Below are 72,089 nucleotides of genomic sequence, written 5' to 3' on the forward strand. Positions count from 1 at the left end.
GTGGCGAATAGAGGTTGGTGATAAGGAGTCTGACTATTAGAATGTTTTGATACATCGCAGTGCTCATATTTTCCAATATCTGAACATTATCATTTGACTTCTAGGGAAATATTCATAAAATGACAAAACATTGGCTGATAAAGGTTGTGTCTGCCTGGCCTTTTTCTGTTGATTACCTTAGCTGCAAAGACAACTACTTTTACTGAATGGCACAAATATTGTACAAACCATAACTTTCTTTACAATTGTATATATATATATATATACATATGTTCTCTAGTTGTGTGTAAATATTTATTTGTAAATATTCTTTGTTCCATTGTTAGTTTGATGTTAGAAATTAATATGAGAAAGCATACGAGAACCTCCTGGAAATTGATTATCTTGTTGAACACTTTGGAACGTACATATTTTTTGATTTGAATTTATTTTTGTGTTCAATGGTTTGTATTCCTTACTGGTTTTAATGCAAGCATGTCTTGTTTCTCTCTGCTCAATATTTATACTGTTTAAGGATATTGGCCCTTAAAAAATTAATTAAAATAAATAATTGAACAACCTTGACGTCTGGTTATTTGGTATACTTTATGCCCAACAAACAAAATAACTACACTATGATAATAACGAACACACCAAAGTGTGATGTCAATGAGATTTTTTTAATTTGTGCTACACAATTTTTCTTTAACAAATCACAAAAGATGAACATTTAAAAATACATATTTATATCTCTCCATTTTCCAAAATGCATAACTTTGACAGCTGGTCATAGCAAAATATTTTTTCACTTTTTGTAAAATAGGAAAAAAGGCGTTGAACGGCCATGTTGTTTAACAGGTAAAAAGAGCAGCATACAATCATCATACATTGCTTTTGTTAAATTTAACTTATGTGCAACAACAATCATCAGATCTTGCACAGGTTTGTGATTGACAGACAGCGAAAAACAAAATAAACGCAAATTTAAAATGGATGCCTGAACAGTGGAAATTGGGACGAGTTAACGGCTGCTTGTCAATGGTGGTGAGAAAGGAGAGAGAGAGAAATGCTGGAGGATGATCCAACAAGGGGCGGCTACTTGCAAAGGAAAAGCCAACCGCTCGGCCACATCCCATCTGAACTACTGCATAGGCGATTTACCACAGGTCGCCAAGATAACGCAAAGAGAAAGAGGGCTGGGCTGCGAGACATGAAAAAACAGTTGAAAAGCTGAGAATGGAAGCGAGTGATACCCATGAAAACATGAACGACACGAGCCGAACAAATGAGAGATTTATGTGGTTGTGTGTTGGTCCCGCCCTTCCCCTGGTTACAAAAATCAAGTCAACATACGCGGCGTCATCGGTTAGCAAGATGGTGAAAAGTTTGTAGTGTAGCGGATAAGGTACTGCTCAAGAAGTGCTGTGTTAACATTCTAAAACTGTAAAGCAGTCTAAAACAAATAAAGGTTCAAATAAAATAAAAAAAACGACAACAAGAAGGTTTTTAAGGCATTTAGGATTATTACAATAATGCTTTTTTTTAAACTTTTTTTACAAACGACTACAACCGTTCCGACCGGGCTGCACCTCCTCTCCTTGTTTTTCTTTCTACACAAAACGAGAATAATTAGCAATACAACAATCAGTTTGTCTACATTAGGTTAGCTCCGTGTTCAGCGTTTCCCCCGGAAAATGTCTTAGTCAAGGAGCGGGGGGGGGGGGGGAACAACCTTATGCATTAACTTTGTTAATGCATAAAAATTGAAAAATATTTATAAAAAAAATATATATATATTAGTGCTGTCAGTTTAACGCGTTATTAACGGCGTTAACGCAAACCAATTTTAACGGCGTTAATTTTTTTATCGCGCGATTAACGCTCTTTTGGTTTGGCAAACATTGTCGTTTTTTCACCTGCTGTCTAGCAACAACTAGTCACTTAAGAAAAACTCCAAAACCATACCGGATCTAGCTACACCGGAAACAAAACAACAAGCACGCCGCACAAAAACTCCTTAAAAGTGTGTGTGTGTTTGTGTGTCACTCTGTTTGAGCCTGGTACTATAGTTCAATGTTGTCATTAGCTGTTACCTCTTTCCGACCAATCGCAGTTCAAGGACCACCTGGGCTGTACCACTTCGGAAGGGGCCGCTCAGTTACTCCCCTCTAGACAAAATCGACTTGGTTGCGACGTTGACAGTTTTTGAGTGTTACGGCTGTTGAGTGAGTGAGAGGTTGTGGGCGCACAGCTCAGGCTGTCGGACGGCGCTGCAAGAAACTTTTATAAACGCAATATTGTTATCCCGCAGTAATCAGCCCCATAGCCCCGAAACGTTAACGGCCCACCCCAGCTCTCCCGATTACCACTCCGCCGCCGTGTGTGTGTGTAGGTGTTATTCGATAGCCTGGTAATGTGTATAGGCCTTCGTACGGTAGGAATATTCATGCTGGTTTAAATAATAAATGTTATAGTATTTCCCACCTTTAATGAGCAAGAGTTTTGTTCGAAAGTTCAGTGATTGAAACAAATAAAAGCCTGGGCTATTGAAGTTTTACGGTAGGCCTACCACTGTCATGCACCTCCCTGATGTCAAGTGGACCGGGTTGAATTCACTGCGGGTCTCTTCTTATATCCATCTTACCAAATATATTTTATTACTGTCCTTCTCAACAATCTGATCTCATTAAAAGGCTAGCAGCACGAAATCAAGGGATATTTAGCATATAAAGAATTGTGCAATTAATCGCGAGTTAACTATGACATTGATGCGATTAATCGCGATTAAATATTTTAATCGCTTGACAGCACTAATATATATATATATATATATATATATATATATATATATATATATATATATATATATATATCTTTTTTTATTTATTTTTTGATACATTGGTTGTCAAGGCAGTGCCCTATTGTTGTTAAGGCGGCCGCCTTAACCATACAGTGCTGGGGGAAACACTGGTGTTCTTCGGTGACCTCCGTGGTCACCAGGAGGTACACCCCCTCCACTTGACGGGGGGGATGCTTTGTACGTCCAAACTGAAACATAGTCGCTTCCGATCTGGTCAATATTGATGCGAAATTCTTGGGTTTGAATGTTTTTCCGATTTCTAATCCCGACACATCACCCTTCTTCCTCCTCCTCACCCTCGGTTTTCGGAGGAAGACACTACAGTCTGGGCGTCCAACATCTGGCCACTGGGTTTGCATTGACCTCGCCTCAGTCGTGTTACTCACGCACAAACACACACACACAGTCCGAGAGATTTGAGAGTGCCAACGGGGGGGGGGGGGGGGAGATCCCACTTGTGGTTGGTCACTCCCCTCCCTCCATCAGTCGGAGGTGTTGGACGGCTGGTTTCTTTGGCCTGCAAGTGGCTTTGATTTAACAACTAGGGGAGAACTGGGGGGTAAATTAAAGAGATGGGAGGCCTGCCACATGTCAAATGCTCCATCATGATTAAATATCTCCCTCCTTCGGGTGCCCGATGAGCAAAGAAATAATGATGAAAACGAATGATTAAAAAATAAAAAAAAACGCTCACTTTGATACTTTCTTGGAGCAATATCTCAAACGTATCGCCTAATTCCCTTCAGTTTGAGGGGCCGCTTGGAGGTCCGCGGCGGCCATGTTGCCTACAGTCCTGTCAGGGTGGGACCTGGACTGCGGCAGGGGTGACGGTGGTGTGTGTGTCTGTGTGGGGTCGGGGGTTCGGGGGTTCGCTAGGCAACCTGGGGGAAGGGGGCGTCCTGGGTTTCACTTCCTGGGGTCGTGGAGTTGCGATATCATAGACACGATGACTGGCTGCTGGGCGGGGGCGACGGCGGGCTGGGGCGGGGGGTCCAGGTCCTCCTCCGTCTTCACCCTCTTGGCCTGGGGCTCGGCCAGGCCCCCGTCAGAGCCCGCGCCGGCCAGCCGGCTCACCAGCACCGGGGGGGAGCTGGAGGCCTGGGCGGCCAGGATCTGAAGGGGACTGCTGAGGGCTGCCAGGGAGACAAAGAGGGTCACTGGGTGCACTCAAGACTGGGTTACCGCGGAGATCAACAACAGCACCGGACAATCAGCAGAGCCACCGGTAGCCTCGGTGATCACTGGCATTGGAGGAACGGGTGGTGGGGAGGCGTGGGGGGGAAATGATGTGTCGCGGCACATTAGCTCACGTTATCAAAACTGTACACACCACAAGTGCAGGTCACGGTAAGGTTTTACTGGTTGGTTCTAGGGTTTCCTATTTGATTGAGGAGATATGGATATATTGTATGTATGAACGAAGATCATTACAATACGAGAGTGCGTTGTGTTGCTCTTTAACTTTAAGAATGGGGGGGCATGTACTCATCTGCCACACTGAGGGTTTTTATCCTTAATAAGCAGCAGTAGCCGTGCACCAATAGTGTGTTTTAATGAGCAGCGAGGCGGCGGGACAGTACCATAGGCATTAGCCAGGCTGGTGGCGACCACAGTGGAGGTGTGCTGTCCGTTCTGGGTGACGGGCCGCACTGGGAGCTGGTGCAGCCCCAGGGTCAGAGCTCGGCCCTCGGGACCCTGGCCGCCCGCCTCCACCACCTGCATGGGTCTCTCCCAGCTCAGCTGACCGTCTGGGGGGGGGGGGGGCACAGGCAGAGAGGAGCCAAATAAAGCACTGCACGCAATGTGAGGAGACGCATGCACTTGCATAATATATACCAATTTATAGATATTGGAAACGACTGCTCAGGTTATTAGGAAATCTAATGAATTTGATTACATTTATATCATTTCATTTTCATTCAAGTTGCAGAAGCAGCATTGAATGTGTTTAATATAAATATTATTTGTAAAACAGGCTGTATAAGCATTCATGGCATGACTAAAAGTATATTTATAAAGGCTATTTGTAACAGGGAGATGGAAGGGAGTCTAAGTAATTAGAGATCAACTTTTTCAACAGTGGACATAAATGTCTAAGAATTAATTAACCTAAACATCTGATATGTACCTATTTGATCATTGCTTTAACCTATTTGTACCGGCTGCTGCGCGGCGCAACATTGTATTTACTAGATATAATGTTGTGCCACGCAGCAGCCGGTACAAATGGGTTAAAAATCAGACAGCTTGGTCTGATTTATTGGAAGGTCATTTCAACTCCAAGGACTAAATCAGTTGACATATCAAAACGGCTCAAGGTTTTCCTCCAACTGATTTTATATAATTATGCATGCACTTATTTCATTCCATTGGTAAAGATGTATTTGCATAGGATTTTGGTAGAAAAGAAAATGGCCCTAAAAAATGACTCACTGCTGCCCTCAACTGCCCCCTGCTGGCCGGGGATGGTAGTGCAGGCCGTGGAGATGTAACCGTTGGGGAGGTTGGAGGAGAGGGCGGCGCTGGTCACCACCCGCACCATGGTGAGGGCCGGCTGCGAGGAGCTCTGGATCAGGTGGAAGGGCTGAGCGGGACCCCCGCCCCCGGGAACCAGGGCCAGGGCCTTGCCCAGGCCCGAGGGCAGGGGGGGAGGGTGGTGGGGGGTGGCCATGATGACCGGCTGGGCGCTGACCGGAGACCCTGGGGAAGACGAGCAAACAAAATACATCTATAAAAGAAAAACGCATCCATGCTGAAAGAGGAGGGCCTGGTTTTAGGCCATCTGTGAGAATCAGTTTAAAATAGAGAAAAAGTAAAACAATTGAACCATCTTCTCCTTCCCATTTCTCGTTAAAAAGGTTGCCTTTCAATTTGATTGAAATGTTTTGTTTTTTTTTTAAAAACAGGATTCATGCACATGTAGCCATTCGGACGTCAAGCACTGGCTCTCAGATCTGGTGTTTGCGGTGTCATGCAGTCAACGCACACAAAGTTATTTGCACACCATTTTTGGTGTTTTTGAGTTCATTGTCCGTTGCGTTGCCTTGATGTATAAATGACACATCGGCAGCTCTCTCTCTCAATAACCGTGCCATGGCTGGGTGCGTGTTCCCTCCCCCCTGTGTGCGGACATGCTCACCTGGGGCGCTCTGAGAGTACCGGTACTCGGGCACGGAGGCCAGCTTGTGGGCGAGCTGCTCGTGGTGGTCGTGGGGGATGGGGGAGCCCTCCCTGCTCATGCCCTCGGGGGTCTGCAGCCCGCTGGAGGGGGAGGAGAGCAGGCCAGGGTGGGTGGGAGAGGCCGGGGCGCTCCTGGAGAGAGAGCGAGAGCGAGAGAGAAGAAGGAGAAAGAAAGAAAGAAAGAAAGAAAGAAAGAAAGAAAGAAAGAAAGAAAGAGCGAGAGAGAAGGGGTTAGGAGGGTTGAGGTAGTGGAAGACAGAACTCATGGTCTTAGGGGTCGTCATGCGGAGCCCGAGGTACGACCGCCCGTCTATGAAGCCGTGCTCGCATGCCACAAGATCACCACCGGTCAGTTCTAGGGACTAGCCCCGTAGCTCTAGTTAAAGCACAGCGACCGCCACTACTTACTTGGTTCTATCCGGTCGCATGGTTAGCCGGGAGGGAAGCAGAAACATTGGAAAACTCATTAGGTTTTCAGGACTGAGAACTGCACTAGTATTTATTCATGCTTTTTTACCCACTTAGTTTATAGTATATGTTTTTATATAGCTTTACTTATATGGTCAGTGTGTTGTGTGCTATGTTTTATTTTGTCAGAGAGCCAAAGACGAATTTCCAGAGTATGTAAATTAAGTGGATAATGATGTTTTTTTTATCCATCCATCCATCCATCCACCCACACCCACCCCCACACACACACAGACACACACACACACCTATTAAACACGGGTCAAAACAAAGTGTTAACTCAAGGAAGCTCCCGGCCCTGACAACTCACCTGGAGGAGAGGGGTCCGAAGGGAGTGCGGAAACACGCCACGCCTCTCTGCCGTCTCTTCCTGAAGGCCTGCTCCACCAGCTTGCTCTCCGAGGCGGAGTCCACCCGCCAGAAGCTGCCCTTGCCCGGCTCGTCCTGGGACCGCGCCACCTTCAGGAAGTAGCGGTTCAGAGACAGGTTGTGTCGGATGGAATTCTGGAGAGAGACAGAGAACAAATCTCATTGGACGCCTGGAGGTGAAGAAATCGATTAGAATGTTATTATTATTCTTTCTTTGGTCGTCTTATTATTATTAATATAATTGTTGTTTTGGTCGTTTTGTTTTTCTGTTTATATACTGAGAGTGGGTTGTATCTATGTATGCAGATATGCATGCATGCATGAGTTTATGTTGGTCGAGGAAAGGGATATACGGACATTCTGTGTACAGTCTGTTGATTGTTGTATACCTTTCCCAAATAAAAAGATGATTTTTTTTTAATGAATGAATGTCGCTTCTGAATTCGGTCACAGAAAAGCAGTGCTGGCTGCGTCTGAGCGCGTGGCGACCCACCTGCCAGCCCTTGTCTGCGGTGCGGTAGTAGGGATAGTGCTTGGTGATGTGGGAGTAGATGCCGCTGAGCGTCAGCTGCTTGTCATGGGCTGAGGAGATGGCCTGGACGATCAGCTGGGCGTAGGAGTAGGGAGGCTTGGAATCATCCTGGACACAAAGCAGCAAACACAAAGACTCTGTGAGCATGTGCGTTTGTGTGGTTGGCAGTGGCACACAGCTGCTTGTGTATCTGGCTGCAATCTAAAAATAATGTCCCTTTCCCTTAAACACTAATTATTAATAATAACCCTGGCCATATTGCGCAATACATTTTGTACATTTCCCTGTCCATCCAGTTTTGGTTTCACATACATTTATCACGCATATCCTGTATGTGTATGTGACAAACAAAAACCTTTGTATCTTGAATCTAATTTTCGAGCATTAACATGGACATTGTGCAGCTATTGGCCAGATCAGGTCCCGCTCACTTCATGCCATACAGTGTGGTGAGCTGGTAGTGAGCGGGTCACCTTAGGACTGTCGCTGCCGGCCGACTCCCCCCGAGGCTCGGCTCCTCCGCTGGCCTGCCTGACCAGACCCTGCCTCTGCTCCGACACCGCCTTGGCCGCAAACTCCGCCGCGAGCTGGAGGTCGGAGGTCACGTTGCGACCGAACCGGTACCCTGACGACCCCGCCCCTCGTGGGCTGGCCGGACAGGAGTTGGGAACACTGGGGAGGAGGGCGGGATGTTGGACCATGTTAGGAGTGATAATAATAATAATAATAATAATAATAATAATAATAATAACAACAACAACAACGAGAAAAAATGTGTACGTTTATTAAACAGACCAAAGACAGCACCATTATACGTGCTTTAAGGTGGCAAGTCAATATCAATTTGTTTGAACACTTCTACCAGCTTGTAAAATAATGCATTAGTGATGGTCTTCTGATGTTTCTCATTTAACTTCTCCTATTCTCCTTACTGCCTTGTCAAAATCAATCATCATCTTGTTTTGATAGATCCTAGACAGTGATTCTCAACTGGTGGGTCGTAGAGCATTTTGTTTTGTTAATTCATGTTGCCTTGGCTCAGGTTTTCCTGGAGTTAAGCCCTAATTGTTGCCGTGGTTCGCTCCATGTTTTTAACAGTAAATCAAGCCATTGTTGATAGCTGTCATATTGGTAAATAATGTTTTGTAGACTTAATGACCTTTGTTTTTCAGTAGACTTAATGACATGTGGGTTCTCAGGCTAGACCTGTTGAGAACCACTGCTCCATGATTCATTATGGGACACCAATAGCTCTTACCTAGGTACCTAAATGTATTTATATCCAGTCCAATTAGGTGTAACAAGTTTGTTACCAAGGTGCATACGTACATAAACATTCAAGCGTAAAAAGAAGTTAGGCTGAGGGAAATAACACATTATTTGTATATATTAGCAATCCCAGCCATGGTTGAAATGTGTTCGGCAACGAATCAGGACCGAATATCCAAAAAATAGAAATCCCTGGGCTACACAAGTGCTATTGTGTAGGAGTGGGAAAATCAAAACAATAGCTTCTCATGGGAGACCAGTGTGTGTTCCTGCCATTGGCAACCGGTGTGTTAAGAGACTTGAAAAAACATAAACATAACAAACGCAGGCTTTGGATTTGTATTTGGCAGCAGGCCAACTTAAGGCTGAAAGGTTGAGCCAATAAAAACAGTGCAGCCGATAACCCAATATGATTTCTGTTATCAACATGATTAATAGAATGTCTATTCATAACATTGCTTATTCACTTTATTCTTTGTGTTCATGGTTTACGACTTTGTTTTTGCACTTGTGTGCGGAATTAATCCGCCCAGTGTTTCCAATGCCTTTTGTGTGTGGACGTGATCACAACACACATTATCGGGAAAATAGACACACACACACACAAACACAAAACACAGACAAATGATTAACCAGGCTTTATCTGCTGCTGTAGTAAGAGCACTGGCTGGATTCAATGTAAAATTGATATAACCCATGCAGACTTTGGTTGGTAGAGTAAACACTGCATGCCTGTCAATATATTAACCTTCAGCAACAGTCTCAGAAACCAAGGCCATGTGCCAGTGTGTGGACATGTGGATGCTGTTTAAAATCATGCTACAACATTGACCCCCCCCTTCCCCAAAAACAAACCAGAGGCCCAGCAACACGTCTAATTTAGTGTGTGTGTGTATAAGTGTTTGGGGGGGGGGGGGGGGGGGGGTCGTTGAGGATAAACTGGGAGGTGTGCAGGGGGGGGGGGGGGGGGGGGTGGTTCTGAAAAGGAAACCACGAATGGACAGAAAAAAAGTCTGCTGGCAAAACAACCTGCCTAGTGGCCAATCAGAGGGCTGGAAACCACAGCCATTCCATATAAGGAATGTACACACAAGCTCACGTTGGTGTGCACACATGATGATTTAAGAACAAAACAAGCCGTCACCGGAGGCACACACGACAATCTCATTCATTAACTTCGCTGAGCAATAGTTTGAGGAAGTTACATGCTACCTTTTTGACTGTTATAGCTTTACTACTAACCCAAGCTCACAAGGGATACTTAGTATTGTTTTGGATGTTAAACAATTGTTTAAATAATTCTTTATTCATGTGTGTCAATAGGATTTATGTATTTACGCATGTAAAAATGATTACATTACATATGTACATAATTACAAATTAATCAATATTTTATCTATTTTTTGTAAATAATTGTGTTATTCCACATGGTAACAGGTGTCTTCAGAGTTCATCTCTAAGAACATGTCCTTGTTCTAAAGGAAGCTTCAGAAACCATCTCTTTATTTTAAAATGAAATTAATTCTTAAATTAGCGTATTAATACTATAACTTTGAATTAGGTATTAACACAACCGTATGAGGTAATACAAACGTTGTTTGCTATGCTTGTTTTTAATACAGGTTTCCTTTCCTAGGTCGTTACTTGCCAGGAACACCGGTGTCATGAAAGTCCCAATGGCCTAAGAATTTATGGGAATGGTGTTCATTATTGACCAGAAAATACATTTTAAGAAAATCGTCTAGTAATACAATTCAAAAGAAAAGCCAAAGAAGGCAAGTGACACATAATGGCTGTTATTAGTGTTTCCCTTTTGGATTATCACAATGGGAGTCCAGTCCGACATCACACTTTTCTTCTCAACAACAGAACCCCTGACCTCCACCATTGGCCCCCCTTTGGAGGTGCGTGTGCGTTTGTGTGTCCGCGCCAACCGGGATAACATCCCCATAGCAACACAACAGTCTGCCCGGTCCTTACCTCAGGGTGCCCGTGGGGGAGGGCAGCGGGGAGCCAAAGGCCCGGATGTGGTCCTCGTGCTGCTGCATTGTGGGAATGGTGATTTTGAGCGGGGAGATGTGGGGCAGCAGGGAGCGCGGTGCCGGAGAGGGGTGCTCCTTCTCCCCCTGCAGCTCTGGCTCCAGGAGAGACATGAACTGGATCTTTATCACCGTGCTGGGGAACCGGAACACACACCTGAAAGAGCACACGGAGGGGGTGTGGATGACAGGGATGTCTCGAAGACGTGTGGCCCGTGTAGCAGTTGTGTAGCAGCATCATGGGTGGTGGACTCGGTTTGGTGGGGTTGTCCACAGCTGGTTGTGGTGACAACGCCAAAATGGACAATGCCAAAACACCATTACTATTTTACAATTGTCATTCATATTAATTTCAAACGTTTAAGTTGTTTATATGTGGCGCAAAATCTTAAAACATTGCGGTATAAAAGTTTTCCGGAAAACGTTTAAAACCGGAAAAGATTTTTCCGGCTTTATAATAGGCCCTCTTATATGAATCTATTTATACATCTATATCGAAATCTATACATCATAGATATGGATATATATAGATACATAAATATCTGATGGATATCCAAAGAGAGCAGCAGGGGGTGTGTGCACGAGGTGTAGTTATTGAGACAGGAGTGAATAGAATAAATACTGAATGAAGTCATGACTCATGACTGGTGTGTAGCTCCATTGGTAAAGCATATGGCATTAACCCTTCCAGGGTTAGGAGTTCAATTACCGCGTGGGCCACCCATTATATATGGCAGCATGCACTCAAGTGTTGCAATACGCTTTGGATTAAAGAATATATTTTAAAAAAGGGCATATTGTAAATCCTGAAACCAAGGAAAATATCCTCCCGACCTGCAAATCCGCATCACATAAAAACAACTTCAAAATATCAATGATAACCGTAAATAGTAAGCGATTTTTGTGATGTGTGCGTCGGCTCTTTACTCAATTGAGCGCCTGTCATACCAGTTTGTACTTCCTGATCACATAGGGACACACCTCCAAATAATCCTCGAGACCAATCAGAAAACATGGAGGCCCAAGCACCGTATCCCCCTCCCCCACACGCACCCCCACCAAACAACTCTGTAGGCTCAGAAAGTAAGACTGTGGTGATTAGAGAAAAGTATAAACACAAAGCGCTGAAATACTGATGGTGGGCCCGCACAAGACGATTCAGACCTAAGATCTCGTAGTACTCTGATGGGTTACTTTGTAGAGTATATTATGATGCGAGCTGTCAAGGGTGTGTTTGTTTACATTTAGTGTTTACAAAACGGCGACACGTTGACCAAAAGTACAGGCAAGCATTTACGAAGTAAAAATAGGAACATATCAGAAGCCAATAGGTTTGGATTTGTGACGTAGAAATTTAAGAATGCAAACTTGAAACATGAATGCGTGCGCGTCTATTTTGGAAACATCCAGCTTGTCAACCGCACCTTTCAAAGTTTGGCATTTAGCTATGCCTGTTAGCAGGCCACATGTAGCACACACACACACACACACACACACACTACGGTTTAGCTACAACAACTAGCGACCATGCTAGGCTAGCCAAGTTGACTCACTCTCGGGGTAGCTGCAGTGGCGGTGCCCCTCTCCGCTGAAACACCCCGTCAACAAACACGCCATTCTTCCCGAGACAGCGAAGCAAAAAACCGCTCGACTCGTCATATGTGACTTGTAGGTGCCGTCGAGAGATAAAGCTTGAATGACCCATGTTAATGTCCACAGAGCCATGGGAAGAGTTCCGGCCTATGGTGATTGTCCTCTGGCGCATGACAAACTCAAAGTCCCGGCCTTCGAGTCTGGCCAGGGCCTTCATATGGGTAGAGAGTCGAACGGGTAGGATTGTGGTCCCTCGAGTTCCCATAACCGGGGAAGTTGATATGGAAAGAGTGGACTGGTACGCGTGTGTTATCCCGACGCGCACCGGACTGCAAGGTGCGGACTGCAAAGCCAGGAGGGCTCGAGCTCCCGTGTCGTCCCGGTAGTCTGCCATCTTCTTTCGGGGACCTATATACACTTCTCACACTGAGTTGCAACGTGAGAGTTTTTCGGCCAGAGCACTCTGCTAACACCGTGGCTGTAGGAACAACATGGATTCCGGATCATTAGGAGATCCGGAATGGAGTTTCTTTAGGAACGGGATCCTGCGCCTCTTACCTGTGATCCTAAGCAATACAACTCCGATTTTTGTGAAAAAGGTGTACATGGTTTTGTGCCACATTTTGAGATTATTTTAACTTTAAAACAATTTTATTTATGAATTGTATACTCTTTTTTTCTTTTTTTGCAATCACCATTCATCTGTCTTTTAGAAGCAAGTTATACCCTCCACTTTGACTATATGTTTTCTTTTTTATATATACTTTATTGTGTTCATTCATTCAATTTCCGTAATTTATGACAATCATAGTTTGTTATTTCCATTTCCGAAGAACACATTTTCTTTCTTTCTTTTTCCCGCTAGTGTACATTCATTATTCCCACCCGTGAAGAAAAGCAAAATAGGAAGGAAAATAAATAAATAACACTGTTTACATAGTCCTTCTTAGATACATTTAAATCCAATAATGAGATGTCCCTTATTCACTAACAATCAATGTATGTATCAGGACAATGCCGATAAAAATAAACAAATAAATAAAAAATACAAAAAGAACAAGAGAAAAATACATACAGCATATGTACACATACACATGCATATACATATATATACATACACATACAAATATACATACAGGGTGCGATTTGTTGAAAAATTAAATGTTTCATGTCTTTTTAGTTTGCATTATAGATGATGGTTCAACTGTTAAAAATGTAGGCTAATAGGGCCTACCATTAACTTAAAAAAAAACATCCCCCCTCTGTTTCTTTGACAAATCGCACCCTGTATACATACATATATACGCATACATACACACATTCATCCGCATACCCCCCCCCCCCCCCCACACACACACACACACGCACACATACACAAAGCAAAAAAACAAAAAAACAAACATGGCTTTTAGAATCTCTATTTCTATCTATCTATAGGTTACCGCTTCTCATGTGAGAGTTTTTAGCAGGATCTGTCATTTTACTACCACCCCCCTCTTCTTCACCACCCTTCATGCTTCATTTGCTAGTATATACATTTTCCTTGGTGATAATCTTATTAGTTACCTTTTCCATGTTGCACATTTCCTCTATGCTTTCTAGCAACTTACCCATACTGGGTGTTTCTATTTTTTTTTCCAACTTCTTGTTATTTGTTTAAGCGCTTTTATTGTCAGGGCCAAAAAGAGATATAGATGTTCCTTTTCAGGTTCTTTGCGTCTTGTACCCAAGAGCATGTTATGTTGTTCTAAGAACACATCTTTTCTCAGTTTTAGTTCCATCAAATGTTGGACCTCTGTCCAATATTTATATCTTTACATTTTTTTAAGTCCTCAACACGATATCCTTGTAATATATTTTATATTATATATTTGTCCAGTTAAACATATGGTTTTTCCAGTTTCACACTTTTTGGCCATATACTCGATTAAGGGATGTAAATCTATGAGGATTTTTAACTGGACTTTTTCATCTAGATAGTTAGTTGCAAATATAGGTAGAAATGGTTGCTTGGGAGTTGATATGCCCTTGCAATGTTGTCAAACGACTCAATTCCAGTGTCACTGAACATTTGGTAATGCATTATGAAGCTGTCACAACAAAATTGTACCGGGGTCGAAAATTGTACCGCCTACGTAATCCGCGTTCGAAAATTCCAAACCTGCCTGGCAACGACGATCGCGTCGAACGTTGCCTGGCAACGGACGATCGTTTAATTGCATTTAGCTAGTAAACTGAGTGTATTAACACAAGCTAGCTAGACTATGATACACTTTAAACACTCAGATTACTAGCTAAATTCAATACAATACAAATATAAAGTAAAAACAAGTTTTATCTGGTTTATGTTATTTCGTCTTTGGCAACATGTGCGAGAATGTTTTTGAAACCTGCCTGGCAACGGACGTCGAACGATGACTTAATGTTTCGAACACGGATTACGTAGGCCAGTGGTATTCACTATTTTTTTCAGGAGACCGCACTGACAGGACGACGTCAACAGGGGAGCCATTTTTACCTCAAAGTATCAAAAGCTATGAATCCAGTCATAAATAAGTATGCCTGCTTAATAATATGTCCTCCCTAAAGCAGTGTTTCCCACAGAAGTTTGTGAAACTGCGGAGGGAACCCGGTCCTTAGCGGGGTCCGGGGGCATGCTCCCCCGGAAGAAAATTTGGTACCTTTTAACCTGGAATGCATCAATCTGGTGCACTTTGAGAGGAAAATTAAGACTTGTGTGACTGTGTGCTATTTTCTAGAATAATGTGGAGACACTGGGTCACATAACATGGAAGCTATTGAAGAATAAGTTAATAAGAATAAGTCCATCCAAAGAGCACATTCTCTCTTGTTATGCAGGAAAACCGCCAATCTGGCAACCCCGCTGTCAGCGTAGAGCCGAGCAAGTTTAAAAATATTTTCTAGACAAGGCTATATTTCCACCTTTTAATGCCGCTGTTGATTTATTTTTTAAATAATTGTTTGTATTGTTTTTTTAAATATCTGTATTCACTGCATGATCATATCGATTTATATTTTTACCGCCATGCGAGCCGCAAATAGAGGCTTGGCGAGCCGCATGTGGCTTGCGAGCCGCGCAATGAGTAATGCTGACCTAGAGACACCATTACAATTTTTAAATGTTCGGATTAGCTTGGAACCGCCCACATTGGGCGGTGAGGCTTGAGCGTGATAGCGGCTATGAAAACTAACCCTTGCGGACATCGCGGAGCCTAAACAACGTCAATATTTGACCTAGAAACACCATGTCAAGCTTAAACGGTTCCTTTATTGCATGTTAGTGGAGCAAAATTTATTAATTGATTGGAAATATCATTGTTATATTTCGGGCGTTTGTCTGTGGGGAGCCCCGTTTATAATGGCTAAAGGCTTGCTGCTTGTTACATATCCGGGGCCACTTCCAGTAGAAGCTAAATGCTAAAACGATGCTTGCCTGTCCAATAGTAATTAGGGGCGAGGGAGGGCCATCAGACCTGTCACTCAGACCTCCGCGCCAGTCATAAGGAGATTTGATTCATGATGTATAGTCGAGCTGGCGTTGACTGTAAGGTTGATGTTGAATGTTCTTTAAGTTCTTGTTAGATTATTTCAAGTTGAAGTTCTACATGAATGTAAGATTATTTTATGCATGACTATTTTCAGTTTTTTTTTATTTTAGCTCATGTACCAAACGTACATTTTCTGTGGCTAGATGCCTATATTGTGTGTTGTGTATTAATGTCATCTCATTGACTGTGTTACATCACTATTGTTTCCTGTTTGTTTGGGGCTTTTTCAGGTGACGTCGGTTGATTTCACCTGGTTGTCAGCACCTGCAGACAATTAGGCTGAGTCTATTTAGACAACGCCTCCTAATTAACCAGTCGCGCTGCAGGCAGGACCACCAGCATGGTTCCAGACACCATTTTTTCATCTTTATGTTAAAGGGGACATATCATACCACCAGGTGTGAGTGTGATTAGCCATTACAAGCCGTTTTCAAAATGTGCAGCATTGTGACATCACAGGTGGGCGTGTCCATCTAGATGTGTGACGGATAGATGGACACGCCAACCTGTGATGTCACAATGCTGCACATTTTCAAACCTGCTTGTAATGGCTAATCACACTCACACCTGGTGGTATGAGATGTCCCCTTTAACAATAAACATCGTTTTCTTACCTCAATCCTTGCTTGCGTACTTTATGTTGCTCCCTCGAGCCGGTGTGTTCTTTACCGACCTTGTGAGGTTTGTGTGTGTGAGAGATAGACGAGAGGTTCCTTGTATTCCACATAACATCATAGTTAATAATCAGGTTGTGTTTAGGTGTGTATTCGTGTAGTTGCCATTGCAGGAATATATGATTCATCGGTTTTCTGGCAATATACGTTTTGGGCGGATTTTGGTTGATTGGTTGTTTATAGTGTATAGTTTGGCTGGAAATTGCCAACAGAACAGCTCAGCTATTCCATATTTTGTCTCAAATGTATTCAAACTTGATCACATTAGCTATTTGTTTAACTCTCCACTTTATTTTAGGTCCACATTTGTTTTTTGGTCCACACATATAGACCCCATTTGGTCTGATGAGCAGTTTTCAGGGTATTTCCCTTCTTTATGCAATACAGAAATAATTGCTAAATTCCATTTATTTAGCCAGGTTCCTGTTTCCAGTATCTTATTAAATACCCTGCATGAGATAGGTATTACCGGACCTTGAAATTCTTAATAGAATTCATAAGTGAAACCATCACTCCCAGGACTTCCCTCGGTTTTCCCATTCAAAATGACCTTCTATATTCATTTCCTGTTATTGGCTGTGTTAGCTCTTTATTCTGTTGGTTAGTCACCGCTTGGAGCCTTAACAATTCTAAATCATTTCTAATTTCTTCTTTATCTAAAGTTGATTCTGGGGTATACAGATCTTGGTATATTCCCTGAACCATGAAGCAATCTTCAATTTCCCCCTCTTATAAGTGCCATTTTTATCCTTGATAGTGGCTATTATAGATCTTTCATGTTGTTTCTTCAAGTTAAAAGCCAACTTTTTCAATGCTTCAGGATTGTTATCATAGTGGCTTTGTCTGCAGAGCATAAGCTGTTTTTCAATTTCTCTCTTCAATTATTTCTCTTTTGGACTGTTGATTTTACAGCTTCTTATAATATAATGAACGATACCTCCCCACTGTCATTGATCTCAAAGTAGAACTGGATTCTACGTGCCATTTTCTCCTTAATACCCTGGTCCCCCATAAGTGAGTTATTCATTCTCCAAAGTGTTTCCCCTTTATCTATGTTCATGCTCAAATCCATTATGACAGGAGCATGGTCTGTTATCGATATGGGTAATATTTCACATAAAGTAGTAGTCCAGTCGTGAAAAGACCTTGGGCCCTATCTTGCATCCGGCGCAATTGACTTAATCACTGGCGCATGTGTCGTTGCTAGTTTGCAACTGGCGCAGAGCGTTCTTTTCCCTCCTGCGCCACGCGTCGGTAAATTAGGGAATGATCTTGCGCCCCAAGGGGCGGTTCGGCGAAAGGAGAAGGCGTGTTCTGGCGCAAACGTTCCCTGGCGCTATTTTGCAGTTTCAGAAACCATTTGTGCCACAAACCAGGAAACACATGGTTTAAAGTCAGTGGCGCGTTGTTCAGATGCTATTTTAATGGCGCATTCATAATGTTGCTTGTGCACCTCGCGCATACACTTTGCTTCTCTCATCTACCTAGCCCCACATTCTTGGTAAATTATTTGGGAAAGAACAGCTGATACAGCGGTAATAAGTTGTACTTTTAAATCAATGCATCGGCAAACACCGCACAGCAAACACATATTTTCTTGACACAGACATCGTGTACATGCCCATAACTTTTAGGATTGATGAGTATTTGATCGTGAGAAAACATAGTTTTACCGCGAGTGAGTGTTAAAAAGAATGAATGAATGCGGGCGCGCGTGTGTGCGTCCATCTGTTTAAACACACGCAAGCTAAACATGTAACGCATAATACATTCCATGGCAATGTATATTAACGGGGGGACACATGCACATTAGGAGCACAAGTCGATTACGATAATGCATACAATACTGATAAGAAACGATGTTTATAATGTCTTGCGTATATCATTAAATAGAACCACAGTTACCGCATATCATGTGTGTGTTAAGTTTTCTTTGCTGAAATTTATTTGAGGAATCAGTATTTCTGAAGTTTTGGAAGAAAACCTTATTCCATGTGTGAATAAGGCCATATTATTTGGCCATAAACAGCCATTTGAAGTTTTAAATTCATGTGCATCTGTCTCATCGAAGACTGCATAAGCGCTGTCAAAATATCAACTCGTCAGATTCAAATGCGCTCATGGCTCTTAAAGGGGATGGGAGCTGGCACTCTCATTGGTTTATTGCACGTTACACCCAAACCACACCTACGGGTAGGTCCATGCCCCAGACCCTTCTGCAGGGCAAATTCAAATCGGAAGAAGGATAGGGCAATCAATCGTAAACAATCTTAGCGTTTCTCCCTGATTATATAGGCCTGGTAATGTGTGATTTTGAATTTAAACATTGAATTGTAGAACTATGTGGTACACCGCCTACATATGTTATGACCAAATACTTCCCAAAGTTGATATCAAAATAATATTAACCATTATTCTGATTTTCTTGGTCTGGGTTTTGTGGGACAATGTGTTTGATTTGGTAAACTCAACAGGTTTAGAGACAGAATGTCATTCCCTAGACCAAAGTACATTCAAATACAGCGTACAGACACCCACTTTGTGTGTTTTAATAAGTGCATAAAATTTGATGGATGGTTTGCTATTAAAAAAAAATACACACAAGAAAGGTGCATGTATGCTTCATTTGTCAGTGGCTGGTAGTTTGTCACTGCCTTCCTCAGTGGTCAGAACGGGGTACGAGCTGAATTCGAAGCGGCCGTTTGGGCATCAGCAGGCCCTGGACGTCCATTTCAAGAGGAATCTGAGGAGACGAGATGATCAGAGTTATGACAACAGGATAGTAGGCAGTCGCTAGCTTGCTACAGTGTAGAAGTCTTCAAGGGTCCAACATGACCTAACTGAACCGGGAAACTCTTTCTGGGATAGATTGGATGCTCAAAGTTTTTTTCCCCTTATTTTGCGCTCTTGTAATCTGATCCTAATGGTTAGGGGTTCCTGGATCCACTCCAGTTCTACACATATTGATAAACAGACCCGGGTTCACGGTAACAGAATTTGACTTAACCCAGGCACAATTGACCATAATCAAAAGAGGACCCTAACCCCTACGGGTTCTGGATCAGATCCTCTGGTTTTCATAGACCTGTGAAGCCCTCTACTACAGGGTCAGTTACAAATGCAAGTGTGTGACCTCACCTCTGTTTGGTCGCACACAGCGAAGCTGAACTTCTGCAGGATCTCCACCATGGCTAGTTTCATCATCACCAGAGCAAAACGCATACCGATACAGTTCCTGGGGCCAGCCCCAAAGGGCATATATGTGTACGGGTCAATCGTTTCCTTGTTCTCCTTGCTGAACCTGAACGGTGTGCAAAACACACACACACACACACACACACACACACACACACACACACACACACACACACACACACACACACACACACACACACACACACACAGATAGGGTCAGAATTCACACCTTTTTGGCTCGAACAAACACACAATAACAAAGCTTAAGGTCGTGACCTTTCTGGTTTGAACTCCTCAGGATTCGGCCACAAGTCAGGGTCCCGGTGCATGACCCACAAGGGTACCATGAAAACAGTTCCTTTAGGAATGACCAAACCGTTGATCTCTACGGTTGCCTTGGCAACACGCTCGAGACGCAAGGCAATGGGGTATAGTCTGAGAGACTCGTTGATAACGCTGTCAAGGTATTCCATTTGGTTTAGAGCCTGGTAGTCCACAGCACCCTGTAGACGAACACACACACACACACACACACACACACACACACACACACACACACACACACACACACACACACAACCACAGCAATGAGCAAAATAACCAACTCTTTCTTTAACATATATATAATAATATATATAAGAAATATATTCCTGTATAATTCCCCCCACAATCGTGTGTGTGTGTGTGTTTGTGTGTGTGTGTGGGGGGGTGGACATATGTTGATACATATAAAATAATAATTAAGATGTGTTCCCATCCTAACTTCTCTTGGGACTTTCCTGTCTTCTCCCTCCATACCTTGTTAGGGAAGGTGGAGTCTATCTCCTGCTGCAGCTTGGTCATAACCTCCGGGTTTTCAAGGCAAGGTTGTACGCCAAGAAACCCAGAGAACTGCTAGTGGTCTCATAGCCGGCAAAGAGGAATATCATGGCCTGGGAGAGCACCTCATGGTCCGTCAGACCTGCAGTTACAGAAGTTGAACATCTTTAGAGTGTGTGTATGCGTATTTATAGATGTGTGTGTGTGTGTGTGTGTGTGTGTGTGTGTGTGTGTGTGTGTGTGTGTGTGTGTGTGTGTGTGTGTGTGTGTGTGTGTGTGAATGCACACACCTTTCATGGGCTCCTGTCCATTAGATTCTTCATCTTTCCTCTGTGAGTCTATCATGAGCTGGAGGAAATCCACTCGACCACTCTGCGATCAAAAGCATTTGTCATAGGAGACATGACATCATGACTCGGGACGAAGAAATGCAGAGGCCTGAATAATACACAAACACACACACATATATTCATACCTTGTTTTGGCTAGCCTCGCGGTTTGCTTTGATCTTCTGCAGTGAGGCATAGAAGAAGTCAGTGACATATGTGGGGATGAAGGAGAACTCCAGCTTCTCAAAGATGGGCCCCAAGAAGGGGAAGAAAGCTGGGGGTACAGAGGAACGGTCCATTGAGCAAGTCAACAGATACATTTCATTAACAAGCTGGTCGGGTTTAGGTATCTATCTTGGAGCTAGCTCAATGACACCCTCCTCTCTTCTCCGCTACCTTTTCTGGTTTTTATACTGATTATTGGATCCATTATGTAACCCCATTCACTCAAATATTTTACCAATAAGAAGGAAGATTGGTTGGAAAAGGTCAAACTTCAGCATCTTTTTGATGTGGGTGACAAAGGGGTCTGAAGGGTTGTTGAGTGAGTCTATGTCCACACTTAAGGATGTGCTGGTCACTACATCCATACTGTAGGGTCCAAAGAATCTGTGTGACACACACACACACACACACACACACACACACACACACACACACACACACTCTCTATAAACAAAAATCCTGTGTAAATATCTTTGTTTTATCCTGAGTTATTTGGATGAGTTTCTTACTCCTTCAGCTCTAGCACATCTTCATTGTTGTCCACCCTTTTTGAAATGCTCCTGACCAGGTTTGCCGAGTGTTGCTTCATGAGGATGAACATCTAGGCCCACAGTCAGCAGATCACACATGTTGAAACAGAGACACACGGATTCATGGAAAGTGTGCGGTTACAAAGGAGGGATGAGCTCCTTCTGCTTTGTTTTGCTTTTCTGCTCTTGCTCCATGTTCTTAGGTGATTTCGATCACTGTTGAGTAACAACGCTGCACATGTTGAATGACTGTTAAATCCAAGGCCTGAGAGAACCGGACCGGCCGGTTTGTCCAGGAGAGGCACTCACCTCCTTCAGTCTCCCAGAGGTGAAGGAGGGAGAGAGGACACTCCGGATCCTCCTCCACTGGTCGTCCTCAGCGATCGAGACGGCGTCGTAGAGAGGTCCGTTCACACGGAAGTTCTGCAGGACACACAGTGTTAAGGAAGACAATTTCTTCTCTCCAGCGCTTCCCTATCTTTTTTAAAAACTTGGTCTGTTCAGATTCTGATTCAACTTCATTGTCATTTTGCAGAGTGACAACGAAATGCATTTGGAGATCTAAATAGAAGTACAAAAGAGCACTTAAGTAAGCACTTAAGTTTATTTTTCATATACTGCAATACAGCAGTAAAATTAAAGTGACCTGAAGAAGTATGAGCAGCATAAGATGGGTATAATGGATAAGAGCAGCATAGATGGACAATACGATAAATATGAACAGTAAGATACTAAATGATCAAGTGGATTAGATACACAGTATTCATATACAGTCAAGTGATATTATTAATGTATTGCAATATTAATACAGTGCAAATCAAGTGGGTCAAAGCCAGCTCCAGGGAAACGTGGGGATTGGTTGGTTAGTCCTTACCCTGCGGTTGGTGAACAGAGAGTAGCACTCCTTGATGAGAACGGTCTTAATGAGGGACACATCTGTGGTGGACAGCACCGGCTGTCTTCCGTCGTAGATGCTAAGTATCAACAACAACCACAACAACACATAATTTTATACCATCTATAACAAAAATATTTATTACATAGATTGTTACGTAAACAGATGTATTCATACACTAATTTGATGCATGTGTCATTGCATACAGGCTAACAGGTGGGATGATATCAAAACTGTACAGTAGTTCAGAAACAAAGGTAAAAACCTGAGGCCTACTCACCCCCATGTTTTTCCATACTTATTGAAGCACTCCATGTCAAATGTGGTAAAGCCCTAGGAATAAGAATAATGCAGTTGAACAACAAACACAGCATAACTTAAGGGTGACATTGTAACTAAATTTATAAACAGCCACTCAGAGTTAGGCCCGGGCAATCGTAATAACATGAAAATTGATTTGGTTCGATTTGTGTTTCTCCTGTCCTTACTCTTTTGTATGCTAGCATGTTTCCGAAGAATGGAATTGGTTTGGGACCAGGGACACCAATCCTTTTAAAGACGCCATAGGGCCAGTAGGCATACCTGTGCATAAACAGTTGATGACATGATATTGTGAAAAACTGTTCATTATTCCAAAAGCTCCACTATATAATTTTGGCATTATCATTTGAAAAAGTTGTATCCACATCTAAAAACAATAATCATCTACTTTAATATAACAGATCATGAGGATGTGAAATAGCTTTTTGTGGACCTGCACGTTTGCATCACTCTATTACAGCGTTGGATAAAATTAGACAAACACACACTCTTGAGTAACATAAAACAGACATAAATAAAGGAAGTTCCTTACACAACGATCAGTGTGATTACGGCAACCAACAGGGTCCACGTCTCCGTAGAGAGATAGGGGAGATAGCCCATTTTCTTTCTTTCTTCTTCCTCTCTTCCCCGGCTTGTCTCTTCACTCTATGGGTACAAGCCTTAAGAAGTCCACTCCGGGAAAGGGAAGCTTGCTGCCTGCTCCGCAGTTGACACAGGCAGGAGTGTGCGAGAGGTGACAGATGACGAATTGGGTCTATGGCTCAGGTTAATAGTTGACTAGAAAGGACTATGCATATTACACGAGAGACATGTGATATGGCATAAACTGTAGATGAAGTGTATTAAAAAAAGTGAAAAGCAGTGTGGCATGTGTAGTGTTTCATCTACTGCATCAGAAATAACAACCTTATCTAGGAATGCACGGACTGTCACGCAATGTATTCACAGCCCACGCACCGCCCGTCCCAGCGGCCGCCCTTCTCAAACAAATCATGGGTGCAGTCATTACTCCTAGTCGCAATTATGCCTCTGTCTTTGCCCTTCAACACCATTTTTTTATTCCAATTCTGAGTTATCGACACAAATGGTCACACACGTGTTAATTTTTAGATTTGCATATAAATCTGCCATTTTTTACACAATCAATATCAATTCAAGGTATTTCGATTTTCCTTTTTTTTTTTTTTTTTTACCAATTCAATAATCTTCCGCCTGCAAAATAAAGCATTTACCCTAAGATTAAGTTTTAGTTATTTGACTAGGAATGGTAGCGCCCCCTACGGGATTTCTGTAGCCTACCAAACGTTGTAGAGACCTTTATGTCCGCCCCTGAGATAGACCAGAATAATAATACCCAAACCCTACAAGAACAATAGGTATGAACAGATTCACTAGGATACCTAATAAGGTCACTGTAAAAAATAAAAAATAATAGCAAATTGTACTTTTAATTCCTAACGATTTTCAAAATTGCATTGTTAATTCGTTTTGTAAATCCAAATCATTGTATTTGATCAACTAAGTTAGTTTGATTGTTGTGAATTATTGCTTTTTGTATTTATCTTTTTAGGATTATACATCGTAAACTACACACACACTTATTGGATTCCTTTAACAAGGTCAAAGAAACCCTCCATAGGTAAAACTAGTAGCAGTAAAATCCAGAGAGAACCCAAATTAATGAATATTCATGAATATCCAGTGCACATTATTTTTGAAATACAAAAAACGTTCCTGGATGTCTACAAGAAAGTAAAAAAATGACCATGAACATTTGAAATTGCAAACCTAGAGATGTTGGACACATGCCTAGTTTGCCTCATACATCCCTTCTGCCCTATATTCACAATGTCATAAAACATAAACGAGCTTTCGCCTTCTCTATTAAGGTATGTTTGTTATTGCTTGCCGCGGACGGGATGCTGTATAGTGCAACATTTCGATAACATTGAGAAAAACAATACCTTTGTACCTTATAATGCAATCATGAAGATAAGATAGACCTGGGTAAGTCACGCACCCGTCTAATAAGTAAACCTAGGTCTCCAGTATTAAACAGTGGCCCTTTTCAAGCAAATCACTGGTGCAGTCATCCCTTGATGCAGTTATCCCTCCGTCTTTGTTCTTCAAAACCACCATTTTTTTTAAACTCCTAATTCTGAGCTATCGACACACAATATTCACACACGTGTTAAGGTTTTAGATTTGCATATAAATCGGCAATTTTTTACACAATCAATATAAATTCTGATGGTTGTGCCCCCTTCGGAAATTCCTGTACCAAACGTTTTCGAGACCTGCTTACCGGGGATAAGTACTGTACAGTGGCGATTTTAGCCTGAAATTTCTGGTGGGGCAAATTTATATGACGTCATATTACGTCACAAAAATAGAGGTAGCTGATTATTATAACAGTAGGCCTACGCATATAGACCAGTCAGGTATACTATGGGCTGCATTTTGAGTGCCAGCAGGGAGCAGACATCCTATTTCAAATACATTTCACATGCTTTAGCGCTCAGTACGACACAAAGATGTTGCCTATAATAATAATAATAATATTGCATTATATTTTAAACGCACTATTCGTTCCAAAGAATCTCAGAGCGCCAACACGGTACGCACTATAATATAGCATTAAAGTAAAACAATTAGACAGACACATAGCTTCAATAACTTCCATAATTTATTAAAACAAAAAAGACGATCTCCTTCAGCTCAAAAAAAAAAAAAAAAAAGGTTTTGACTCACCAATGCCGATCACTTAAAAAGGAAGTTGGCTCGACGGTTCTTTGCTTGAGCAAACCTCTCGATTACTTTGTCGTTAAAATCCAGCAGTCCATTAATGAAGGTGTTTTCAATAGAAAGCGGAGAGGGCGTTCAGTCTCTTCTGTCCCATCGTGTTCCTAGTGAAAGTCTTTATCCTTTTCAGCGTTGAAAAGTTCCTCAGACTCCGCAGACGTCATGGGGGTTGTGATGATGATGCTGAGTGGAGTGCAGGTTTCAGACAAGGCCTCTTGCAGGTTGTTGTCGTGAATGGCCTTGAACAGCAACAGTGCAGATTTCCCTGTGTGCAGCTCAGTGTGTCCATAAAAAAGAGTCAGCTCAGTTTGCAGCTTCCCCTCGTTCATCAGAGCTGTGGGCCAGAGCTTGATAGCACAGGCGAGTTGGGCCTCCGGGGATGACTTAACAAACTTTGGGAACAGTGTGCAGTCCACCAGTTGTGCGGCAATAAGATGGTCACTCTGTGAGAACCGGTCCTCCACTTGCGCAATCATCGTATCACAGGCCTCCTTCATCACGGCAGGCGTATTTGTTTTCCTGCGCTTTGATGTGCCCGGCTCCTCACTGGCTTGGTTAACAATCTCATCTGCTTTCTCTCTGATTTCTTTCACGTGCACTTTGAAATTCTCCACTGCACGATTCACCCCAGATGCGTCAATCTCTCTTTTCTGTAGTATGCCATACAAAATATCCACTTCTGGCATAACTCTGGCAAAGAACTCCAGCAGCTGGAGAAACGTACGGTCCCGCAGGTGAATGGAGAGGCCGAATGCCTCCCATCCTGGTTTAGTGCGAATGTTATCCAGACACTCCAGTATATCTTCGCGAGTTTCCCATACCACATTCACGGTCCTGCTTTTAAAATTCCATCGGGCGCCGGGTGGCCGCGGGATCCGCCTGTCCGATGTCTCTGCCAGAGCAGCCGTTCTTTTCGGTGAGGTGGAGAAGAACGTGGCGAATCCAGACAGATCAGCAAAGAACACCTTCAGCTCACTGATCCTGGATGCACATACTTGCTGCAGAGTTAGGTTCAGCTGGTGTGCGTAGCAATGTACAAATATTGCGTTTTTGTAGCTTTCCTTAACAAGTACTTGCACGCCGCCTACACTGCCACGCATAACCGCTGCCCCGTCATAGGTTTGGGCTATGAGCTTGTCAGTCAGTCCCAGTGGGTCGAGGACATGTTTCATAGCAGTAGAAAGGCCAATGGCAGTTTTGTCCTTCACTTCAATGAACTCAAGAAACCGCTCTGTGACGCTGCTGTCCACCATGTATCTCAGGACTATGACCATTTGCGATTTGCATGAGGCATCAGTGGTCTCATCCGCCTGGACAGCTACAAACTGGGTGTCCCGCAATTGCTTGGCCATCTCAAACCTGTAGACCTCAAACATGCAATCCAGGAGTTCGTTCTGAATGGTGCTTGATGTCCCCTTGAACGTAGGCTCCGAACCGTAGTGACGTCTCAGCCTGGTGTCGACCTCGCACATCGTTTCAAAAATGCACCTAAAAATGCCTGGGTTTACAGAGTCGGCTGACTCATCGTGACCACGCAGACCCAGTTCACACTTCCCACACAGCTTTAGGCACGATATCAGTCTCCCCAGTACATATCGGTTTTCCTCCGCCTGCTTGATGTGCTCTAAAATGCTCCGCTGATAAGCACTGTCCAGCTGTGCCATGATGTTGACCCGTCCCAATAGTCCCAATTTCATGGCGCAATTGATATGAGCTTTGCTACTTTCATGCTTTACCGTTCTTTCCGCCAGATGCTTCAGGTCTTTAAAGCCATCAGTGGACCGCGGTGAACTTAGTTTTAGGTTGGATATTCGACGGATATTCAGTCCAGTTCCAGCCGCGACTTCACGGAGATTTGCCCGACAATAGCAGCAGGAGAACGGTTAGCGCACCTCGCAGAGCCTCGCGGTGAATCGCTGGAAACTGATTTAGGGACCGTCAATAAATTACTTCACGTAAATATATCAATACAAAATACTTGCAGTATTTTCAATAGCTTCCATGCCATGTGACCCAGTGACTCCAAACCAGTATCCAATTGTAGAACTAAACTCTAAGAAGAGGACACACCACTTTTTATGGTATTTTAATGCTTTCTCTATTTTATATGAATATTAATATGCAGGAATGATCATATTTCTTTCAATAGCTTCCATGCTATGTGACCCAGTGACTCCAAACCAGTATCCAATTGTAGAACTAAACCCTTAGAATAAGACACACCACTTGTTGTAGTATTTTATTCCTTCCTCTATTTTATATGAATATTAATATGCAGAGATGATCATATTTCTTTCAATAGCTTCCATGCCATGTGACCCAGTGACTCCAAACCAGTATCCAATTGTAGAACTAAACCCTAAGAATAAGACACACCACTTGTTATAGTATTTTATTGCTTCCTCTATTTTATATGAATATTAATATGCAGGAATGATCATATTTCTTTCAATAGCTTCCATGCCACGTGACCCAGTGACTCCAAACCAGTATCCACTTGTAGAACTAAACCCTGAGAATAGGACACACCACTTTTTATGGTATTTTAGTGTTTCCTCTATTTTATATGAATATTAATATGCAGGAATGATCATATTTCTTTCAATAGCTTCCATGCCACATGACCCAGTGACTCCAAACCAGTATCCACTTGTAGAACTAAACCCTGAGAATAAGACACACCACTTTTTATGGTATTTTAGTGCTTCCTCTATTTTATATGAATATTAATATGCAGGAATGATCATATTTCATTCAATAGCTTCCATGCCACGTGACCCAGTGACTCCAAACCAGTATCCAATTGTAGAACTAAACCCTAAGAATAGGACACACCACTTTTTATGGCATTTTAGTGCTTCCTCTATTTTATATGAATATTAATAAGCAGGAATGATCATATTTCATTCAATAGCTTCCATGCCACGTGACCCAGTGACTCCAAACCAGTATCCACTTGTAGAACTAAACCCTGAGAATAGGACAGACCACTTTTAATGGTATTTTAGTGCTTCCTCTATTTTATATGAATATAAATAAGCAGGAATGATCATATTTCTTTCAATAGCTTCCATGCCACGTGAGCCAGTGACTCCAAAGCAGTATCCAATTGTAGAACTAAACCCTAAGAATAAGACACACCACTTTTTATGGTATTTTAGTGCTTCCTCTATTTTATATGAATATTAATATGCAGGAATGATCATATTTCATTCAATAGCTTCCATGCCACGTGACCCAGTGACTCCAAACCAGTATCCAATTGTAGAACTAAACCCTAAGATTAGGACACACCACTTTTTATGGTATTTTAGTGCTTCCTCTATTTTATATGAATATTAATATGCAGGAATGATCATATTTCATTCAATAGCTTCCATGCCACGTGACCCAGTGACTCCAAACCAGTATCCAATTGTAGAACTAAACCCTGAGAATAGGACACACTACTTTTTATGGTATTTTAGTACTTCCTCTATTTTATATGAATATTAATAAGCAGGAATGATCATATTTCTTTCAATAGCTTCCATGCCACGTGACCAAGTGACTCCAAACCAGTATCCAATTGTAGAACTAAAGCCTACGATTAGGACACACCACTTTTTATGGTATTTTAGTGCTTCCTCTCTTTTATATGAATATTAATAAGCAGGAATGATCATATTTCTTTCAATAGCTTCCATGCCACGTGACCCAGTGACTCCAAACCAGTATCCAATTGTAGAACTAAAGCCTAAGTTTAGGACACAGCACTTTTTATGGTATTTTAGTGCTTCCTCTATTTTATATGAATATTAATATGCAGGAATGATCATATTTCTTTCAATAGCTTCCATGCCACGTGACCCAGTGACTCCAAACCAGTATCCAATTGTAGAACTAAACCCTGAGAATAGGACACACCACTTTTTATGGTATTTTAGTGCTTCCTGTATTTTATATGAATATTAATATGCAGGAATGATCATATTTCATTCAATAGCTTCCATGCCACGTGACCCAGTGACTCCAAACCAGTATCCAATTGTAGAACTAAACCCTAAGAATAGGACACACCACTTTTTATGGCATTTTAGTGCTTCCTCTATTTTATATGAATATTAATAAGCAGGAATGATCATATTTCATTCAATAGCTTCCATGCCACGTGACCCAGTGACTCCAAACCAGTATCCACTTGTAGAACTAAACCCTGAGAATAGGACAGACCACTTTTAATGGTATTTTAGTGCTTCCTCTATTTTATATGAATATAAATAAGCAGGAATGATCATATTTCTTTCAATAGCTTCCATGCCACGTGAGCCAGTGACTCCAAAGCAGTATCCAATTGTAGAACTAAACCCTAAGAATAAGACACACCACTTTTTATGGTATTTTAGTGCTTCCTCTATTTTATATGAATATTAATATGCAGGAATGATCATATTTCATTCAATAGCTTCCATGCCACGTGACCCAGTGACTCCAAACCAGTATCCAATTGTAGAACTAAACCCTAAGATTAGGACACACCACTTTTTATGGTATTTTAGTGCTTCCTCTATTTTATATGAATATTAATATGCAGGAATGATCATATTTCATTCAATAGCTTCCATGCCACGTGACCCAGTGACTCCAAACCAGTATCCAATTGTAGAACTAAACCCTGAGAATAGGACACACTACTTTTTATGGTATTTTAGTACTTCCTCTATTTTATATGAATATTAATAAGCAGGAATGATCATATTTCTTTCAATAGCTTCCATGCCACGTGACCAAGTGACTCCAAACCAGTATCCAATTGTAGAACTAAACCCTGAGAATAGGACACACCACTTTTTATGGTATTTTAGTGCTTCCTCTCTTTTATATGAATATTAATAAGCAGGAATGATCATATTTCTTTCAATAGCTTCCATGCCACGTGACCCAGTGACTCCAAACCAGTATCCAATTGTAGAACTAAAGCCTAAGTTTAGGACACACCACTTTTTATGGTATTTTAGCGATTTCTCTTTTTTATATGAATATTAATATGCAGGAATGATCATATTTCATTCAATAGCTTCCATGCCACGTGACCCAGTGACTCCAAACCAGTATCCAATTGTAGAACTAAACCCTAAGAATAAGACACACCACTTTTTATGGTATTTTAGTGCTTCCTGTATTTTATATGAATATTAATATGCAGGAATGATCATATTTCATTCAATAGCTTCCATGCCACGTGACCCAGTGACTCCAAACCAGTATCCACTTGTAGAACTAAACCCTGAGAATAGGACACACCACTTTTTATGGTATTTTAGTGCTTCCTCTATTTTATATGAATATTAATATGCAGGAATTATCATATTTCATTCAATAGCTTCCATGCCACGTGACCCAGTGACTCCAAACCAGTATCCAATTGTAGAACTAAACCCTGAGAATAGGACACACCACTTTTTATGGTATTTTAGTGCTTCCTCTATTTTATATGAATATTAATATGCAGGAATGATCATATTTCATTCAATAGCTTCCATGCCACGTGACCCAGTGACTCCAAACCAGTATCCAATTGTAGAACTAAACCCTGAGAATAGGACACACCACTTTTTTTGGTATTTTAGTGCTTCCTCTATTTTATATGAATATTAATATGCAGGAATGATCATATTTCATTCAATAGCTTCCATGCCACGTGACCCAGTGACTCCAAACCAGTATCCAATTGTAGAACTAAACCCTGAGAATAGGACACACCACTTTTTATGGTATTTTAGTGCTTCCTCTATTTTATATGAATATTAATATGCAGGAATGATCATATTTCTTTCAATAGCTTCCATGCCACGTGACCCAGTGACTCCAAACCAGTATCCAATTGTAGAACTAAACCCTGAGAATAGGACACACCACTTTTTATGGTATTTTAGTGCTTCCTCTATTTTATATGAATATTAATATGCAGGAATGATCATATTTCTTTCAATAGCTTCCATGCCACGTGACCCAGTGACTCCAAACCAGTATCCAATTGTAGAACTAAACCCTGAGAATAGGACACATCACTTTTTATGGTATTTTAGTGCTTCCTCTATTTTATATGAATATTAATATGCAGGAATGATCATATTTCATTCAATAGCTTCCATGCCACGTGACCCAGTGACTCCAAACCAGTATCCAATTGTAGAACTAAACGCTAAGAATAAGACACACCACTTTGTATTGTATTTTAGTGCTTTCTCTATTTTATATGAATATTAATATGCAGGAATGATCATATTTCTTTCAATAGCTTCCATGCCATGTGACCCAGTGACTCCAAACCAGTATCCAATTGTAAAAGTAAACTGATTCTGATTCAATATAGAATTATAATAATAATTAAAATAACGCTCAAGAGGTTCACATATTTTCAAGCAGCAATTTGTGTCCATCTATTATTTTGTGTATGTCTATTATTTATACTATATATATATATATATTGCTGTCAAGGGATTAAAATATTGAATCGCGATTAATCACATTAATGTCCTAGTTAACTCACGATTATTTTTTTCTATGCTAAATATCCCTTGATTTCTTTGTCCCATTCATTTTTCTCATTTTAATGCTCTTATCAACATGGAGAAGTGCATCGGCTTGCCTTCTGCAAATGTTTTTTTATTGATAACAACATTGGCATATATTGATCAAAACAGGACGATACAAAAAAAAGCCTTTAGTGCAATTAAACGATGAACATACAAACATAATCCCTTGAACGTAGCAGTCAGGATACTGCTTCTTTTTTAGGGGTCCAAGCCAACAGGTTGGATCCATATTCTTTTTGTAAGGATTATTATTCCTATTATTATTATACCTACCCCCCTAAAAGTGGTACCACAGCCCAAACCGTAAATGGTGCACACACGCCAATTACATGACTAGATCCAGATCTCTTCGGACTACGCAGACGACAAAATCCAGACACGCCGGTCTCTAGGTGGCGCTATACCAAGGAATACGCGTTTGGGGCTATAACTCCCACACCGAACCTCCCACAGTCAAAAACTTGTACCCACTTATTCACTGGAGTCTGCTGCATCTTTTGGCATAGGCCACGGCCATTTGCGTCTATAATTTTTTTTCGCAAAATCGCGAAAACCGCAAAACTGTATTTTTGCTACTCCTCCCACATTTCTTGACCAATCAACACCAAACTTTGCACACGGCATCTTCAGACGCACACGAAAAGGAATCCTGCATTACTTTTTTGATCCGACCTTCGACGACGAAACGGTAGCATTTTGAACATTGGTTTATTAGCTACGTTTTACGCCGAAACGCAAAAATTCAAAAAATACCAAAATTAGACATCGGATCAAGCCCACATTTTAGACACATGTCGGTGTTACCCTTAATGGCGTTCAATAAAAAAACGGATTTTTGTTCGCCATTAGGGGGCGCAATAAACGAGGAAATTGTATATCTTCTAATTGGCCAGAGGAATGTTCTTCAAACTATAAGGGAACCATCCAGGGGCAAACCCGAGTCTATATAGAAAATATGGCCAAGAATTATTAATGTGGGCGGGAGTTATTTGGCAAAGGAAAATTGTCTTTGGAAAATGTCGCCACAGGGCGGAGCCAAAAAACGACGACATTGTCTATCTCCTATTTGGCCAATGGAATGTTCTGAAAACGCGTTTTAGGCTATAACTCCCACACCGAAGCTCCCACAGTCAAAACCTTTATATCCACATGTTGTTCACGGTAGCGTTTTGAATACTTGCTTCGCGTTGTGCCGGCGAAATGCACATTTCTTGTCGCGTTGTGCCGGCGAAATGCACACTTCTTGGACCCCTGCATAACTGCTTGCAGTTCTAGTTTTTCTTCTTTTTTTAAAATAAATAAATGGCGTTTATCACGCTCTAAAATAATTTAACGCCGTTAAAATTGGTTTGCGTTAACGCCGTTAATGACGCGTTTAACTGACAGCACTAATATCTATATATGTATAATAGCATATGTATAAGGCTATATGTGTTTCACCATTGCTGGAGGAAGCAAGATATGTAATAATTATTACCATCATTAGGTGGCGATAATGAACCCGAACTTGGAAAATCACAGACACCTTCGTAAGAAGAAGGCAGTCAGACTTGCTGAAAATGGTGCGCTTCAAAGAAGGCCAGAGAAAAAGAGCTACAGACCTTTGGCAAAAAGCTGGTGGTACGGATGTTGTTCTCAGGTCCTTTATTGATCACAGATTTAAAGTAAATGTTACATCTGAGCAGTGGTCCTCAATTTCACTTGCCTTGGCAAACACCACAAAAGGCAATTACCACAAATGTTTAAAGTGGTTAAGGGTCATCTGGGATGAAGACAGAAGAGGAGTCCGCACAGCTGTGCTTCATGCAGGTAACCCTACTGTTCTTAATTTACTTTGTTGAGTATGGAGTTAGAATCAGGCACGGCGCCAGGATTCGAGTAGTGGATGGGCCAGACCAATTGTGTGTGGTCCTTAAATTAAAAACCAAGCCCCCCCCCCCGCACCCCCTCTTGTACCGGGGAGCGTCTTATCGCATTTACATAAAAAAGAAACCGCCAGTAGGGTCCGGCCGTGTAAAAATCGGTTTTGACCAAACCGCTTTGGAATCTCCATTACGCACCTGGCTGTGCGTAATGGCTTTAGGCCATTAGGTCTGTAGACCTAAGGCCTATAGACTGTAAAAGTGGTCAGGAATCGAATATTTCACACATAGTTTGTTTATGCTCGTATAACATGAGGCAGAATATTTCAGATTTCTTTTTAATTGTTTTAAGTTTTCAACAATATTTCGATATCATTAGCAACAGACTGAGCTTGGCTTATAATAGGCCTACAAAGAAGATGCATTCAATTGTAGCCTATACTACGAGATAATAACGCCAATCACGGTTATCCACGAAGATAATTCCCCTTTTGCGCAAATCGGATCAAGCATCGATATCAACAAAGGTTGCTGCATTGAAAAAATTAAGCATTTCAGAAGATTTTTATTTATTTATTCAAGAAAAGTTTCGGGTGGGCCCGTTGAACAGTGGTTGGTCCCTGGTCCGTCGGGCCCACCCATAACGCCGTGCCTGGTTAGAATCGTGTTTGCCATGACGCATGCTCTAGGGTGCATGATCATTGTTCCGTGCACTTTCCTTCTATCCTTCATTCTCATGTCTCTTGTTTTCCTGTCTTTATTGATGTGATACTTTTTTACTAGTGGTGCAACGGTTCACGGGTTTCCCGTGATCAACCCTCAAGGTTCGGGACGCAAGTGATCCGCGGATCGTATTAACAACATCATGAAGTATCGTAGCGAAATACAGTTTCTGTTGTGTTTTATTTGGCGTTCCGTAAATCCCATTTAAACGGAAACCGGAACCGGAAGCGGATATGTTTATGTTTGGTTGTAGTTTTTTCGCTCGTTTCTCCGTATCAACAGTAGGGCTAGAACCGAGCGAAAAGACTACAACCAACCTTCCTTTGCTATGAGCAATGAGTCTTCCAACCGAAATCAATGGATTTACAAAATGCCAAGTAAAACACGACAGGAACTGTATTTCGCTACCATACTTGATGAAAAAAAAGAAGATGTGGGGAGAGTTTAGAGTCAACACTCTCCCAAGGCAATGCAGACATCCTGAATTGTAAATCCATGGTTAGGGATTATTTAGTATCCATGTTAAAAAGAAGAAGGAATAATGCCTCGGATTGCAATTTTTTAAATATTGACTATCCTTTTGAATTGAATTATTACCTAATTTTTCACTTTATTTTGTTTTTACACATTTGAAGATTTTATTTAAAGTCACATTTGTCTTGTTATCTTTATTGTTGTTGTTGATCCGAAAATTATCCGACCCGTGACTCAAAAACCGTGACACAATCCGAACCAGGAGTTTTGTGGTCCGTTGCACCCCTATTTTTTACTGCTACTGTTTACTGTTTTTATCTATGCATTGTAAGGTGACCTTTGGTGTCATGAAAGGCGCCCTAAAAATACAATTAATTATTCTTATTCTTGTTATTATTATCTATTGTCATATTGTCATTTATACTTTGACTCAATTTACAAATTAAATGGTGTTGTAAGTATCTTGTTAGCCATATCTCCATTATAATATCTCCAACAATGTCCTAATTTTTAGAAAAGAAAAGGCAGAGAACAAGACGAAAGGGTACTGAGCAGGATGGAGAAAGGGACAATAAGAAAGATGAAGGGGAAGAGCAGACACCAACAATTGAAGAAGACAGGGACAGTACAGATGGTAGAGACATGAGTAGACTGTCTGATACAGAGACTGTTGAGGACAGAGAAGGTCCTGAAAATAACAATGCACAGACCAAGAAAAGGAAGAGAGAAGGACTTCAGGGTGCTGAGCAGGATGGAGAAAGTTTGAGCAAGAAAGGTGAAGAAGAGCAGACACCATCAAGTGAAGAAGACAGGGACAGTACAGATGGTAGAGACATGTATATATTGTCTGATCTAGAGACTGTTGAGAACAGAGAAGGTCCCGAAATAAACAATACACAGACCCAAAAAAATAAGAGAGAAGGATTTCAGGCTACTGAGCAGGATGGAGAAAGTTTGAGCAAGAAAGGTGAAGAAGAGCAGACACCATCAAGTGAAGAAGACAGGGACAATGCAGATGAAGAAATATATATTATTCAGACTGACAGCGACAGTGTAAGAGAGAGCAGAGAGGAATGTCAGGAGACTGTGGACCAGACTAAGCAAAAAAGGAAAAGGAAAGGAAAAGAATCAAAATGCACTAAATCAGATCAACAAACAGGCTACAGAAGGTGCAAAGCAGGGCCAAAAATGTTCAGAATTACAATCACTAGAAAACAATGGAACAAATTAAAACCAAAACATGGGCAGAAACGTCTACGTCCTCCATGGACTGATGTACTGTATGATGAATTTTTAAAAGAAAATCCATCTTGTACACTTGCTTTCAAGTATCAGCATGTGAAGACAAGTTACAGCCGTAAAATAAAATCCCTATTTTTCCGTGCCTCAGCACGCTGTACATTTGAAGGATGCAAGGCTGTCTACAGTTTTTCAAAAAAAAGCAGCCCAAAATCAACGGATAAAAGAATATGTTTTAAAGTTTTGCGCTTTGGTGAAGTCAGACACCGTAACAACCAAAGAAAATTTAGGCCAGCCAAATACCTACGAAGAGGAAAGATTGCTAAAGCTGTAAGCAATGGTGTCAGCAATTATTATTACAGCATGTTAAAAAACACACCTGTGGAAGAGATCATGGCTGGTAATTTCACCAGAAGCCTCACCAAGGATGTCTTAAAGACAATTTCATCTGAGGTTAAAAAGAGTGCAAGGCTCCATGATGATGTAATGCTTGAACTCATGCTTACACAAAAGGTCATTAAAGAGAGCAGCAGTCATGCATCCTCAAAAGGCTATCTTCAGCGCCTGCAAATTGATCCTTTTGCTGTACATTTACAAACTGATACTGGAATCAATATTTTAGCTCAACATTTAAAACAAACACCAACCGCCCTCTACCTTGATGCTACAGGTGGTGTGGTGCAGAAAATTCCTGACCAAAACAAAAGGGTACTGTATTATGCTCTAGTTTTGCCAGGCATGGGCAAGGATAAGCCTCCTTTGCCCGTCACAGAACTCATAACCAACAGCCATTCTATTCCATCCATTTCCTATTGGCTAATGGAATTCCAGAGGAAGTTGTCACATACAACAAAAAGACGAATAACACAGGTTGAGACTGATTATAGTTGGGCTCTAATTAACAGCGTGCTTCTGTCCTTCAACAAGGAGAATATTTCAATGTATCTCATCAGAGCATTTGGAATAGTGTCTGGACAAAGTGAACAGATTCCCAAGTTCACTGTGCTGCATCTGTGCTCTGCACATATCATGAAGGCTGTGTCACAAGCATTTGGCAGGAAAACAGGAGACAGAGGCATACAAGAATATGCAACATTCAGTTTTGCTTACCTCCTGAACTGCACAAGTATGCAGGTGGCCCATGAGGTTTTTTATCATATGTGTGTGCTTTTTGATGCAGAGGAGTACACTCATTTGGTGAAACAGAGCAAAACATACCTCGACAAGTGTGTTTTGAAAATCCAGGACATAAAGCTGGAAGAAAGTGGACATGTGATGGGAGAGGAGGAAAGCAACACTGAGAAATCTGCTAACAGTGCTGTTGGAAAGTCACCTTTTACGCATGCTTTTCAAGCCAGGCGTGACCAAGCACAGTGTGACATCCTAACAGAAGATCCTGTTGGCGTTGGCATTGGCATAAACAACCATTACCTCTGTCCTGGTGTCATCAATGTGCTGTTTAAAAACTATATGGGAATTTTCCCATTGTGGGGTGGTTTGTTGCTTGGGGATCTGTCACGGCATGGAAAATGCACAACCATCGAAACAAATGGAAGAGAAAAAACCAGGGATACCAACTGCCATGTTGAACTCTGGTTTGGTTTGGTCAAACACTCTATCTTGTTAAAAAAGAAGTACCTGAGACCTGCAGAGTTCATATCCAAAATGTTTGCCTCAATGCAGGGAAGATATGTAGAGCACGTTGAGCAACATAATCTGCCAATTCAGATTCTGGATAAAACAGTCACAAGTTCTCGCAGGCCAGATGATGACCATGAAGAACAGTGGAAGAAGCGGGACAGCTCTACAGGTCAGTCCAAGTCCAAGTCCAAGTACTTCAATCCACCAGAAAAACTACCAAACCCCAGGAGCCTACATGCCAAAGAAGTGAAGAAAAGAAAAGAGGCTCAGGATCAACAAGTTAAAGATGCACAGGTAAATATTGTTTAACACTTAATATGTGTTTAAATGGTTCTTTAGATACATAGATATAGTATATATTTCTTTGCTGTGGCAGTATCAGATTCAAATAAAGGCAAACATTTTATTTGATCTAAATTTATTTGAACAGAACAATTTGACATTGCAGCTCTGCTATGAAAGGCAAAACTTGAAAAGATAAACACAAAATGCCATTCTTATTCTTATTGTGGTCCCAAAGTAGGAAAGAGAAATAATGGCAATACCATCAAATAGAGAGCACATACATAAGTTGAGTAATTGTTTAATCTGCACAATACACAACATGTAGTGTATTGTAGTATGTATGTATACATACTGTGACAAAACAAGACAATTCTCCCTCCAACCTTACAAAGTTGGGTATAAAGGACAAAACTGTTTTGTAGCAGCACAAGCTTGATTTTTAAACTACATCTGAAACCACCTAAGTTGTGTATCCGCTTAAAGGGCTGCCGGTTCAAATGTTATATTGCCTAGTGGAAACTTTGTCATGGTAGCACTAAAAGGAAAAATATTATATGCTAATATATATATTATGTATATGCTAGAATTGTGCCGTTTTCCAAAGATAAGGCTTTGTTTTCCAAGACCTTTTCATTTCTAGTGTCAATATTAAATTGGCATTTCCTTGGAATTCTTTCTTGCAGTTAACATTACTGTGGAAAAAGAGGGACACAGAAATGGTTGTTGCACTACTCCCTTCACAGATTAAGGGGCGCAGCATCCTTATCCACCATAGTGAGCTATGCTCACTTCGACCATACCAGTGGTTGACAGGGGAGGTACGTGACTGTGTGATTTTAAGTATCAGTTTCATTCGGCACTGTGACATTTACTTTATCTAGCATTTTAAGACTTATATCAAGAGTGTTCAGATACTTTGATACTCTTAAAATGCTGGAAAGTACAGCCAATTTTAGAAAGTTTATTAATTGGATAATTATCATTTATTTATTTTATCTTGTTGTTTTTGCCAGGTTATTGAGGGCCTGTTTCATGTTGCTGCCCACACATTCAATGTGGTGGACACCGTCTACATTATGAATCACTACTCAGCAGGTGGGATTTTGTTCAGTGACAGAACTGAACTACCTCGTCACAGTTTACCAAAGGTAATGTGTTTGGTGATTGTAGGTCTGCTTGTGCACGGTGATGATGTGGGGGTGGGTTCACGGTCATATTAGCTACATGGAATAAAAAATTGTCTGAGAATCAACAAGTCAAAATTCAAATCAAGTACATTACCTGAGATTATTGATTATTTTAGCCTCTCTATGTGTTTGTTTTCATCCTTTTGGTCTTGTAGGTAAACTTTGACAACTATGAAGCTGTTCTGTCATTTGTGCTAGTCAACGGCAACCACTGGAACTTACTGGTTTGTAATTATTTTATTGTTGGTTTTTTTATTTGATACTTTTGTATTCTGTATTATTAGTCTTTTAATGCACACCACTGAACTATTAGTGTAATATTAATAGTTATGTTCCTCTTTGTTCTGTCACAGTACATTAATGCAGAAACCAGCACAGTATTTCTGATGGATCCAGCACGATTGTCATCAGAGCTTGAGGACTCTGAACATGCTGCTAAAAGAATACAGTAAATCAACATTTCAGCTAGTTTTGAAAATTCTAATACAAATATATCTAAATGTTTAAAGTGAATAACAGTTATTTACATTAATATTCACATACAACACTGACAACTGCTGTAAATGAGAATTGTGTAGAGGTCAGTATTCAGTCAGTAACATTTATGGCTGATCTGCACCAGTCCATCAAACTTTGTTTATTCACTGGTGTTACCAACTGTAACAAAATCCCTATTTAAAGTGTATTAAAATTAACGTTATTCAGGGAATACTTAAGGATGCGGAGGACACGCCATGGCAAAGAAGACTGGTTGGATATTAGGTGGAAAGGGGGAGTTATGAGCCACCCAGTTCAACAGGATGGAAGTAGCTGCGGTGTCATTGTTGTCAAGGTAAGCTAAAGAGATTTTGTGTTCATTATGTCATGTACGAAATGTGTGTGAAAGATTATTACATTTCATAACATTAGGCAAACGTAAAATGCAATGTGTTGTGTGGCAACCCCGATCGTCGGCGGCTGAGGTTTCCGAAGGAGACAGACCAAATAGGGTGTGGGTCAATGGTTTTTATTGCGTATAACCACTTAAAAAAAGTAAAACAAAAGACAACGAAAGTTCTTCCACTTATGGGGTAAAAAGGGTGAGGGATCTCCGGGTCCGGTCCGTCGTGAGGTCAGCATGGCTCCCGCTCCCGGCTTCTCCCGCGACCGTCGCTCCCTCTCAGCACGAGCCACATGGCTGAGAGAGCCCCGAATGAGTGGAGCAGCAGGCTATTTAAGCTGCTTCTCCACCGGTTCCTCAGGTGCTCCTCATCTTCTTAATTGGCAACGGCCGGGTTGCCACAGTTGACAAGTTACAAATCGGTTAAATGTTTTGGGAGGCATTCTAGTCACATTCTAGTCAAATTCTTCAGTAAAATGTTTCCCATGTTTGATGTCAGTATCTGTGTATTTAATATCCAATGGAGAAACAACCACAGAAGTGTTTTTTGTTTAGATGGCAAAAGCAGTGATGGAGGCATTTCCTCAGATCCCAGATGTTACATTTGAGACATCGAAAAAGGCCATGAAAAAGGAGAGGAGAGATCTGGCTCTCGAAATCCTAAAGGCATCAGGTACATATACTGTAAAGCACACATATAGTATAATTACAATATACTATGTAAATGAATAAATAAAAAAAAATTCTACTATTTTGTTTCAGTCTTTGATGAGCACACTTGTTGCGCAATGTGTGCAGCCGTGAAGCCTCCGGGATCTGGACCTCCCATTACAGACTGGGTGAGTTGTTGTGAAGCAGCAGTTCCAATGTAGAATTGTGATGTAGACTCTGACGCCGCGGCTATTGGCGCGTCCTCACGCGTCCGTATTGTGGCCGCACCAAACATTTCCCTAGTCTTTCAATTACGCAGTTGCGCTGAAATATCAAAGCTAAAGGGGTATTGCCGCTGCATAAAGCATACTCATTTTTAGGAAATAGGTGATTGCTGCACGGTGTTTGTTTATTCACTGTTTTACAAGTACAACGTCGCACTGCTGTGTCAAGCAGCGTCTAACGCCACTAACGCACCACTTTAACGTGTGTAACACGTCTACGCGCCTGCACCAATGGTTCCCCATGCAAAAATGCTGATTTTCAACGCCAACGCGCGTGCAGTGTGGCCGTACCTTAACAGATAAGCGATGTGTGTTAGTTGGATAGGGGAGGCGAGAGGGACAGAAACTATGATGTGCTGTCCTAGTCCCTCAGTTATGTGAGGTATGGTGTCGACCATTACCAAACCATTACCGACCATTAGCATTACCAAAGGACTTTGGTTTGGCTGAATGTAGCCTAGTCTTTACTTATTATATTTTACTTATTTGTTTGATTTGATTTATTTGATTGTGCTGATCCTTAAGACCCTCAACACACTACCCTTCAACATATACATAACAAGTAGGTAGACACTGGAGTACAGCTAATAGAAAGCCAACTGACACAAGCATGTAAACATACTTATAGAAAAAGTAGAATTAAAATAATTAATGTTTTGGTTTTTCTTCACTTTAACAGGTCCAGTGTGATGACTGTGAACGATGGTTTCATGCCCTGTGTTTGGCAATGGACAGCAACAGTTACGAAAAGGCCAAGAAAGGAGACTGGGAATGTATCTTGTGCAAATAGTGTTTCTTTGAAACTAAAAGTGTTGAACTTGCAAAGGCATATGTTAACTAAGCCTGCAGTTAATAAATAGAGGAAGCAGTAAAATTCCATAAAGAGGTGTGTTTTATGTGTCCTGTTTAGTAATACAAATGGATACTGGTCTGTGTTTGATGTGTCCTGTAGGTAATACAAATAGATACTGGTTTGGAGTCACTGGGTCACGTGGCATGGAAGCTATTGAAAGAAATATGATCATTCCTGCATATTAATATTCATATAAAATAGAGGAAGCACTAAAATACCATAAAAAGTGGTGTGTCCTATTCTCAGGGTTTAGTTCTACAATTGGATACTGCTTTGGAGTCACTGGGTCACGTGGCATGGAAGCTATTGAAAGAAATATGATCATTCCTGCATATTAATATTCATATAAAATAGAGGAAGCACTAAAATACCATAAAAAGTGGTGTGTCCTATTCTCAGGGTTTAGTTCTCCAATTGGATACTGCTTTGGAGTCACTGGGTCACGTGGCATGGAAGCTATTGAATGAAATATGATCATTCCTGCATATTAATATTCATATAAAATAGAGGAAGCACTAAAATACCAAAAAAAGTGGTGTGTCCTATTCTCAGGGTTTAGTTCTACAATTGGATACTTCTTTGGAGTCACTGGGTCACGTGGCATGGAAGCTATTGAAAGAAATATGATCATTCCTGCATATTAATATTCATATAAAATAGAGGAAGCACTAAAATACCATAAAAAGTGGTGTGTCCTATTCTCAGGGTTTAGTTCTACAATTGGATACTGGTTTGGAGTCACTGGGTCACGTGGCATGGAAGCTATTGAATGAAATATGATCATTCCTGCATATTAATATTCATATAAAATAGAGGAAGCACTAAAATACCATAAAAAGTGGTGTGTCCTAATCTTAGGCTTTAGTTCTACAATTGGATACTGGTTTGGAGTCACTGGGTCACGTGGCATGGAAGCTATTGAAAGAAATATGATAATTCCTGCATATTAATATTCATATAAAATAGAGGAAGCACTAAAATACCATAAAAAGTGGTGTGTCCTATTCTCAGGGTTTAGTTCTACAAGTGGATACTGGTTTGAAGTCACTGGGTCACGTGGCATGGAAGCTATTGAATGAAATATGATCATTCCTGCATATTAATATTCATATAAAATAGAGGAAGCACTAAAATACCATAAAAAGTGGTGTGTCCTAATCTTAGGGTTTAGTTCTACAATTGGATACTGGTTTGGAGTCACTGGGTCACGTGGCATGGAAGCTATTGAAAGAAATATGATCATTCCTGCTTATTTATATTCATATAAAATAGAGGAAGCACTAAAATACCATAAAAAGTTGTGTGTCCTATTCTCAGGGTTTAGTTCTACAATTGGATACTGGTTTGGAGTCACTGGGTCACGTGGCATGGAAGCTATTGAATGAAATATGATCATTCCTGCATATTAATATTCATATAAAATAGAGGAAGCACTAAAATACCATAAAAAGTGGTGTGTCCTATTCTCAGGGTTTAGTTCTACAATTGGATACTGCTTTGGAGTCACTGGGTCACGTGGCATGGAAGCTATTGAATGAAATATGATCATTCCTGCATATTAATATTCATATAAAATAGAGAAATCACTAAAATACCATAAAAAGTGGTGTGTCCTAATCTTAGGCTTTAGTTCTACAATTGGATACTGGTTTGGAGTCACTGGGTCACGTGGCATGGAAGCTATTGAATGAAATATGATCATTCCTGCATATTATTATTCATATAAAATAGAGGAAGCACTAAAATACCATAAAAGTGGTGTGTCCTAATCTTAGGGTTTAGTTCTACAATTGGATACTGGTTTGGAGTCACTGGGTCACGTGGCATGGAAGCTATTGAATGAAATATGATCATTCCTGCATATTAATATTCATATAAAATAGAGGAAGCACTAAAATACCATAAAAAGTGGTGTGTCCTATTCTCAGGGTTTAGTTCTACAATTGGATACTGGTTTGGAGTCACTGGGTCACGTGGCATGGAAGCTATTGAATTAAATATGATCATTCCTGCATATTAATATTCATATAAAATAGAGGAAGCACTAAAATACCAAAAAAAGTGGTGTGTCCTATTCTCAGGGTTTAGTTATACAATTGGATACTGCTTTGGAGTCACTGGGTCACGTGGCATGGAAGCTATTGAATGAAATATGATCATTCCTGCATATTAATATTCATATAAAATAGAGGAAGCACTAAAATACCATAAAAAGTGGTGTGTCCTATTCTCAGGGTTTAGTTCTACAATTGGATACTGGTTTGGAGTCACTGGGTCACGTGGCATGGAAGCTATTGAATGAAATATGATCATTCCTGCATATTAATATTCATATAAAAAAGAGGAAGCACTAAAATACCATAAAAAGTGGTGTGTCCTATTCTCAGGGTTTAGTTCTACAAGTGGATACTGGTTTGGAGTCACTGGGTCACGTGGCATGGAAGCTATTGAAAGAAATATGATCATTCCTGCATATTAATATTCATATAAAATAGAGAAATCACTAAAATACCATAAAAAGTGGTGTGTCCTAATCTTAGGCTTTAGTTCTACAATTGGATACTGGTTTGGAGTCACTGGGTCACGTGGCATGGAAGCTATTGAAAGAAATATGATAATTCCTGCTTATTAATATTCATATAAAATAGAGGAAGCACTAAAATACCATAACAAGTGGTGTGTCTCATTCTCAGGGTTTAATAATACAATTAGATACTGGTTTGGAGTCACTGGGTCACATGGCATGGAAGCTATTGAAAAAACTGCAAGTATTTTGTATTGATATATTTACGTGAAGTAATTTATTGACGGTCCCTAAATCAGTTTCTAGCGATTCACCGCGAGGCTCTGCGAGGTGTGCTAACCGTTCTCCTGCTGCTATTGCCGGGCAAATCTCCGTGAAGTCGCGGCTGGAACTGGACTGAATATCTGTCGAATATCCAACCTAAAACTAAGTTCACCGCGGTCATCAGTGGTCCAAACTGAGTCTGCGTTAGTGGTATTTCCAAAAAGAAGGCATGGAAAGCAAAACAGTGCTCTTTTTGTTGTGCTCGCAGTTAGCCATGTCTTTGTTTCAAACCACTCCATCTTGAAATTTCGGTTCGTTTTCTCACCAGGCTGGTTCAGAATGAAGTCGTCTGGTCTGTGTGGTCCCAAACGTTTTATTTCTAATTTTTCTTCCTGCGGCAATGTGCTGAATTGCACCCTCAGCAAATAATCTACGTTATTCATTGGTATTCATTAATTAAAAAACTCTTTCAAAATTGTGTAAAATCTACCGATAGCGAACTCTTCTGTAAATCTCCTGTAACTCCTGATCTCACTCTCACTGTACTTTTTTGCTTAGTCTCGGGGTAGAGTTCTCGCGGGTTTCGCATTATCCCAGTCTACATTACGTAGAATACGTAGATTACGCAGTTAACGTCTAGGGGCAAATTTGAAATTGCCCCTAGCCTCAATGTTAACTTTGGCCGGTGTGGTTCGCGCTCATTGGTGTTTCTATGGTAACGGTGGGGCAGCGTGGGTCTTTGCCCCTCCGGAAACAGGAAACGGAAATATAGACATAACGTTCATTCAAGCAAGCACACAGGCAGTAGAACACACGAATGAAATTACTACAAAACAAGGCAATAATGCTTGTGAGTCAAGTTTATTCACACAAATATGTACGCTACTTTGCATATAAAAATATATATATAGTTTGCCACGAAGTAGGAATGGATTGAGCCTTCTGTTCAACAGCGCCATCTCGTGGGTCTGGTGGGGCACTGCCCCACCTGCCCCTAATGTAGAAACGCCACTGGTACTGTATATAAAACCTTGGAGAAGTCCACCCGTGAGATAGACGTGAGCATTCCAGAATAATAATACCCAAACCCTACAACAACAGGTAGCCTATCAACAGATACACTTTGAACACCTAATAGGATCCCTTAAGCAGAGAAAAATAAATAAATAGCATAGGCTATTGTACTTTAAATTTCATAAGGATTGTGAAAATCGCATTGTTAATTATAGTTTGGTGCGTCAAAATTTTTGTTTTTATTTAACCAAGTAATTTTTAATTGTTTAGTTGGATTCATATAAAACAACCCACCCTTTTTGGATTCCTTTTTTATCTATGTCAAAGAAACCCTCCATGGGTAAAACTAGTAGCAGTCAAATGCAGAGAGAACCCAAATGAATTAATATTCATGAATACCCAGTGCACATTCTTTTTTAAATGCAAAAATGTTCCTGGATGTCTACAAGAAAGTATAAAAATGACCATGAACATTGATATTACAAAACTAGAGATGTTGGACACATGCCTAGTTTGCCTCATACATGTCTTCTGCCCTATATTCACAATGTCATAAAACAAAAGGAGCATCCTCCTTCTCTCTGAAGGTAAGTTTGTTATTGCGTGCCATGGACATGATGTTGTATAGTGCAATGAAAAAGTAATCAACTTTTCGATTACATTGAAAAAAACAATACCTTTGTACCTAATACTGCAATCATGAAGATAACATAGTCCTGGGTAAGTCACGCATCCGTCTATGAGTAAACCTAAGTCTCCAGTATAAAACAGTGGCTTTCATATTAAACATGTTTATTGGCGTTTCCTTTAAGACTGTTATAATAACAAGTCATGGTTAATCTCCGAGGATTATAACCCATAGCATGTTGGATTTGTAAATGCAACACAAATTAACACATCTCCTTGTTACACATATTTTGGTTCAAAACGTGACCAAATGTTGCGGTTGTTCGGAGTATGCACTAAAAATCAATCAATGTCAACTTGTTTGATCTTCATTTAAACTGTTATTTGAAGGTATTACTCATTCACATCTAAGGGTTATCAAAAGAAAACAAAATAGCACATCATAAACATTGAGATGATTAAACCCTTGGGGTTACTAGCAGTTAATAGTATTAAGAGAGGAGCGGAAATCTCTCTCCCAGGTCCTATCAATCTCCTGCCTCCTCAAGCCCTCCTCTTTCCTCTTCCCCTTGTCTCCTCCGCCCTCTCTCTTTACGGCCTTGGGAAGTTTGACCGCCTGGGGGTCCTTGGCGGGGAGGTGAGTGACCCGGGCTTTTTTCATGGGTCCAAAGCCCAGGCATTTGTGGTCTCTCTTGAGCACAGAATAAAGTCAGAAATAATTTATTTTTTCTTATGTATGGCCCTAATCCTCATATAATAAATAATGAGTGGCCCGTTTGTGGACCTGCATGTCTGCATTACTCTAATACAGCATTGGATACAATCAGACAAACACACATTCTTGAGTAAAATAAGACATTAGAGACATAAATAAAGGAAGTTGATTACACAACGATCAGTGTGATGACGTCAAACAACAGGGTCCACGTCTCCGTAGAGAGATAGGGGAGATAGCCCATTTTCTTCCTTTCTTCTTCCGCTCTTCCTCTGCGTGTCTGTTAAAGGGGACATATTATGAAACAACACTTTTCCTGGGATTAGGGGTGTTGTTTTCGGTCTCTGGTGCTCCCACACGCATACAAACTTTGGAAAAAGTTTGTACATGATGTTTGAGTGAGATATGCATTCTGAAAGTACCCCACCTACAGTTACCAAACGAGCGAGTCAGTTTCGGCGCCCCCTCCTACGTAGGAAAGGGGCACAGTTGAATATTACCTCCCACTTCCCCACTCGCCTCCAATCAGAGCATAGCTAAGATTTTGTGGCCCAGCGGATGAGCAGCTCCGGCGGGGGGAACTCGGCGGCAGCCCTTCAGCTAAGCTCCGGGAGTACAATCACTTTCTCTGCCGGACTGCCGCCGATGCTTCGGAGGAGCATACATGGAGGAGAAAGGGATTGCACTCCCGGAGCTGAGCTGCGGGACTGCCGCCGAGCTTCCCCCGCCGGACTGGCCGCCGTTAAAGCCGTCCGGCCGCCGGCAGTCCGGCAGCTCCGGCGGTGTACTCCGGGGTTTGAAGTGCGGCCGAAGCTTTCCGGCTGCTCCGCAGGGTGGCAGCTCCGGCGCGGGAAGCTCGGTGGCAAATCCGGCAGCTCGGCTCCCGGAGTAGAATCCCTTTCTCCTCCATGTCGCGGTTCACTGACTTCAGAGAGTCAAGGCAAAAGTTCCTTCCCCCCAATTCATCTCAACCATGGGCGAGATATCCCCCACTATGAGTCTTTACTTGTTGTGGAAGTGCCAGAGACGTCAGACGCAGTCTTTATGATTCATAATCAGTGTTGGGAACAATACTTATAATACTATAACTAAAAAGTAATTAGTTATAGTTACTCACTACTTGTTCCAAAAAGTAACTGAGTTAGTAACTGAATTACTCTATAATAAAAGTAACTAGTTACCAGGGAAAGTAACTATTTGCTTTACTGTAAAAAAAGAAAGTTGCTATATGTCATAGAATTTCAATTTTTCTGAACAGTTTTCACTCGGCCTTAATGTGTGAAATGGCTGAACTGCCCATTCAAGGCCCTGATATACTTCCAACTGAATTTTAATTTGCTTACTTGCAAAGGCTGTGGAACATCTGCTGAATACTACAGAAAATGTCAACTTTTCATCGGATTGCTCCGGACTCGCCACTTCTGCTGCTTCATCGAATCTGTTTGGTGTGTGCGTTTGCGTGTGTGTGGCGCACGTGTCCTGGCTTGTGTGTAAAAACACTGGCTCCGATTGGCTACCATGAAACATGACTCAGCCTTAGCCAATCATAATCGCTTATCTCTTTGTTAACCCACCCGGTCTCCTCACTAGAAGTTTGAGTTTGGAGCCAGGGGTGCGTTCGGATTACGCAGTTTATTCAATCAATTCATAGTAACGCACCGCATTTAACGGACAGTAACGGTAACGGCGTTGTAACGACAGAAACAGTAATTAGTTAGATTACCCCGTTACTGAAAAAACAACCGCGTTACCTAACGCCGTTATTATAAACACTGTTCATAATATCATCCGAGGAGCGTATAGCTTTTGGCCGTGATATGAGATATAATATTATATAAATACCCATATATAATATTATTATTATTATATTATATTATATTATATGATATAGATAAAGAGCTCCAGGAGTCCACTAACGGCAACCATCCCTTCTCCTCCATGCTGTAGTTCAGTCTGACAGCTCATTGATCAATGGGCTGCAGCTCATTTGCATTAAAACTACAGGCACCAGAAACATTCTGAAGGGACTGAAACAGAGGGGAATAGCGGTTGGCGAGATTTTTTTTCCGAGAAGCTATTTCCAGCAAACAGCTTCAAAAACATGTTTTCTGGAACTCAAATACTATGTTTAATAGTTGGGAAAACACCATAATATGTCTCCTTTATCTCTTTGGGTACAAGCCTTAAGAAGTCCACTCCAGGAAGCGAATGTGTTTTTCGTAGGCGGAATCCGGGAAAAGTCCCGCTTCAAGCGCAAGGATTGGACAGGCAGCCTGTCAGTCAAACTCTCACACCAGCCAGTGCTCATCATGCCTTCATTCATATCTTGTCTACAACTGCTCTGCCGCTTCGCGTTTACTTAGATGAAAATGTATATCAACCTCGCCTTCAAGCTATGACTCTTGGCACGCAATCCTGAACAATTTTCTCAAGAAATAGCTACATATTCCTAGGCTACACATTTCAGAGATCTGAATCTGCATTTGCTGGACTCAGTTACTTCTCAGTTCGACCCGGCCCGGGCTCGGACAGATAAATGCGGCCGGTTCCGTGCTCCACTGTTGGCGCGATCGCAGGCAAGGTAACTTAAATTGTAATGTGCATTAAACTAACGTAAGTCAAACGCATTTCTCTGATTGGCGTGTGTGTGTTATTCATTATGTTGACAAATGTATGATGTTTAGTCTCGGAGCGGCCAAGTCTTTTTATTAAAAAGGTATACATGGTTTTATGCCACATGTTCATGTTATTTAAGTAAAAAAAAGAAATGTTATCCATGAATTCCCCAATTTTTTAACTCATTAGGTGAGTGCTGCATGCAGCGCTAAACTACTGTTCTTCATACGTTTTATTATTTCTTTCTTATCCTCTACAAACTTCTACAAACTCAATTTTTCACCTAGAGACTCCATTCAAATTTTTTAATATTCAGAATAGCTTGGAATCGCGCGCCTCTTTTCAGATCTTTTTAAATATTTTATACTTTTTAAGAAATTCTACTTTTAAAATACTTTTTTCTCTTACACTTCAACTACTTTATACTTCGTAACTTGGTCAATTTTTAACCATAAACCTTTGTTCAAGAAGAATTTCGATATCATTTATACTTTTTTCAGAATCACAGTTCAAGTTGCATTTCCTTTCCTGCTTTGTATATTTCCAGTTGGTCTCAATGTGTTACGTCAGAGAATGTCTAATAGGAAGAGAATTGGCGCTCGCTGGTAACTTCCTGTTTCTGAACTGGTTGCGGTAACATATCTCTGTCCATGCGAGGGCGCTCGCGGGCGCTCCAGGTTTCTTTATTGGTCCATGCCCCAGACCCTTCTGCAGGGCAAATTCAAATCGCCTGCAGAACGGGCTGGGGATACCCAGTCTACCAAATTAAGGCTGGTCGAAAACTCGGGAATGGATCGAAAGAAATGGAAGAAGGATAGGGCAATCAATCGTAAACATTCTTAGCGTTTCTCCCTGATTATATGGACCTGGTAATGTGTGATTTTGAATTTAAACATTGAATTGTAGAACTATGTGGTACACCGCCTACATATGTTATGACCAAATACTTCCCAAAGTTGATATCAAAATAATATTAACAATTATTCTGATTTTCTTGGTCTGGGTTTTGTGGGACAATGTGTTGGATTTGGTAAACTCAACAGGTTTAGAGACAGAATGTCATTCCCTATAGCAAAGTACATTCAAATACAGCGTACAGACATCCACTTTGTGTGTTTTAATAAGTGCATACAATTTGATGGATGGTTTGTTATAAAAAAAAACATACACACAAGAAAAGTGCATGTATGCTTCATTTGTCAGTGGCTGGTAGTTTGTCACTGCCTTCTTCAGTGGTCAGAACGGGGCACGAGCTGAATTTGAAGCGGCCGTTTGGGCATCAGCAGGCCCTGGACGTCCATTTCAAGAGGGATCTGAGGAGACGAGATGATCAGAGTTATGACAACAGGACAGTCGCTAGCTTGCTACAGTGTAGAAGTCTTCAAGGGTCCAACATGACCTAACTGAACCGGGAAACTCTTTCTGGGATAGATTGGATGCTCAAAGTTTTTTTCCCCTTATTTTGCGCTCTTGTCATCTGATCCTAATGGTTAGGGGTTCCTGGATCCACTCCAGTTCTACACATATTGATAAACAGACCCGGGTTCACGGTAACAGAATTTGACTTAACCCAGGCACAATTGACCATAATCAAAAGAGGACCCTAACCCCTACGGGTTCTGGATCAGATCCTCTGGTTTTCATAGACCTGTGAAGCCCTCTACTACAGGGTCAGTTACAAATGCAAGTGTGTGACCTCACCTCTGTTTGGTCGCACACAGCGAAGCTGAACTTCTGCAGGATCTCCACCATGGCTAGTTTCATCATCACCAGAGCAAAACGCATACCGATACAGTTCCTGGGGCCAGCCCCAAAGGGCATGTATGTGTACGGGTCAATCGTTTCCTTGTTCTCCTTGCTGAACCTGAACGGTGTGCAAAACACACACACACACACACACACACACACACACACACACACACACACACACAGATAGGGTCAGAAATCACACTTTTTTGGCCAGAACACACACATAATGACAAAGCTTGAGGTCGTGACCTTTCTGGTTTGAACTCCTCAGGGTTCGGCCACAAGTCAGGGTCCCGGTGCATGACCCACAAGGGTACCATGAAAACAGTTCCTTTAGGAATGACCAAACCATTGATCTCTACGGTTGCCTTGGCAACACGCTCGAGACGCAAGGCAATGGGGTATAGTCTGAGAGACTCGTTGATAACGCTGTCAAGGTATTCCATTTGGTTTAGAGCCTGGTAGTCCACAGCACCCTGTAGACGAACACACACACACACACAGTAATGAGCAAAATAACCCACTCTTTCTTTCACATATATATAACAATATATATAAGAAATATATTCCTCCTATATTCCTTCCCCCCATAATCGTGTGTGTGTGTGTGTGTGTGTGGACATATGTTGATACCTATTAAATAATAATTAAGATGTATTCCCATCCTAACTTCTCTTGGGACTTTCCTGTCTTCTCCCTCCATACCTTGTTAGGGAAGGTGGAGTCTATCTCCTGCTGCAGCTTGGTCATAACCTCCGGGTTCAAGGCAAGGTTGTACGCCAAGAAACCCAGAGAACTGCTAGTGGTCTCATAGCCGGCAAAGAGGAATATCATGGCCTGGGAGAGCACCTCATGGTCTGTCAGACCTGCAGTTACAGAAGTTGAACATCTTTAGAGTGAGTGTGTATGCGTATTTATATATCTATTTGTTTAGGTGTGTGTGTGAATGCACACACCTTTCATGGGCTCATTTCCATTGGATTCTTCGTCTTTCTTCTGTGAGTCTATCATGAACTGGAGGAAATCCACTCGACCACTCTGCGATCAAAGGCATTTGTCATAGGAGACATGACATCATGACTCGGCACGAAGAAATGCAGAGGCCTGAATAATACACAAACACACACACATATATTCATACCTTGTTTTGGCTAGCCTTGCGGTTGGCTTTGATCTTCTGCAGTGAGGCATAGAAGAAGTCAGTGACATATGTTGGGATGAAGGAGAACTCCATCTTCTCAATAATGGGCCCCAAGAAGGGGAAGAAAGCTGGGGGTACAGACGAACGGTCCATTGAGCAAGTCAACAGATACATTTCATTAACAAGCTGGTCGGGTTTAGGTATCTATCTTGGGGCTAGCTCAATGACACCCTCCTCTCTTCCCCGCTACCTTTTCTGGTTTTAAACTGCTTATTGGATCCATTATGTAACCCCATTCACTGAAATATTTTACCAACAAGAAGGAAGATTGGTTGGAAAAGGTCAAACTTCAGCATCTTTTTGATGTGGGTGACAAAGGGGTCTGAAGGGTTGTTGAGTGAGTCTATGTCCACACTTAAGGATGTGCTGGTCACTACATCCATACTGTAGGGTCCAAAGAATCTGTGACACACACACACACACACACACACACACACACACTAAACAAAAAGCCTGTGTATATTGCTTTATTTTATCGTGAGTTAGTTGGATGAGTTTCTTACTCCTTCAGCTCTAGCACATCTTCATTGTTGTCCACCCTTTTTGAAATGCTCCTGACCAGGTTTGCCGAGTGTTGCTTCATGAGGATGAACATCTAGGCACACAGTCAGCAGATCACACATGTTGAAACAGAGACACGCGGATTCAGGGAAATTGTGCGGTTACAAAGGAGGAATGAGCTCCTTCTGCTTTGTTTTGCCTTCCTGCCCCTGCTCCTGTTCCCTTGTTATTTTGATCACTGTTGAGTAATAACACTGCACATGTTGAATGACTGTTAAATCCAAGGCCTGAGAGAACCGGACCGGCCGGTTTGTCCAGGAGAGGCACTCACCTCCTTCAGTCTCCCAGAGGTGAAGGAGGGAGAGAGGACAGTCCGGATCCTCCGCCACTGGTTGTCCTCTGCGTTAAACACTGAGTCGTAGAGAGGCCCGTTCACACGGAAGTTCTGCAGGACACACAGTGTTAAGGAAGAGGATATCTTCTCTCCAGCACTTCCCTACCTTTTCTTTTTACTTGGTCTGTTAACACTTCCTGATTATTTTTGTACTCGCTCCAATGTGATTGATGTGACTTTGATTGTGACAACGAAATGCATTTGGAGATCTAAATAGAAGTGCAAAAAACAATTAAGGTGCAGTTTGAATTTGATTTGTCATGTAGTGCAATACAGCAGCAAAATTGAAGTTCCCTAGTGAAGTATGAGCAGCATAAGATGGGTATAATGGATAAGAGCAGCATAGATTGACAACACGATAAATATGAACAATAAGATACTAAATAATCAGATGGATTAGATACAGGGTATACATATACAACAGGGCCGGCCCTCCCTATGCATAAACTAAGCGGCGGCTTAGGGCCCCTGACCATCAGGGGGCCCCCAAGAGCACTATATATATATATATATATATATATATATATACTTTTTAAAATATATATTATTATTTATTTTTTATTTTAATACACAAAGCAATTTACTTAACAAGAAAGGAAACATTATAAACATATAGCTCATATTAGTTTAAGAAAACAAAGGTGGAATTAAGAATATTTTTCCGTGTCCGTCTGTCCCATAGACTGTATAGAGGTCTGATCATGATAACTTAAAATGAAGTGATTCTGACTGACCTGGCAACCCTACATATGTTGTTAATGTAATGCTCGGTGAGGCGGAGAGGGCAACAAGCAAGGAGCATGATGTTTGATTCAGCGCAGGCGCTGGTTTGACTGATCCCAAACTGGGAACCGCAATGATGATGATACGGTACATGACGAAGCTAAACAAAGCTCGCTACCTTTGTCCGACATCGCCTCTCTCCCGCTCTCTCCCCCAGGGCCGGTTCTAGCCCTTTGGTAGCCCTAGGTGAGATTGAGTTTTGCGCCCCCCCGTTCCCATAGCGAGCGGAGCGTTGTCCTGTTAATTTACATTACTGTACTAAACATCACTGAAGACACATATTAACTGTTTTACCTTTACTTTGCTTAGCAGTTTTTTCACCCACTTCTAGCTCTACTATACTACGTTGCAATTAAACAATGTGTGATGCTTGTGTAACCCCTCTTTGCCTTATGAGGTTACAGGTAATTTTGGGTTTGGGTTTCAATTCGAAGTTGGACCAGTTACCAGGATTCTAGGTTAACGCTCATGGAGCCCAGGATGGAACATCAACACTGACCACACTCACACAAAACGTAGTTTCAGAACTGTATTGTTAACAACAATTTTTCAACATGGAAGATAATAAAACATGGAACAACATGGAAAATAATAACACATGGAACAACATGGAAAATAATAAAATGCGCGCAAAATACAATAGAAATATAAAGAAATGTCTTTATGGTCTTCTCTTCCTTGATATGAGCTCAGTTTATGTCGTTGGGGCCCTTTGATCTTTGTGTTTCCTACCACACCGCAGGTTTGGGAGGTAGGTCAGTTGACTCTGTTCCTTGGTTCCGGCTCGCCATCTGGTTATCTCCAGCGGATGTCTGGAAGCCGCCTGGTGGCTATCCAGTGCTGGTCTTCTATCTATCGTTGACTACCACCAATTCAAATCGTTCACAAAAACCTGACCGCCGAGCGGGCAACATCAACTGTGGACTGTTGAGTCAGCTCACGGTGTTTTCCAACTACTTCTAGATATTTTTCAATCGTGCAACCGAACGGTGCGTTCTCTCCTTTCCCACTACTTATCAAGCAGTTATGCGCACTTGCAATGCCGCTTCACCGTGACGTCATGACGCACGTCTCTCTGCTCTGTCCGACGCAGTTAACCCCATAAATGCCAGCTATCGCTCTCTCACACATTCATACAAAATAATAGCGGACTTGTACTCTTTCTTCTTTTAACTTTTTCACAGCTTATGAAGCCTGGGCTACACTCTCCCCCCCTGAGCTCATGCCCGTCCCGGGACATGGCAAGGGTTGCGTAGTTACTACCTGGGAAGTTGAGGAAGAGGAGCCTACAAAGTTCTCATTCAAAGTAGTGTCAACAACTGTTGATAAGCCACGAAGAAATGACTGAATCATAGCTAACAACGGGCTACCTAGTTCTGTGTATGTGAGTCGGTTAGGTTGGCTCTTAGTCCGAGTTGAATGTCGACCAGAACTAACCTGTTCTTGCTCTTGTGTATCAGATGTACATGTACCTACTGTCTGATTGTCACCAGTGTCACACGGAACGTCTGGAGATTTGTCGCATTGCGTGTTAGTACAGTCATTTTCAGTAAAACCCATTGATTCAGCCGTTGCGGCTATGTCAGTAGTCGAATGTGCAATGTCACTTGGCTGACTATCAGCCTGGTCAAGTACCAGAGAGGCGTCTGTAGTACAGTCAAGCCTAAAAGGTTGTTTGTCAATCTCAGGTAAATAATCAACACGCTGAACACTTGGAGTACTCTCAACAAGATGATCAAGTGGAAGTATCTGACATTGTGCATCTTGCTCAGGGGATATTCCTGGATTCAACTGAGCTGTGTTCTGAAAAGTTGGGACCTGAACACTTGAAGGATCCCTGAACCAGTAGATAGGAATGATCTCATCTTCCTCCTCATCCGAGGGGATTGTTTCATCTGGGGAAGGATTTGCACGAGTCGACGGCCTACGCTTCCCGGACTGTGGGACAGGATGGCTGTCCTCCGTTGGTAAGTAGCCACACGGAAGTAGTAAGTCCCTATGTAATGTCCTTAAAGGACCTTCACGGTTCTCAGGCTTCACTGTGTACACTGGGAGTGTTCCAGCTCTGCTTACCACAACATGGACAGTTGCTTCCCATTTATCAGAAATTTTGTGCTTTCCCCGTAAGCGGACATTTCTGATGAGAACTCGGTCTCCAACATCCAAGTCCGAAGCCGTTACACGCTTGTCATATCTTGTTTTGTTTCGACTTGCTGTTTTTGCAGCATTTGTTGTTGCCATTTTGTAGCTTTCCTGAAGACGAGACTTGAGAGTCTGAACATACTGAGAGTGTGACGTGTGCTGACCACCCTGCACAGGCAAACCAAAAGCGAGATCGACTGGTAAGCGAGGCTGGCGGCCGAACATGAGTTCGTATGGCGTGAACCCCGTCACCTCGTTCCTCGTACAATTGTACGCGTGAACTAGCGGTTTTACAAACTCACGCCACCGAAACTTCTCTTGATTCCCCAGGGTACCTAGCATGTTCAATAAGGTGCGATTGAACCGCTCAACAGGGTTCCCCCGGGGGTGGTACGGAGTTGTCCTCACCTTATGTATGCCAGCTACTCGGCAAAGTTCCTTGATCATGTGGGACTCGAAATCAGGTCCCTGATCACTGTGGAGTCTTTCCGGGAACCCGTAATGTACAATGAAATTGTCCCACAGACACTTCGCCACAGTTCGGGCCTTTTGGTTGGGCGTTGGTATGGCAACCGCGAACTTCGTAAAGTGATCTGTGATGACAAGGATGTCTTTTGTTCCACCAATGTCGGGTTCCAAAGAAAGGAAATCCATGCAAAGTAACTCAAGAGGTCTCGTGGTGTTGATATTGACCAACGGTGCCGCTCTCTCTGGCAATGCCTTTCGGCGCACACATCTGCCACATGTTTTCACCTTCTTTTCAACATCTAAAGCCATCTTTGGCCAAAAGAACCTTGTTCTGGCAAGATCTAAGGTACGATCAGCACCCATGTGTCCCATGTGATCATGTAAGCTCACCAAGACCATGTCACGGAGCTCAGCTGGCAAGACCAGCTGATAAGAAGTCTGGGCGCCGACTTGTCGTCTTCGGTAAAGAACATTATTGAGGAGCTCAAGACGCTGTAGCTCTCTCAATAAGAGTGGAAGTTCTGGGAGTTCGTTCCGTAGAGTGGGAGGAGGCTTCTCCCCGCACTCAAGTTGGTAAATAACATGCTTCAAACACTGATCAGCCCTTTGCTTACTCGCTAACTCAACTTCAGTTAAGTGAGGGATGAAAGGCAATCCTCCAAGCTGGTCCTCTTTCCCATAGCTGTCAGGTACAGCTCTTGTGGAGGTGGTAAGAGTTTCGACCAAAGTAGCACCACCATGAACATAAAGATTGTCACTGTAGACAAATTGCCTCTCACAAATGGCTTGAACAACAGCTTGGTCGACAGCATCGATACTGTCCGGGTCAGAGAGATGATCGCGTGTGAACTGACAGATCCGCTCCCTCTCCTTCTGCGACTTGGGATCGTCTGACAGTTCGCCATGAGGTCTGCGCGACAGTCCGTCGGCATCTGAGTTTTGTTTTCCCGGTCTGTACACAAGCTTGAATGAAAAGGTAGACAAGGTTGCAAGCCATCTATAACTCGTTGCGTCGAGTTTTGCAGTGGTCAAGATATACGTTAATGGGTTATTGTCAGTAACTACAGTGAAGTGATTTCCATAAAGATAGTCACAGAATTTTTCAGCGACTGACCACTTAAGTGCCAAGAATTCCAGCTTATGGGCTGGGTACCGGCTCTCACTCCGCGATAGCCCCCTGCTCGCATAAGCTATGACCCGGAGCTGACCTTCTTGTTCTTGATAAAGAACAGCACCAAGGCCGCTGGTGCTGGCATCGGTATGTAGTACATACGGCTTTTGAGGATCGGCGAAGCCCAATACCGGAGCGGTGGTAAGCGCTTCAATGACCTGCTTAAATGCCTGCTGACAAGCAGGTGTCCAACGACCACCAAAGGGTGCCTTTGGGTCATGGTAAGTCTGATCAGTTGATGGTTTCAAGTTGGATTTCTTACGTGGAGGTGGGTACCCGGAGGTCAGGCCGTGCAAGGACTTCACGATGTCAGAGTAACCCTTCACAAACCTCCTGTAGTACCCTGCAAAACCCAAGAATGACCTCAATTCTCGCAGGTTTCGGGGGACTGGCCAAGTTTTAAGAGAAGCAATCTTCTCTGGGTCAGTTTCAACCCCGTTCCTGGAGACGACATGTCCGAGATATCGGACAGATGTCTGAAAGAAAGAACACTTCTCAGGTGAGAGTTTTAGACCAAACTCCTTCAAACGACCAAGAACTTTCATAAGTCGGGCTTCATGCTCCTCCAAGGTTTTTGAGAAAATGATCAGATCGTCTAGGAAAACCAAGACTTCCTGCAAATGCATATCGCCCATGCATTTCTCCATTAACCTTTGAAAGGTACTTGGTGCGTTTGTCACACCCTGAGGCATCCTGTTGAATTCCCAAAACCCAAGCGGGCATACAAATGCTGTCTTGGATTTGTCTTTCTCTTCAACTTCAATCTGGTAATAACCAGACTTCAAATCGAGGACCGAAAACCACTGAGAACCTGAAAGTGCAGAGAAGGTGTCTTCAAGCTTGGGAAGTGCGTATGCATCCTTTATTGTCTGCAGGTTCAGCTTGCGGTAGTCAATGCAGAGTCTGACAGTACCGTTCTTTTTCTTGACAACCACAATTGGGGACGAAAAAGGTGACTCAGATTCCCTAATTACCCCAGTTTGTAAGAGCTCTTGGATATGCTTGCGAACAGCTTCAACATCAGCTGGATGTATTGGCCGAGGCCGCTGCTTGAAAGGAGTCTCATCCGAAAGCTTAATGTGATGTGCCACTTTATCTGTTCGCCCAAAATCCAAGTCGTGTTGCGCAAACACTTCTGGCATGTTATGAAGTTTCTCGACAATGCGCTCTTTCCAATCGGTTGGGATAGGCGAATCCCCAAAGTTGAAGTGCAAGTTTGACTTCTGAGATGACTCAGCATCGGCTGGTTGATTCACTTGCTGTTGGGACAAGACGCTCTGGTAAGTACCGATGTCTGCAAGTTTACACCCTGCAGGGATGATAACATCATGTTCAGATACATTACTAACGATGACTGGAAGCTTGAAGGGTCGCTGGTTGGGAAAGTCAACCAAGCAAGACTTCACTATTAACCCGCCAGGCAAAGTAGATGAAGATGAATGCTCAACAACAACAGTCTTCTCATTCTGGAAGTCGTTAGCTACAGTGAAACCTTCGATGACAACGGTCTTTCCAGCCGGAACGACCTCTGGTTTCTTTTCTTGTAGCTTCACCATGCCATGGCTATTGCTAGCCTGTCTGCGTCTGAGTTCAAGGACCTTGATCACAGCTTGGTAGCCATAATGGGCTGGCTGATAGTTGGTTGAATCACCTTCCGAAAATGTGTCATACAAGACATCCATGGTGTTGGTACCTATAAGCACAAGAGACTGTGAGGTGGCCCTGACATCAGGCACAACCAAAGCAAGGGTAGGTACCTCGATCGAAACACCAAGCAACGCCTGTGGAAAGACAACTGTCATTTCAATGTAACCTTGGTAGGGCACGGATTGTCCGTTTGCTCCCTCTACCTCTAGGAGATCGTGCAAGGGTTTGATTTCTTGTTCGGCTAGGTGCTGTTCATAAAATGAATGAGGAACGGTGGTGACCTGTGAACCTGTATCAAGTAGACAGTTAACTTGTTTACCGTTGATGGTCACTTGAGCTGTACTTCTGGTACCTACCAACCCAGAAGGAAGCTTAAAGGAGTGGTTTCTTTTAGAGTGTTCTGAAATTGTACACTTTTGAACCTTGTATTTCTTTGAGGAGCGTGGTTGCTTCTCTTCAGCCCCTGTCTGCCCCACGACAGAGACTGAATCTAGTTTAAAGGTAAGTCAGGGCAGTTCTGTTGTTCCCACTTGTGCTGTCTTTCCTCTAATTTTTTTCTCTTTTCAGTCACTAAAGTCGGGTTTGAGTCATTGGTGCAAAATGTTGATACGTGTCCATCCTCCCCACAACTAAAACAATACCAAGGTCTGGGTTTGTTTGTGTAGTTCTTTCTTGGTTGTTTCGTCATGTCTGGTTTTGTACTGTGTGATGTTGACAATCTGCTTTGTGTTTTTCCCGCAGCTCCTCTATCACTAAACCCCCCAGGCGTCCTCTGAGCCATTAAGGTGGTTAGCTGACTTTGAATGCTAGCTACCTGCTTCCTAAGATCATCAATAGCACTGGGCTGGGTGTCTGGGTTCTCTGTTGGCTCAACAATACAGCTACTTTGTGACTGGAGCTGAACTCTCTGCCTTGTGGAACCTACATGCTTCCTCATGCGACTAGCTTTTACTGCCTGTCTGTCCTCCTCAGTACGTAGCATTAGCAAAAGCTCTGAGAACGGAGGTGGAAGATTTTTCTTCTGCTCAAGTTGTAAACTAGAGAGCAGAGCAGTGTCCCAGCATCCTCTACAAAACTGTTTGAGGAGGTGTTTACCTACTTCCCCTGGTACGATCCCCCCTCTCTTAACAGCCTGGTTGAGCGTGAGCTGCAACCGCTGTAGGTAAGCTGATGGCTTCTCGCCTGGATCCTGGAGAGTACTCATGAATTGAGCAAACAGCTCTTCTCCATCTTCAACTGCACCAAAAGCAGAATCTAGAAGTTGCAAATAGGCTGAAGGCAATGAATTTGAGCACAAGCCTCTTACCACATCTGCTGCAGGTGAAAGCAAACTCTCCAAGATCCTTCGAGACACTTGAAGAGGAGACATACTGGGATCATTCAAGAGAAGGTCAATGTGCGAACGCCAAGTATCATAGTCCACTTCACTATTCGGTCTGGGAATTTTCCCTGAAAATGAGCGAAGTCGGACTGGGAATGAAAAGGAAGAACCTGCATCCCCCCTCCTCACAATGTGTTCAACCACAACTTTCTGAACCTCTGGTGGATTGATGTCACTCACAGAAAGGGATAGGACTCTTCTTTGATCAACAACTGGTGCTGACATAGCACTGTTTTCACCACTGTCACCCTGAGGGGGACCTGAGAAAGGACTGGTGGGCTGTAGGGACTCTACAGGAAACTCACTGAGTACTAGAGGCGACGGCTCGTTTGCAGATTGCATGCTTTCAACATCACTACCGATATGCATCATCATCTCTCTTAAGACTGCTTCGTAGTCTTTGCCGCTTAGCTTTGCTAGCTCTTTTAACTCTGTCAGGTAAGTTTTTGTAGCACTGCTACCTAGCTTAGAAGTGTAAACACTACTTAAAGCCTCAACATTGTACACAACATTTGAATCACTTTTTAGTGTGTGTCTGTATGGTAAAAGTGACTGCATAGCTTGTACAGCTGAGCCACTAGCGTACTCGACAATCAGGTTTTTGTGTAAATCAGAAGACTCATCCTCAACCAAAAGAGTGCGCTGAATGGCACCATACTTCTTAAGGAAATCAATCACTTCTTCAACCTGAACTGACTCAGTTATTCCATCAATGATGACTGCGTTAGGAATTTTAACACTTGACCTCTGGATAAAATCCATGTTTGAATGAAGCAATATTGATGTCACCTAACTGGGCTCCTGGCTGGCTCGCCACTTTCTGTAACCCCTCTTTGCCTTATGAGGTTACAGGTAATTTTGGGTTTGGGTTTCAATTCGAAGTTGGACCAGTTACCAGGATTCTAGGTTAACGCTCATGGAGCCCAGGATGGAACATCAACACTGACCACACTCACACAAAACGTAGTTTCAGAACTGTATTGTTAACAACAATTTTTCAACATGGAAGATAATAAAACATGGAACAACATGGAAAATAATAACACATGGAACAACATGGAAAATAATAAAATGCGCGCAAAATACAATAGAAATATAAAGAAATGTCTTTATGGTCTTCTCTTCCTTGATATGAGCTCAGTTTATGTCGTTGGGGCCCTTTGATCTTTGTGTTTCCTACCACACCGCAGGTTTGGGAGGTAGGTCAGTTGACTCTGTTCCTTGGTTCCGGCTCGCCATCTGGTTATCTCCAGCGGATGTCTGGAAGCCGCCTGGTGGCTATCCAGTGCTGGTCTTCTATCTATCGTTGACTACCACCAATTCAAATCGTTCACAAAAACCTGACCGCCGAGCGGGCAACATCAACTGTGGACTGTTGAGTCAGCTCACGGTGTTTTCCAACTACTTCTAGATATTTTTCAATCGTGCAACCGAACGGTGCGTTCTCTCCTTTCCCACTACTTATCAAGCAGTTATGCGCACTTGCAATGCCGCTTCACCGTGACGTCATGACGCACGTCTCTCTGCTCTGTCCGACGCAGTTAACCCCATAAATGCCAGCTATCGCTCTCTCACACATTCATACAAAATAATAGCGGACTTGTACTCTTTCTTCTTTTAACTTTTTCACAGCTTATGAAGCCTGGGCTACACTTGGATAACAAACAGCTTCAGAACATTTTCTACATTTACAACATTGAGCCGGTAAAGTAAAAGTAGAAATGTGGTAAGTGTGTAAGCTTTACTTTGACTGCTTCAGTGAGTATACTTAATAAGTAGTAAGATAATTGCGGCAAATCATGTTCAAAGAGGTACAGATAAAAACCGTAAGGGTTATGAATGCATACAGTTGCATGTTCCCTATGGCAAAACTACTCTTTCAACCGCAAAGCAGGGCCCCAAAATGATCCTGCTTAGGGCCCCCAGGTGTACAGGGCCGGCCCTGACAGTCAAGTGATATTATTAATGTATTGCAATATTAATACAGTGCAAATCAAGTGGGTCAAAGCCAGCTCCAGGGAAACGTGGGGATTGGTTGGTTAGTCCTTACCCTGCGGTTGGTGAACAGAGAGTAGCACTCCTTGATGAGAACGGTCTTTATGAGGGAGACATCTGTGGTGCACAGCACCGGCTGTCTTCCGTCGTAGATGCTAAGTATCAACAACAACACATACTTTTATATCATCTATGACAAAAAAAATCGATTACATAGATTGTTATGTAAACAGATGTATTCATACACTCATTTGATGCATGTGTCATTGCATACAGGCTAACAGGTGGGATGATATCAAAACTGTACAGTAGTTCGGAAACAAAGGTAAAACCCTGAGGCCTACTCACCCCCATGTTTTTCCATACTTATTGAAGCACTCCATGTCAAATGTGGTAAAGCCCTAGGAATAAGAATAATGCAGTTGAACAACAAACACAGCATAATTTAAGGGTGACATTGTAACCGGATTATAAACAGCCACTCAGAGTTAGGCCCGGGCAATCGTAATAACATGAAAATTGATTTGGTTCGATTTGTGTTTCTCCTGTCCTTACTCTTTTGTATGCTAGCATGGTTCCGAAGAATGGAATTGGTTTGGGACCAGGGACACCAATCCTTCTAAAGACGCCATAGGGCCAGTAGGCATACCTGTGCATAAACAGTTGATGACATGATATTGTGAAAAACTGTTCATTGTTCCAAAAGCTCCACTATATAATTTTGGCATTATCATTTGAAAAAGTTGTATCCACATCTAAAAACAATAATCATCTACTTTAATATAACAGATCATGAGGATGTGAAATAGCTTTTTGTGGACCTGCACGTTTGCATCACTCTATTACAGCGTTGGATAAAATTAGACAAACACACATTCTTGAGTAACATAAAACAGACATAAATAAAGGAAGTTCCTTACACAACGATCAGTGTGATTACGGCAACCAACAGGGTCCACGTCTCCGTAGAGAGATAGGGGAGATAGCCCATTTTCTTCTTCCTCTCTTCCCCGGCTTGTCTCTTCACTCTATGGGTACAAGCCTTAAGAAGTCCACTCTGGGAATGGGAAGCTTGGGGCCTGCTCCGCAGTTGACACAGGCAGGAGCGTGCGTCTGTGCGAGAGGTTACGGATGGCGAAATGGGTCTCTGGCTCAGGTTAATAGTTGACTAGAAAGGACTGTGCACATTACATGATAGACATGTCATATGGCATAAACTGTAAATGAAGTGTATTAAAAAAATATATGCAAATTATATTTTGACAGTAGGTAATTTATGCCAATTTCAATTCACTTGATTGCATACATTAATTGAAAAGCAGTGTGGCATGTGTAGTGTTTCATCTATTGCATCAGAAATCAGAATGCAAAATAAGGCATTTACCCTAAGATTAAGTTTAGTTGTTTGACTAGGAATGGTAGCGCCCCCTACGGGAATGTCTGTACCAAACGTTTTAGAGACCTTCTTATGTCCGCCCCTGAGATAGACGCGACAAATTCGGAATAATAATACCCAAACCCTACAAGAACAATAGGTATCAACAGATACACTGTGATATACCTAATAAGATCACTGTAGCTGAAAATAAGCAGCTAGAAGATAGAATTTGAAAAATAAATAAATGAATAGCAAATTGTACTTTTAAATCCTAACGATTGTCAAAATTGCATTGTTAATTCGTTTTGTAAATCCAAATCATTGTATTTGTTCAACTAAGTTATTTTGATTGTTGTGAATTATTGTTTTGTATTATCATTTTAGGATTATACATGTAATCGTAAACAACACACACCCTTATTGGATTCCTTTAACAAGGTCAAAGAAACCCTCCATAGGTAAAACTAGTAGCAGTAAAATCCAGAGAGAACCCAAATTAATGAATATTCATGAATATCCAGTGCATTATTTTTTAAATACAAAAAACGTTCCTGGATGTCTACAAGAAAGTAAAAAAATGACCATGAACATTTGAAATTGCAAACCTAGAGATGTTGGACACATGCCTAGTTTGCCTCATACATCTCTTCTGCCCTATATTCACAATGTCATAAAACAAAAACGAGCTTTCACCTTCTCTAATAAGGTGTGTTTGTTATCGCTTGCCGTGGACGGGATGTTGTATAGTGCAACATTTCGATAACATTGAGAAAAATACCTTTGTACCTAATAATGCAATCATGAAGATAACCCATAGACCTGGGTAAGTCACGCACCCGTCTAATAAGTAAACCTAGGTCTCCAGTATTAAACAGTGGCTTTCATATTATACTTGTTTATTGGCGTTTCCTTTAAGCATGTTATAATAATAAGTCATGGTTCATCTCCCTGAGGATTACACCCATAGCATGTTCGATTTGTAAATCCAACACAAATTAACACATCTCCTTATCACACATATTTTGGTTCAAAACGTGACCAAATGTTGCAGTAGTCCGGAGGGTGCACTGAAAATGCATATCAATCAATGTGAACTTGATTGATCTTCATTTAACCTGTGCAGTGAGATGAAGGTATTACCCATTCATATCTAAGGCTTATCAAAAGAAAACAAAATAGCACATCATAAAAAATGAGATGATTAAACCTTTGGGGTTACTAGTAGTCACTAGAATTAAAAGAGGAGCGGAAATCCCTCTCCCAGGTCCTATCGATCTCCTGCCTCCTCAAGCCCTCCTCTTTCCTCTTCCCCTTGTCTCCTCCGCCCTCCCTCTCTACGGCCTTAGGAAGTTTGACCGCCTTGGTGTCCTTTGCGGGGAAGTGAGTGACCCGGGCTTTTTTCATGGGTCCAAAGCCCAGGCCCTTGTGGTCTCTCTTGAGCACAGTAGACACAGGCTGCTTTGGCCCGCCCCCATCTGGGCCCAGCCCCGTCCGAGGGTCCCAGCCGTAGCGGACCATCATCTTATAGCTGGCGCTGGAGGCAGGGAGGCAGTACTGGGGGGTGGGGGGCTGATGGTGCAGGCTGAACTGGTGCAGGGTGGAGGAGAGATGGGAAGAGGCGTGGCCGCTGAAGTGGCTCCCACACATCTCACACCACTGGCGCACTGGGTATCTGTGGTTAGGAGAGCAGGACATGGGTCAGAGAGAACAAATAGGACAGCTGGCATCCCATGACATGTGTTGTTTCTGCTGCAATTTGTGTTGGTTGCGTGTGCCGCTAACCTCCTGTCAAGTTGTCTGACTGGCTGTGTGACTTGCGGTGTGTTTGTTTCAAAGCCGTCCAGCTCCTCCACAACCCCTTGGTGACCCGCTGAGGAAAGGACAGCGAAATAAAACCGAATCAGACAAATGCTTCAAATTCCTCTGTGGCAAAAGTATCTATCTTATAATGCAATTAGCAGCATAACTAACTTAAAATAGCCTCAGTGGCTATCGGTGTTCGGTAAGTCTTCATGACAGCACAAGCTGTGGTGGGTTGCCGGGGTTTGTCTATGGGAGGGACTGGGCGTACCTTCGTGTGCCAGTTCTCTGGCATCTCTGCCGCGCGTGTCGACCACCCCGACCCATGCTGCTCCCCGGCCCAGCAGAAGCCTCACAGCTGCCCGCTGGCCGGCCCAGCTCGCACACATCATGGCGGTCCAGAAGAAAGAATCCTGCAGCCGAATAACACAAGTGAGTGCAATGACCTCTTAAGCACACAAAACCAAACCCAAAGGTCTGATTGACTTTGCTGATTCCAGGGCCTATAACACCGGATGTTTGTCAACATGGTACATCGATAGGTAAATATAGATGAGAGATAACTAATCGATCTATAAACAGATAAACCATTAGCGGGTTTTGAGCATTGAGTTTGATTGAATGAATACCCTCCACCACGAACATGGCAAGGTTCCTACTTTAGTCAGTTAAGTCCATAAAACAAAACCAACTCTACCTGAAAGTTTATGTCCACTCCACGTGAAAGCAAGTCTTTGAGGCCAGACACATCCCCCTCTTGGGCGCACCGTAGCAGTTTGAGGCCGTGGAGCTCAGTGGGGGCCGTCTGCCTGGAGGGCTGTGCTCTATTGCCACTTTGGGGTCTTTCTGGACGTCCATGTGGACTCCGTCTTCGTGTCCTGGCGTTGCCGTGTTCACCTCGACTGCTATTATTTTCTACTGTTCGGTCTACATGACGTCCACCACTGCTTCTCCGATGTTTATCTCCTCTATTAGACCTACATGTATCCGTTTTTAGCGCGCTCTGCCTTGCTCCGCCACCTTCAGTATCATTAACCAGACTTTCGTAAAACGACCTGGCCTCAGCCCCACTTATCGCGTTAGGAAGAAGGGATGTTTTCTCAGTGTCCTCTATCCAAATGTCCTGCTCTCTTGCAGGAGTAAAGCCCAAAGCAGCCATGGTGATAATGCCCGTAACAGGGGTTGATTATCACCCCTTCGACATATTTACGCAACCTCATCTTAAAGTAACTGATCTCTTCATGCTGTCGATAAATCTCAGTTGTAACGCAACGTAACAACTCAATTGTTTACTCAATTCGCCCAGTCCTGTTAGCTAACGATAGCTAGACAACCGCTTGAAAAACATCCGTTTTAAACTCTTTAACTGCAGAATTACATAATTATTAATAGGAATCGGTTGCTTAAGGTAAATAACAATCTTTCATTTTGACATTACTTAGCCACTATCCAATTCTTTACGACTAGAAGACACGCTGCTCTTGTATGTTTACGGTTAACAACCAAGATGCTATTTTCTTCTTCTGCTGTTCTCAGTATTTTTAGAATGACTGCCATTGCCTCCCATGGTGAACGTGGGGACTGCATCAATGTTTAAAAATCATTGATAAAGCATAAACAATCAGATCATTTTATTGAAAACTTCCACCTACATTTTTTATTATAATCGAACCAATGGCTATTACAAAAATATACATCAAACTATTAGTATGAGAACCACAATTTTAGAATGAATATTTTTTACACTTTCATGTCAAATAATTAAACTGAAGACAGAGCTCTAATAATATATAAATCTTTTTATAACTTTGACATTTTTAACTCAACCACAATTCAACATTATGGCAAAACTGCAGACATTAACAAAGTACATTTGTAGAATATTTTGCTAGTGGCATTTATTCACATGCCTATTTTTGTCACCCATCTGCGTAAAGGTCTGTCCACATTCGGAACAGGCGTACGGCCTCTCCCCCGTATGAGTTCTCATGTGCACTTTGAGCTTGTAATGTGTAATGAAACGTTTTGAACAACAGGTGCACTTGTGGGCCTTGTCCCCCGTGTGGTAGCGCTGGTGCATCTTCAACTCCACCATGCGACCGTAAGACCTCCCGCACTCAGAGCACGGGAACCGGGGCGGCGCTGCCAAGTGGCGTGCACTGTGGCTACGCAGTCCGCTCTGCGTCTTGAAACTCTTGCTGCACAGGGCACACTTGTGGGCCTTCTCGCTGCTGTGAACCGCCATGTGGCTCTTCAACAGCATCGCCCCCACGAAGCCGTGGCCGCAGATGGAGCAAAGGTGTCTTCGCTCCCCCGTGTGGATGCTGACGTGCCTCTCCAGCTTGGCCTTGTTCAGGTACAGCTTACCGCAGTGGGGGCAGTTCAAGGCCGGGTCCTCATTGTGCTGCTCCATGTGCACCTTCAGCTCACTCAGGGTGGCGAAGGCGTAGTCGCACCGGGTGCACGAGTACGGGTTGGCACCTTTGAATTTCTTGTGCTTCAAGCGGTGCTTCTCGAAGTCGGACTTGACGCTGAAGCACTCGACGCAACAGGGACACTGGTAGGGTCTTTCGTCCACGTGACTCCGGAGGTGGATTTTAAAAGACGCCAACCGTAGGAAGACGCCGTCGCAGTGTGGGCACTTGGTCTCCCGTTTGACATGGAACTTCATGTGTTTCTTGAAATGCGATGATTTCACAAAGTACTTGTTGCAGAGCGCGCAGTAACGACACTCGTCTCTGTGGACTTGTTCATGCTTCTTCAACGCATTTTCAAGTTTGAACTGCTTTCCACAGGTGGCACAGGGATACCTGGTATGGCTCTCCATGTGTGTCCTGAGGTCTTCCAGAGAACTAAACATCTCCTCACACCTAGGACAAGTTCCATTCATTTCCTTTTCATGCATGGTTAAATGTTTACGCTGAGTTTTCTGAAGGGCGAGAGCCTTGAGGCAATACGGACACTCATACATTTTCTTTTTCTTTTGCATGCCATGGATCTCAATGGACACGGCAAAGACTTGCCGCCATTTGGCGTAGTCCAGGTGGGCCTGTTGGTCATGTGAATGGGCCTCAGAGTGGCGTATAAGAGATTCTTTACTGTAGAACACTCTATCACAACGAGGGCACGGATATTCACTTGAGCTGTGGGCACTGCCATGCTTTTCGAGCTCTTCCACGCTACCAAACCATTTCCAGCATTTAGAGCAGATGAACTCGGCCACGCTATGCTGGATCTTCAGGTGTCTTCTCAGGTGGTAGTCCTGGCTGAATAACTTTCCACAGACTGGGCAGCAGAATGGCTTGTCCTTTGTGTGGCTCCTCATGTGTCGGGCCAGCTTTGAGGCCCCTCTGAAGCTCCGGTCGGGACAGATGGGACAGGAATGGAGCTTCGTCTTTGTCTCCGCTAGCTTTGCCTGCCCACCGTTACTTTCCATTAGCTCTTCAGACTTTTTAGGTCCATCCTCGTCCAAAGTTGCCTGCCCATCAGACCAAGAGCCAACCACCCAGCTATTCTCATCTCCAACCTTTTTCGAATTATGTTTGCCTTCGTTACAATTATCTTTTTTGTTCAGTTGGATTTGGTGAGACTGAATGTGACTCAGCAGCATATACTTAAAGGAGAACTTTGCATCACAATCAGGGCATGCAAATCTCAGTGCAGCATGGGCTTCTCTGTGTGTTTTCAGTGCCTTGCTACTCTCTACACTTTCTTTACATATACAGCAGACATATGCAGAGCGGCCGTGCTTAGCTCTCATGTGTCTATGCAGGTGGTAGTTCCGTCCAAATACCTTTGCACAGAGTTGACAGCAGAACAGTTTGTCCTTCCGGAAATCTCCCTTGGTCGAGGAACAGCTATAGGTAACCTCCCCGGCAATGTTGATATACCTAGATTCATGGCTGTCTACATCATCCGTGTCATTGCTATCAATTGTTAAGTCAGAATCAACATGATCAGAGTCAACTGTAGAGTCATCATCACCAGCAAAGTCGCCTTCACACTTATCTTCATCCTCCTCATCATAATACTTTCCATCACTGGAATAGTAATACATATTGTCAACAGCTCCGGACAAAAGTGATGGGGTTGGAATGGAGGGACGTTTTCTTTTTTTCAGTCTATCACTCCTTCTTTGTCCAGGCATCGTTTCAACCCTACGGCCTACGGCCTTCTCTTCCTCCAAAGACACATTCTGAACGCATAGAAGCAGTGAAGGAGCGGAACTAGGATTTATCTGCTTGCCCATCAACTCTGCGTTAGCCATGGTCAAAGTACCCTTTTCCAGTAATTTAATGTCTCTGTGTTGGCTGAAATAAGTAGTGAGAGCAGCTCTGGCAGATCTGTATGTGGTTTTATCTGGTAAAAGTTGAGCATACACAACTTTTCCTTCCTTTCCTAGACAGTGCTGCAAGAGTACACACTTAGCGGAATCCAATAAGATAGCTTTGCCAAGACTGTCGAGGTACAGTTCAAAAGACCTTAGCCATCTTTCCCACGATATAGCCGGCTTACCGGCCACGGGTAGAAAAGATGCAGGTGGAGCCGATAATATCACTTTCGGCTCTGGTGTCTCCGTGAATGGTGTATTTGTTTCATTCTCTTCATCCAATTCTATTGTAACTTCAGCCATGATGCTTTGCATGCCAATTGTTTGTAGAAGATGAATTAGAGTTGTGTAAAATCAGGAAGGGGTGATGTTGACCCTGGAGAACAGAAAAAAAAAAAAGCACAGGGCAGAAAAAGTTGTTACACATTTCTGTGCACATCAACCAACAAGGATAAACATGAAGCATGTGCTTTTATTTCTCAAACCAAACATTAAATTAAAAAATACAGAAGATTCAAGAGCTACTTTTTCAGTGGAATTTGTTAGAAATGACCTAGCCATCCAGCTATTTGTTAAATTTGCTTGCAGAATAACGTTATCGGTTTCGAGTTGCCTGCGCCTGCCTCAGTACTATGAGACAATATTGTCAATGTCCGGACTCACAGACTTTATTGCGCGTTCTCGCAAAATTATTACGGCTGTAGGGCTGTCCCAATGTCGAATTCGAATGGGCGTTAGTCTGCATTAGTGCAGACTTTACCTTAGGGAATTAACCACAGTTCAAAGCGTTGTGACGTTTACCGCGGAGACCATAGGGAAATCCGGAAATTAGGAAGGTAAACAACAAGACGACGCTATTGTCTGTGGCGAAGTCACGCCCTTTCCCGTAGAGCCCATGGGACCTATGAGATCGAAAAATATGAATGGGTTTCAATGGAGAGAAAGTAATTATTTTCTGGTCCCAGTCTTTATATGCCCCGGATTACACATGTTGTTTGTTGATTTAAATGATAATTTTTCATGCAAAGAAAACTAAACATTTTCGTGAAGAAGTTTGATAATGTTAGGTTTTTTCCAAGGG

General features: G+C 42.3%; 5 protein-coding genes across 5 annotated transcripts in view; all 5 read right to left on the bottom strand.

The window, feature by feature from the left end:
* Window positions 1–2,877: 2,877 nt before the first annotated feature.
* foxk1 (forkhead box K1) lies at window positions 2,878–12,761 on the bottom strand. Its single transcript, XM_079729881.1, has 9 exons — window positions 12,250–12,761; window positions 10,638–10,853; window positions 7,862–8,060; window positions 7,350–7,496; window positions 6,798–6,991; window positions 5,979–6,151; window positions 5,273–5,539; window positions 4,420–4,587; window positions 2,878–3,972 (listed from the first exon to the last, which is right to left on the bottom strand). Exons 1-9 carry the CDS (start codon window positions 12,681–12,683, stop codon window positions 3,746–3,748), a joined length of 2,025 nt encoding a protein of 674 aa, XP_079586007.1. The 5' UTR covers window positions 12,684–12,761; the 3' UTR covers window positions 2,878–3,745.
* Window positions 12,762–19,083: 6,322 nt separating this feature from the next.
* On the bottom strand, window positions 19,084–23,725 carry LOC307071723 (cytochrome P450 3A30-like). Its single transcript, XM_079730789.1, is given in 14 exon segments — window positions 19,084–19,275; window positions 19,671–19,833; window positions 20,004–20,230; window positions 20,526–20,585; window positions 20,588–20,688; window positions 20,837–20,918; window positions 21,022–21,149; window positions 21,336–21,484; window positions 21,610–21,701; window positions 21,940–22,053; window positions 22,505–22,604; window positions 22,806–22,858; window positions 23,014–23,107; window positions 23,379–23,725. Coding segments are annotated over 14 exon segments (1,518 nt in total). The 5' UTR covers window positions 23,450–23,725; the 3' UTR covers window positions 19,084–19,191.
* A 27,525-nt stretch (window positions 23,726–51,250) lies between these two features.
* On the bottom strand, window positions 51,251–64,543 carry LOC307071010 (cytochrome P450 3A30-like). The gene is made up of 13 exons (XM_079729846.1): window positions 64,421–64,543; window positions 64,056–64,149; window positions 63,849–63,901; window positions 63,556–63,655; window positions 53,851–53,964; window positions 53,522–53,613; window positions 53,272–53,420; window positions 52,959–53,086; window positions 52,774–52,855; window positions 52,523–52,683; window positions 52,067–52,293; window positions 51,770–51,932; window positions 51,251–51,381 (listed from the first exon to the last, which is right to left on the bottom strand). Exons 1-13 carry the CDS (start codon window positions 64,489–64,491, stop codon window positions 51,298–51,300), a joined length of 1,518 nt encoding a protein of 505 aa, XP_079585972.1. The 5' UTR covers window positions 64,492–64,543; the 3' UTR covers window positions 51,251–51,297.
* A 787-nt stretch (window positions 64,544–65,330) lies between these two features.
* gpank1 (G patch domain and ankyrin repeats 1) lies at window positions 65,331–68,186 on the bottom strand. The gene is made up of 4 exons (XM_079758608.1): window positions 67,376–68,186; window positions 66,950–67,091; window positions 66,661–66,748; window positions 65,331–66,550 (listed from the first exon to the last, which is right to left on the bottom strand). Exons 1-4 carry the CDS (start codon window positions 67,835–67,837, stop codon window positions 66,097–66,099), a joined length of 1,146 nt encoding a protein of 381 aa, XP_079614734.1. The 5' UTR covers window positions 67,838–68,186; the 3' UTR covers window positions 65,331–66,096.
* A 250-nt stretch (window positions 68,187–68,436) lies between these two features.
* Window positions 68,437–72,089, bottom strand: part of LOC307092160 (uncharacterized protein) — a 4,791-nt gene continuing 1,138 nt past the window's right edge. The window contains exon 2 of the mRNA XM_079759064.1: window positions 68,437–71,384. Within this exon, the coding sequence (XP_079615190.1) occupies window positions 68,567–71,323 (2,757 nt within the window). The 5' untranslated portion in view covers window positions 71,324–71,384 and the 3' untranslated portion in view covers window positions 68,437–68,566. The remainder of the gene's footprint in view (window positions 71,385–72,089) is intronic.

The sequence above is a fragment of the Pollachius pollachius genome (assembly GCF_949987615.1).
Source record: "Pollachius pollachius genome assembly, chromosome: 2".
Classification (NCBI taxonomy): domain Eukaryota; kingdom Metazoa; phylum Chordata; class Actinopteri; order Gadiformes; family Gadidae; genus Pollachius; species Pollachius pollachius.

Coding starts and splice junctions, on each gene's coding strand:
- LOC307071010 (XM_079729846.1), bottom strand. CDS start 64,491: ATGGGCTATCTCCCCTATCTCTCTACGGAGACGTGGACCCTGTTGGTT. Junction 53,421..53,521: donor GATGTGCTAGAGCTGAAGGA/GTAAGAAACTCA, acceptor TGTGTGTCACAG/ATTCTTTGGACCCTACAGTA. Junction 52,294..52,522: donor ACTCCACCTTCCCTAACAAG/GTATGGAGGGAG, acceptor GTTCGTCTACAG/GGTGCTGTGGACTACCAGGC.
- gpank1 (XM_079758608.1), bottom strand. CDS start 67,837: ATGGCTGCTTTGGGCTTTACTCCTGCAAGAGAGCAGGACATTTGGATA. Junction 67,092..67,375: donor GAGTGGACATAAACTTTCAG/GTAGAGTTGGTT, acceptor ATTCGGCTGCAG/GATTCTTTCTTCTGGACCGC. Junction 66,551..66,660: donor GTCAGACAACTTGACAGGAG/GTTAGCGGCACA, acceptor TCCTAACCACAG/ATACCCAGTGCGCCAGTGGT.
- foxk1 (XM_079729881.1), bottom strand. CDS start 12,683: ATGGCAGACTACCGGGACGACACGGGAGCTCGAGCCCTCCTGGCTTTG. Junction 10,854..12,249: donor CCACTGCAGCTACCCCGAGA/GTGAGTCAACTT, acceptor GTGCTCTTTCAG/GTGTGTGTTCCGGTTCCCCA. Junction 8,061..10,637: donor TCCCCCACGGGCACCCTGAG/GTAAGGACCGGG, acceptor CCTCCTCCCCAG/TGTTCCCAACTCCTGTCCGG.